The sequence below is a fragment of the Cebidichthys violaceus genome, unplaced genomic scaffold (genome assembly GCF_023349555.1).
Source record: "Cebidichthys violaceus isolate CVI_PGR_0920_01 unplaced genomic scaffold, fCebVio1.0.p SCAF_36, whole genome shotgun sequence".
NCBI lineage: Eukaryota > Metazoa > Chordata > Actinopteri > Perciformes > Stichaeidae > Cebidichthys > Cebidichthys violaceus.
In genome coordinates this window covers 133,691-203,662 of record NW_027176550.1, presented here as the reverse complement: position 1 = coordinate 203,662, position 69,972 = coordinate 133,691, and the positions used below count along the sequence as shown (strand labels likewise).

The following is a 69,972-nucleotide window of genomic DNA, read 5'->3' as shown; positions in this document are numbered from 1 at the left end:
CTCAACATGTTCGGCACCTCCATGTCAGGCGGTGGGTACAGCAGCAGGAGCGCCATGTCAATGGGAGGAGGTCGAGCGTCCAGCGGCTCCATGTACGGTGGAGCAGGAGGTGGTAGCGTTAAGATCTCCCACAGCTCCTCTCAGTATTCCAGCGGTGGAGGAGGAGGTGGATATGGCTTCGGCTACGGTGCAGGTGGAGGAAGTTCTGGATTTGGCTTCAGCTCTGGTGGAGGTTCTGGTTTTGGCTTCAGCTCTGGTGGTGGTGGTGGCGGCGGCGGCAGCCTCGACATCTCTGTCAGCGAGAAGGCCACCATGCAGAACCTGAACGACCGGCTGGCCACCTACCTGGAGAAGGTCCGCAAGCTGGAGATGGCCAACTCGGAGCTGGAGCTGAAGATCAGGGGGTTCCTGGAGAGCAAGACGTCACCGTCCTCCAGAGACTACAGCGCCTACTACGCCACCATCGCAGAGCTGCAGGGACAGGTAGGCTTCACCTGGGTGGGTCATGTGACCCCAAAACAGGAAGTGCTGCACATTATCATCCAGTGAGAAGTTAAATATGAACACTGATTAAACTTTAATCTGATTCCGAAACCAAAATCAGCTTTAAAACTGTTTAACGTCTAATATTGTTAAAGTAGTACAAGTAGTACTCAGAAGTACATAATTAGCTGAGCTTGTTTCCCGTCATGGAGAACTTTAAAAGATAACTCTTTTATCTCCTCTTTTTTTATCTCCCAGATCCAGGATGCCACCAGAATCAACGGCGGCATCTACCTGTCCATCGACAACGCCAAACTGGCCACTGACGACTTCAGGCTCAAGTCAGTGAACAAATTCATTAAATATAAAGTTTTGAAGTTTCAACACGTTTCCTTTTAGCCGCTTCAGAAACTAAACGCTTTTTTTGGTCCTGTGAGCAGGTACGAGAACGAGCTGGCCATGCGTCAGTCGGTGGAGGCCGACATCGCCGGTCTGAGGAGGGTCCTGGACGAGCTGACCCTGAGCCGGACCGACCTGGAGATGCAGATCGAGGGCCTGAAGGAGGAGCTGATCTTCCTCAAGAAGAACCACGAGGAGGAGCTGCTGTCCATGCGCGACCAGATGAGCGGCCAGGTGAACGTGGAGGTGGACGCCGGTCCTCAGATCGACCTCGCCAAGATCATGGCGGATGTCCGGGAAGAGTACGAGGCAAACGCAGCCAAGAGCAAAAGAGAGCTGGAGGCCTGGTTCCAGACCAAGGTAAGACCGTGAGCCGCCGCATATGTGGAAACATCTCGGCAGCTGTTATGGGATGGACGGGTGGTGACACGCTCTGTGCTTTGTGTCCTCTCTCTCTACGCAGTCAGAAGCACTGAACCAGGAAGTCGCCGCCAGCACCGAGGTCATCCAGACGTCCAAAACAGAGCTCACGGATCTGAAGCGGACTCTGCAGGGCCTGGAGATCGAGCTGCAGTCTCAACTCAGCATGGTGAGCGTCTCTCTCTCTCTCTCTCTCTCTCTCTCTCTCTCTCTCTCACGTTGTCTCTTTAACGTCCACGAGGTCACAAACTAACCGAGCCACTCTCTCTCTCTCTCTCTCTCTCTCTCTCTCTCTCTCTCTCTCTCTCTCTCTCTCTCTCTCGCAGAAAGCATCCTTGGAGGCCACCCTGGCCGAGACCCAGAACCGTTACTCCATGAAGCTGTCTGGGTACCAGATGCAGGTGACCTCCATGGAGGAGCAGCTGATGCAGCTGAGGGCCGACCTAGAGAGGCAGGGACAGGAGTACCAGGTGCTGCTGGACATCAAGACCAGGTTGGAGATGGAGATCGCCGAGTACAGGAGGCTGCTGGACGGAGAGGGAGGCGGCAGCGGAGGCAGCAGCAGCGGATTCAGCAGCAGCAGCAAAAGCGTCAGCGTCAGCAGCAGCGGCGGCGGCGGCGGTGGCGGCGGCAGGTGAGACAACCACAGACAACTCGGAATTCAAAATATTTGTGACATTAAAACAAGACCCCCTTTTACTGCATTTTTAATGCAATGACATCACACTTATTTTTCCAGATAGAAAAATCTTTTGGGGTTCAATATTTTATTCATATTTCACTTTAACTCTCGGCTGAAAATCAAATGGTTTTTCTATTAACTTTTAAGGTTTTATTGCAACAACGTTTCACACATTTCACAATAACTGGACAATGCAAATTGTGATCTTACTCGTGAAAATGAAGAATTAGCATTTATAATTTAAGAAAACTGGCCTTCAGAGGAAAAGAAAGGCTAAAATGAACCCAAAACAAAACTAAAGTAACATTTAAGAAGTTGATCTTTTTACGCGATCTTTCCAAACAAAAGCGCTTGTGTATGTCGTCTGATCAAACTCCTTATTTTGCTCATATTCAAGCTTATTGTTATAATAATAGAATAAATACATCACTTTGCTCTCCAATGAATGCAGTTTGTGAAACTCAAGTGTGAAAATGTAGAGAAAGATTTGTGCAGAATATCAAATGAGGATATTTAGCCCTGATTGTCTCTCTCTCTCCTGCAGCTCGTCCAGCACCAGCACCAGCAAAACCACCACCAAGGTCGTCACGATCACAGAGGAGATGGTAGATGGGAAGGTGGTGAGCTCGTCCCAACAAGTCTTATAGACCTGGCGAGCTCCAACAGGAGGCGCTCTCACAGAAACAAAAACACGGCAATAAAAAGTCTGCTGACGGGCTTCAAAATAAAAGCTCAGATGTTGTGTCTTCTGTTCAAATGAAGTGTCTGACACTGTATTTCCTCTAGTGGCCACTAATACTGAATATTCATAAATATATATACGTATCTATGTATAAAAACAAACAATGCCTCATGAGTCCTGGTAGATATTTTGAAAATGAGTCATTCATGAAAAGAGCTCTGAGGTGTAATACAGTAAAAAGTACAATATGTACCTCTGAGATGTAGTACAGTATAAAGTACATGTACCTCTGAGATGTAGTATAGTAAAAAGTACATGTGCCTCTGAGATGTAGTACATTAAAAGTACAATACACACTGTACCTCTGAGATGTAGTACAGTAAAAAGTACAACATGTACCTCTGAGATGTAATACTGTAGAAATAGAAAGTAGCAGAAAACGGAAATACACAAGTAAAGTAGAAGTACCTCTAAATTGTACATAAGTACAGTACTTCAGTAAATGTACTTTCCACCGCTGACTGACACCAGATGAATAAAAGCAATGTCTGATTCCTTCCTGCGGCGTAACTGGTCCTCATAAAGACAGAAGTAAACACACAGAAACAGACCAATAAAACTCCTCTGTCCACAAACCTGCATCCAGTCCCAGTTAATCTTCCACTATAAAGGGAGCCAGGTAACAGTGGCGACGCCCATTATATATATATATATATATATATATAATACTCAATATTCTACAAATAAACTAAACTGATTGTTTGCACACTAATATCTTTATTAAATCAAAATGTAGAGAATCATGTGAACAAAATACCAAAATGGAGGAAGCTGTTGTAGCTTAATGTTGCAAATATTTCATGAAAACACACGGAGGAATTTCACTGCACTTAATTATCTTATTTTTTCTGGTGTGAAGAAGCCCCCCCCCCCCCCCCCCCCCCCCCCCCCCCCCCAGCAACAATTTATTTTAAAACATTTTCAACAGAAAAAAGATATGAAGTATTTCTAGAGTAATATTCTTGTGGAATCAAGCCTTTTATTATTCATGAAGTTTGTTCTCTTTGTTCTATTAATGTCTTTAGTGTCCATTATGTCAGTTCCAGTCTCAGTTCCAATGAAGGAAAATCTTTCCGCTCCAACAATAAGGCCAAAAGTATGTGGTTGTCATCCGTCTCTTTCCTGTTTCAGCATGAAAACGCCCAGAAGGCACTAAAAACACCTCCTCAGCTGCACCTTAGTCACAAGAAATGTTTGTATGTTAACAGTAGAAAACGTGAAGAAAAGTTGAATCTGTGGCTTTGTCTGAAGGTACATATTGTGCTGTAAAGTCACATGATGCAAATGACAGGATATCACCATTTAAGTAAAAGCAGTAGTTCATGAGAAAACACAAACATGTTCAAAGATGCTTTAGAACATGACAATTTTCTTTCAAATTCCATTTTTAACAACTTATTGTGAACAAACATGACCACACTCCTTAGTGCCAACATGTTTTGTTAAAATGCAGCAAAAGTGACCTCTTGGGGGCTTTTATGGTAGAGAAAATATGATAAACTTCCTTCTGGGGTGACCTTCCAGTGGAGAAAACGTGGCGAAAACATGATAAAGTGTCCTCTGGGGTGACCGTCCAGTGGAGAAAACATGATAAACTGACTCATGGGGTGACCTTCCAGTGGAGAAAACATTATAAAGTGGCTTCTGGGTTGACCTTCCATTGGAGAAAACATGATAATCATTATAACTGTATTATAACTACTGTGTAAAGGGAATACTGCTGTTAAAAATAACCTGATTTGTTTTAAGTGTTTGCAAACCAGATGTTATTGCACTTTTGTTCATATAGCAGTACTTTTAAAATAAAAGTGCACAATACACTACTTTTGAATTCATTATTGAATTTTGTGCATAACAATGCAATTAATCGCAGAAAATCATGCGATTAATCGCGATTAAAAAATGTAAGCGTTGCCCAGCACTAATTTAAAACAAAAAAATTAAGAAGAAAGTGGTGCCAAACCCCCCAAAAGTCTAAATTTACAATCCTGACTTCATTAAGTAGGGCTTTGTGAACGGAGGTAACGAGGCAGAGCCGAGAGCCCAGTGTGTGGACTGTTGTGACTGTTGTTATTGTTCATCTGTCACAAATATGAAGAACACCTTCTGATTCTGCCATGCAAAAATGAAAACTGCTGAAGGATATAATTTGCAGATTATAAGGCTATATTTTCATTTGCACTTTATTTAAATTCTATTTACAGTTTATTTAATTTGAAACTTATTATTTTGAATGTATATATTTTATTACCACATATTTATTTATCAAATTTCCATTTTTTTCTCAGTTTTTTCTCAGTTTTTTTCTGTAGTAAAACCTAATTATTTATTATTTTTGTTTTAATAAGCCTGACTTGAGCCTTTACATTTGTTCTTGTATTACCTTGATTTGTTCCATGAATTGTTAGCCTGTTGGGCGTCTTGATGTATGCAGGTTTACATACACATGATAAATAAATGTGATGATCACACTGTATCATGTCATTTATTTGACAAGGTTTTTGCTTGTTAAACTGTAAGTGGATTTGATTTAGTTATTGAATACAAATCAAACCAAGAGTGAGATCAATTAGTTAAACCAATACAGTGTTAATAGTCGAATGGGCCCCGGGCCACTTTGTACTTTTTGAAAAGTTGGGCCCTGAGGTCAAAAAGGTTAAGAACCCCTGCTTTAAGGTACACAGTGATACAACAGTGATGACAACAATCATGACGGTGAATGTGAAGTTCGAGAGCAAATTACCTTTGCTTTATAATATTCAGCCGAGAAATAATCTGTCCTGTAATACGCTAAAATCCTATAAGAGTGGACGAGCCTGTTTGAAGAAGGAACATGCTTTACACCTGAGAGAAAATGAAAGCAGCTCCTCTCCTCTCAGTATCACAATAATTAGTCACCATGTTTTGAACAGTTTTGTCATGTTCTTCCTAGGCTGATAGAACTAATCTTTCTACACAACAACTGGTTTGAATCCTACTTGAAGGACCGAGAATACTTTGTGTCTGTAGCTAATTACACATCAGAGCTGAATAAAATGACATGTGGTGTTCCCCAAGGTTCAATACTGGGGCCTCTTCTGTTCAACATCTACATGCTTCCACTAGCTCAGATTATGGAAAACAACAAAGTGTGTTATCATAATTATGCAGATGACACACAAATCTACTTAACTATATCACCAGGGGACTATAATCCCATACAAGGGCTGGGTAAATGCATTGAACAAATCAACAACTGGATGTGCCAGAACTTCCTTCAATTAAACAAAGATAAAACGGAAGTAATAGTTTTTGGTACCAAGGACGAACGATTGAAAGTCAGCGCTCAGCTTCAATCACTGACGTTAAAAACCACAAACAAAGCCAGAAACCTAGGTGTAGTTATGGATTCAGACCTCAACCTGATCAGCCATATCAAGACAATCACAAAATCAGCCTACTATCACTTGAAGAATATATCAAGGATTAGAGGACTCAACAGGATTTGGAAAAACGTGTCCATGCATTTATCTTCAGTAGACTGGACGACTGTAACGGTGTGTTTACAGGTCTCTGTAAAAAGTAAATCAGAAAGCTGCAGCTCGAGTCCTCACTAAGACCAAGAAAGTAGATCACATTGCTCCAGTTCTAAGGTCTTTGCACTGGCTTCCTGTCCAACAAAGAATTAACTTTAAAATCCTGCTGTTGGTTTATAAAGCCACACACATCAGAAATTAAAATAGACTTCTCAATTCGGTGCTCAAGATCCATTAAGAACCTGAAATTATTAAGAGATCGTTATCCAGGGATATAAGGCAAAGCTTGTTTGCTGGACTAGAACTTGATCAGACTTTTAAATCATAAACTGATTTGTGTTAATCAAGACCTCATCCTACCTTTCACTGGCCTTCATCACTTCCTCGATGTTGGAGAAAAGAAAATGCACATCGGATTGGCTGAGAGTGTTGATTAAATCAGGGTTACGTAGGAAGTGATTCTCGAAAATCTCCAAACTCTTGTAGTACAAACGATGCTTCTGAGGTAACAAGCTCAAACATGGCCTAGACAGAAAAACAAATCACAATGCCACATTAATACTAACCAAGGATCCCTACACCCAGTGAACAGTTGATGTAATAACAATCTGATGTCCTGCTGCACAGCTGGATGAGGCTCATTGTTTTTATTTTACTGATTTTCACTGGAAAACCTACCAAATTACCAGATTTAAATGATGGATGTGTAACAGAGTAATCCATTTACTTATGTGTTGATGGAAGATGAGACATCACAATCTGTTTGCATGAATATTCATGAAGTTATTTTGGAGTAAGGCAGTCTAAATGTATCTCTTGTTTGTTTCTCTTATACTGTTAAAGTGAATGTCTTTACTACTATTATATAGAGTGCCATGCAATTTAGTTCAGACATTTGTGATCAGGATGGATTGCAGTCACTGTGGTGATCTCATAACAAACATCAGGTCAAAATTTGAATTTGTCAAATACTTTGGTTTATGACCAAATACTTGCCAAATGAATGCCATTCCCATTACAGCCTCAGCTGTACTGCATATTTACTCTTCAATGCAATATTCTATAACTAATACCTGTACATATCTATATAAGCCTACACCCGCACAAAATTGCTCACCTCCTGCATTATGACTTCACTCTGTGGTAACTGGGTGAGCAGGCCGCTCGCCTGCACAACTTCCAGGTTTTGCCACAAGCTCAGTGACCGAGCATTGTTCCTCAGTTGCAGCTGTAGCACTGGAGGGGACATGACACCGGACCCTTCTACCACAGTCCCTGTAGGGACCCCAGGAGAAAGGTTCTCACGCTGCCGCCATTGTTCAATCTCCTGCTGCTTGGAGGTGTCCCGGTATTCCTGGTACGGGAAGGCTGGAGAGTCAAAAGACAATGAGTCAGGCATGAAGTACACATGTAGAATACATTTTTTTGTTTTGTTGCAAAGGTCTGGATTACCACTGTGATTAAGCAGTGGTGTTTTAGATGGGAAAAAACAGCTGCTCTAGACAGATGCAAAATAAGAAAATTACACAAGTTAACTTTTTTGCTATAATGCGCTATTTCACATTTACCACACAATTCAACAAAAGTGATAATTCAACCGCACAGACCTGCATGTTTACCACATTGTCCTGCTGCTTCCATGTTTGGTAATCCTCTCAGGCCATGTCAACACTACGTTTACATTTGGAAACGTATATGTTTTGCTACATTTACACTAAGCGTCCACACTACGACCGTGGTCACTAGGTTCATTGGTTTTTAGCAGTCACGACGTGATTCGTCAAGCCCCTATCACGTGACCCTTTCCTCGAAGATCACAAGCAACAACAGTCTTGATTATCGATCGACTACCAGGTTAATTCAACATGGACAACTGATTACAGGTGTTGCTGAACTTGTTGTCTTTACTTGAAGCTGTTGTTCAGTTAAAGACCTACAGAGTGGCCGTCCGAAGTCACGGTTAGTAGCTTTGAGGAGGACATACACAAAACGGAGGACTTTCCTGTCCTTATTAATGCTAATTTTGTTCTGCACAACTATTGTGAAGTCCACACAGAAACTACAATGGAACAAAACATGAATTGCTCTCCAGTACGACCACCAGCAGAGTTACGAGTGAGAACAGACAACAACGAAACCGAGGAAACGAGTGAGAGACGTGTGCTGACCACATTTAGGGACCCATAATCTAGTAAACCTTTATGTGTAAGTGTTCATTTTAAAGTAAATTTGATGTGTGTGAGAGAGAGAGCGCTGTAACTAAGTCTGAAAAGTAAAACTTCTAAAACTTTCCACAAAATGTGTTTGAGTTTATAGAGGAAGATTTTAGAGGAAGATCTTAAGTATCAAGCACGACCTTTCATTATTAAAGACTACTTTATTACTCTGTCGTATTTTTTTTTTTAACTAAGCAACCAATCTACTTCCTGTTTACACCAGCACTCGCATGCCTAGTGTACGTGTAGAGTCACGTGATGTTCATTTTCAGGCGTTTTAGTCTGGATGGAGATCATTTAGAAAACGATGCTGAAACGCTGTGTGGACGGAGATTTATTAGTTATTTATTAGTTTTATTAGTGTGGATTGTTGAGAGATCGTAGAAAAGTATGAAAGTATAAAAGTATCACTATTACAACCTGTAACCTTTTTGAGTCAAAGTATAACCATTAAACATATATATATATATATGATATGATAGAGGTGATTAACCATATAAACTGCATAGACGCCTTATATAAAATAGTCACTCAAAACGTATCCTTCCTCTTCTTAACAGGACCAAACCAGTTACAACCTGCGTCTGACTAAGAAAGAGGAGGACTCCTGTGAGTGACGCATGAACCTGAAGGAGATACTAGCCTCAGAGAGTATAACACAAAAGAAGCTGAAAAACTGAGTGAGATTGGGCTTTTTCCCCCAACTAGAGGATGGGATAGACTTCTTGAATAGACAAGAAGACCCGTTTGCTGTCTTACCGACTTATAGGAGGACAGAAGACCCTTCTGCTATCAGAGAGGGAAGCATGAGGAAGAGGAAAGATTGACCCCCAAAAACGCAGGAATGTCAGAGAGCTGACTGTGAGAGCCTGTAAAAAACATGCAGGAAGACAACAGAGCAGAGCAGAGAGAAGAAGAGAAGAGGAGGGAGAGATACCAGGAGAGAACTGGATTATACAACATCGCAAATGAGTGAAAACTGAGTAGAGGAAAGACCCCTTCAGAGTAGGAGTGTTAGAATTAGTCTTTGTAGCACAGAGACTGTTTCATTGACTTGAAATTGTATGTGATTGTTGTGTGAGAAACTTGAATAAAGACGCAGCCTTACCATTTGTAAGTGTCTGAAGCCAAACAAAGTATTCTGGTTCTTTAAAACAAGTTAACCCTCTTCCCCTGTCCATATATGGTGTGATAAGATGTGACGACTGAAGCAATCAGAGCAGCTTGAGGTAAGTTCCCCGGGTGAAGACTTGGCAGTGTTAGTCATAAAATGGTGAGATGTTCACAATAGGCGATAGTAAAGTATAGACGATGTACGTAACTATTACATACAGGGTGTTAGGGTTACATCCCATTAAGAGCGCCTAGGGCTTTAGCCGTAAAAGACTCTTAAGAAGACAATAATTCCAAAATCCTAACGATTTAGCTACGGGGTGAGATAAAAGGCCGACGATATTGTTCCGACACCTGAGAGAGGAACCTATTCCTTGCAGGTGGGAAGATGCGTTAGATCCTAAAAGCCTGTTTTTGACCAGGTATGGTCAGCTCCAAATAACACACACACACAGGATGCAAACATTTGTAGTTCGCAATTTATTCCTGGTGAACCATTCCACGCTAATTTGTGCCTTCCATTTTCATTGTCAAGGCTTTGGGCATGTGTATTTTAGTTTTCCCACACTCGGGGCACTAGATATATTGTGAGGGTGGGGTTATCCCCACATAGCATCCGATATCAGTGTCATGATCCTGGGTTTTTGTTTAGCCTGTTTCCTGTTTTTAGTTTAAAAATCTATATTACACATTGCATATTTGGTTGGGAAGCAACTTTTAATTCATATTTATAAATCTGCTTCCAGAACAACAAAGCTGGTTCATTGATCGTCTGTGGCAAATGAGTTAATGCTATAAGTTATTAACATTGACCTGCATCATCGTACTGATAAATCAACCCAGTCTCACATCTTCGTGAAATAGTCATGAAATTGATTTTTTTTTTTACAATGACACGATTGTCCGTTTTTGTGTCGCGCAGCACAAAAAACAATGCTAATCCATGGTCCATTAGGATCCTTTGAACCGTTTGTTTTTGTTCCATTAAAACACTTTTGAGTGCAATAATCAGCGATAAAATCTGTGGTGTGAGGAGGAGCGTCAGCAGGTCTCCGACTCTCTGTTTTGTTTTTGTTGATCTCAGTTTCTGTCCTGAAACAAACCAGAAGTTTTACTCTTAACCAGTGAGACCTGTTTCTCTGCTGCCAAGAGCGTGTCAACTCATTAAATCGTTAATAACAGATTTGATGGTTAACCTTAAAGATGAATGCGTCAGGACTCGCCCCGCAGCTTGGCATGTAGCAGTTAATGGGAAGACTCAAACACACCCTTTAACCTTTACAGATGGATTAAAAAAGAAAAGATCTCTCCATTTCCTCCTCCTCATCCTCCTCCTCCTCCAGAACTCTTCCAACAGTATAAATAAAATGATCCCCTCTCATCCCTCCTCAATCTCTCTCTTCTCTGGCTGAAGCAGATTGCGATCCTTCTCATCAACACTCAACATGTTCAACCACAGGAGCTCCCACATGTCAATGGGAGGCGGAGGGTACAGCAGCAGCAGCAGCAGCAGCAGCAGCAGCAGCAGCTCCACGGGAGGCTCCATGATGATAGCAGGCGGAGGAGGTCACAGGAGCAGCAGCAGCATGATGATAGCAGGCGGAGGAGGTCACAGGAGCAGCGGCATGATGCTGGCAAGCGGAGGAGTTCAAAGGAGCAACTGCACCATGGGAGATGCCTTGATGATGGCAGGCGGAGCAGGTCAAATAAGCAACTGCACCATGGGAAACGCCATGATGATGGCAGGCGGAGCAGGTCAATCGAGCAGCATGTGCGGTGGAACAGGAGGCACCTCCGTTAGGGTCTTCAAAAGCTCCTCTGAGTTTTCCAGCGGCGGTGGAGGTGGAGGAGTCTATGGCTTCGGCTGCAGTGGAGGAGGAGGTGGAGGTTCTGGGTTTGACTTCAACTCTGGTGGTGGTGGCGGACTCAGCAGCAGCTACACTGTCAGCAGCTGCAGCGGAGGTGGTATCGGAGGTGGCAGCGTCGGCTGCGGCGGTGGTGGCAGGTGAGACAACCACAGTCAAGCTCGGAATTCAAAAGATTTGTGACATTAAAATAAGACCCCCTATAACTGCATTTTTTTAATGCAATGACATCACACCTACTTTTTAAGATAGAAAAGTTAAATTTTTATTCATGATATTCATATTTCACGCAGAGAATCAAATTATTTTTCTATTAACTTTTAAGGTTTCATTGCAACAACTGTTACATGTAAGCTTAGCTTAGTAATGAAAATTAACAATTAGCATTTATAATTTAAATACAAATTTAAAACTAGCTAAAATTAACCCGAAACAATACTAAAGTTCAATTTATGAAGTAGATTTTTTTACGCGATCTTTCCAAACAAAAACGCTTGTGTATGTCGTCTGATTGAGCTGCTGATTTTGCTCTTATTTACTCTTATTGTTGTAAAAATAGAATTAAAGCTGCAAGCAGCATTGATCGGGCCTTTGCGTATTCACGCACGGGGTGATGTGGCCATGCATTTCTGTGACCATCATTCACTGCGTGCACAAGTTAAACGGTATTTCTTCTGTCGACCAATGGCGTAGCCAGGTCATTTTGCCAGGTCCTAAGCCTTGAATGTTTTGAGTGTACCTCCGAATATCATAATGTGTGTGAATGCACTTCAGTGTTAGTAACATAATAGACTGGTTTAGGTTATAATAATATAATAATAATAATAATATTATTACAGTTTGTGAAATTTGTGCAAAATATCAAATGAGGATATTCAGCCCTGATTGTCTCTCTCTGTCTTCTGCATCTCATCCAGCAGCAGCGTCAGCAAAACCTCAACCACCAAGGTCGTCACGATCACAGAGAAAGTCATGGACGGAGGGTGGTGAGCTCGTCCCAGCACTTCATCACATAGACCCGGCGAACTCCAGCAGGAGGCGCTCTCACAAAAACAAAAACATATAAAATAAAAAGTCTGCTGACGGGCTTCAAAATAAAAGCTCAGATGTTGTGTCTTCTGTTCAAATGAAGTGTCTGACACTGCAGTTCCTCTAGTGAACACCAGGGGCTGCTGCTCTACTGAATATTCATTATATATATATATATATATATATATATATATATATATATATATATATATATATATATATATATATATATATATATATATTAATGATGTCTCTACCAGGACTCATGAGACATTGTTTGTTATTATACATATATATATATATATATATATATATATATATATATATATATATATATATATATATATATATATGTATATTTATTTATGTATAATAACAAACAATGTCTCATGAGTCCTGGTAGATATTTTGATACCAATGAAAATGATTCATTCATGAAGAGAGCGCTGAAGCTTAAAGACTAAAGTTTATTTTTGAAGAAGTGAGTAAAGATTTTTTAAGATATTGTTTCACAATGAAATACTTTATCAGATAGTAAAAGTAACACAAGAAGCAGAGTTCAGACAAATGTGAGAAAATGGAAATACACAAGTAAAGTAGAAGTACCTTTAAATTGTACATAAGTACAGTACTTCAGTAAATGTACTTTCCACCACTGACTGACATCAGATGAATAAAAGCAATGTCTGATTCCTTCCTGTGGCGTAACTGGTCCTCATAAAGACAGAAGTAAACACACAGAAACAGACCAATAAAACTCCTCTGTCCACAAACCTGCATCCAGTCCCAGTTAATCTTCCACTATAAAGGGAGCCAGGTAACAGTGGCGACGCCCATTATATATATATATATATATATATATATATATATATATAAATATATATATATATATATATATATATATATATATATAATACTCAATATTCTACAAATAAACTAAACTGATCCCCCCCCCCCCCAGCAAAACAAGATTTTAAAACATTTTCAACAGAAAAAAGATATGAAGTATTTCTACAGTAATATTCTTGTGGAATCAGGCCTTTTATTATTCATAAAGTTTGTTATCTTTATTCTATTAATGTCTTTAGTGTCCATTATGTCAGTTCCAGTCTCAGTTCCAATGAAGGAAAATCTTTCCGCTCCAACAATAAGGCCAAAAGTATGTGGTTGTCATCCGTCTCTTTCCTGTTTCAGCATGAAAACGCCCAGAAGGCACTAAAAACACCTCCTCAGCTGCACCTTAGTCACAAGAAATGTTTGTATGTTAACGGTAGAAAATGCAAAGAAACGTTGAATCTGTGGCTTTGTCTGAAGGTACATATTGTGCTGTAAAGTCACATGATGCAAATGGCAGGATATCACCATTTAAGTAAAAGCAGTAGTTCATGAGAAAACACAAACATGTTCAAAGATGCTTTAGAACATGACAATTTTCTTTCAAATTCCATTTTTAACAACTTATTGTGAACAAACATGACCACACTCCTTAGTGCCAACATGTTTTGTTAAAATGCAGCAAAAGTGACCTCTTGGGGGCTTTTATGGTAGAGAAAATATGATAAACTTCCTTTTGGGGTGACCGTACAGTGTAGAAAACCTCCCTAAATGGCAGGGCCCCTCAGACAGCCTGTCATGTAAAATAAAGACTGGCCACATGAAAACAAAACCCAAAGATGTATACTTGTTCCACCACTCACAATCATTGAGTTTCCACATAGTTCTGTATGTTTTGTTTTGCACAGGTCTCATAAAAAAAAGAATTCATATTTGAACAAAGAATCAACTAAGTGAAATAGGACAGAAACAGAAACTCTCATGTTGGTATCATAAACAAGATCTATGTGACTCTGCCTGGTTGAATGAGGATTCATTGATCGGTAATATAATGGATTACATTCGTGGGATTGTTGAGTGAATTTGAACACTTTTTTTGCACCAAACTTCACATGAAACCACTGTCACCATAAACCAGCTCTGGAGAAAATGACTGTGTTTTGTCACAGCAAACAGGGTCTGAACAAAGAGCTGGCACAAAGGATGTCATTGTTTGCTTGCACAATAAAAGCAGCAGAGGGGCGTCTGTGTGTGGAGCTGCACGGCCTAACATGACAACCTCAGCTCAGAAACCACAGACAGGTTTCAACATGCAGACAGGAATCCAGGTGAGGGTCTGCAGTGCAAACAAAAACTCTGAAGCAGATCGGATAAGATTCTACGAGTTTCCAAAGAGGCAGATACACCTGAACAAACAGGATGTGACATCATTAGGCAACAGACATGTACTTAAAATTCCTGCTGTGATTGGTTGCTCTGTTTGTCGTCCTCCTGCTGGTTTGGTTTTGTCCTCGCCTGAGGGGGCCGGACCCTGAACCCCCTCCCTCACATTCAGGTAGCATAAAAGCAAGCTGAGTCCAAACTGCTTCATTCTCTATTCCCTCCACCCAGAGCAGGCAGGCTTCCTCCACCATCCACCATGTCCTCCTACGCTCGCTCCGTCAACTTCTCCAGTGGGAACCGTCTGGGCTCCATGAGGGCCCCCAGCGTGTACGGTGGTGCCGGAGGCTCCGGAGTCCGCATTTCCAGCATGAGCGCTCCAAGAAGCTTCTCCTCTGCTGGTGCAGGGTTTTCTGCCGGAGCCGGTGCCGGAGCCGGCTTCAACCTGGCCGACGCCGTCGACATCTCTGACAACAAGAAAGTAGCGATGCAGAACCTCAACGACCGCCTGGCCTCCTACCTGGATAAGGTGCGCAGCCTGGAGACGGCCAACGGGGAGCTGGAGCTGAAGATCAGACAGTTCCTGGAGAACAAGACCAAACCTGAGGGCCACGACTGCGTCGCATTCAAGGCCAGCATCAGTGACCTGCAGGACCAGGTGAGTCTAGGCTCTGATTCTAAATCTCTATCTTAAGGTAAGACTACAGAAGTAACACAAAGCTTTTATGCTCGAATATAAATCTCCTGCAGCACAAAAAGCTTTGTCCTCACTGTCCTAAAAAAGCCCTGCAGCCAAACTCAAGTGTACAGGTGGGACAGAACAGGTGTGTTCTTTCCTGCAGGGTGAATACAGGTGCAGCCACACCCAAAACACACAGAAGGCCACCTGAAAAAGAAAGGGGCTCCAGCTCTAGTTTGATGACTTCTGCATAACCACTAAAATAATGAGGAAAGATTTTTACTTGTATTTTAAATCAGCTGCCTCACAAAAAAATAAAGGTTCCGTTTCATTTTGAGTTTAAAGGAGGACAAACCTGCAGGTCTGATGTCTAATGTGAATCAGCTGGTTTCAATTCAAGTTCCATTTAGAGACTCTGATGATAAAATAAAAAGGTATCCAGGACAAATCTGACCTCCTTTTGTGTTTCAGATCCTCTTTGCGACCGGAACCAACGGATCTCTCTACCTGGCCATCGATAACGCCAAGCTGGCTGCTGATGACTTCAAGGTCAAGTGAGTATATAAGAACAACTGGAAGAGCTTCTTGACGTTTTTAAGTGAACAAAGTTGAAGCAGCAGACTTGATTGCAGGTACGATAACGAGCTGGCGATGCGTCAGTCAGTGGAGGCCGACATCTCCGGGCTGAAGAGGCTCCTAGATGACCTGACTCTGGGCAGATCTGACCTGGAGATGCAGATCGAAGCGCTGAGGGAGGAACTCATCCAGCTGAAGAAGAACCACGAGGAGGTGGGCCAATATAATCTCATTCATTCAAGTTCAAGTTCAATAAGGACGTTTGGTGGTATGATAGAGGAAAAGTTGGGGAAACTTCAAACTTAACTTGATTTCTTGTAATTTTGTAAAGAGAAAAACATTCTAAAATCCTCTAAAGTGACTTTCAAATTATATTTTAACTTCTGATTATTATGAATTATGGAGCTTTTAATTCAAGTGTTAATAAGTATTGGTAGAATCAGGTATGAAATGTCTTCAGTATCTTGGACTAAAACTGCATGTAAAATCAAAAAAGTGGATCTTTTTCCACAGTCAAAGATCAGTCAAAAAGGGAATTCAAAATGATATGAAAAAGAAAACTTTGAATATTTTTTTGAAAAACAACTTGCGTCTTCCTGCAGGACCTGCTGATGATGAGGGGTCAGATGGGGGGTCAGGTGAACGTGGAGGTGGACGCTGCTCCTCAGCAGGACCTGTCCAGCGTCATGGCCAACATCAGGGAACACTACGAGACCGTCGCCAACAAGAATCGCAAAGACCTGGAGGTCTGGTTCCAGGCCAAGGTGAGCAATAGAAACCCTCCTAAGAGTAAACCCCGCCTCCAAATTATATCCTTCTGTAAGTCATAATGTAAAGGTAATTTTCTAAATCATTACTAAGAGACACACCTTAAGTTAAAGGACCTTCCTCTACCACACACGGCAGTATGATAATTAAAAGAGATAAACAGTAGAGTGTCATCTGCAAACATGTTGATTTTTTCGTTTTATTCTTTGTTTCTTTGTGGTTTTAAAGTCTGATGAGCTCAATAAGGAAGTCGCCGTGAGCACCGAGACTCTTCAGACGTCTCGATCAGAGGTCACAGAGGTCAAACGCTCGCTGCAGAACCTGCAAATCGAGCTCCAAGCACAGTTGAGCATGGTTGGTTTTTTTCTACCATTTGAATCAATGCAGAAGAGATTATTACCTTAACCTTGTGAATCCCCCCCTCACACTCGGTTTTTGCTTCTCCACTTCAGAAAGCGTCTCTGGAAGGAACCCTCGCCGACGCCCAGAGCCGCTACGCCAACATGCTGGGAGGTTACCAAAGGCAGGTGTCGGCTCTGGAGGACCAGTTGGTGCAGCTGAGGGCCGACCTGGAGCGTCAGGGACAAGAGTACCAGATGCTGCTGGACACCAAGACCAGGCTGGAGATGGAGATCGCCGAGTACAGGAGGCTGCTGGATGGAGAGCTGTTCAGGTGAATGGACCGGTCCAGACTGGGACGATACTGGGACAATACTGGGAGATGGATAAATTAAACATATATATATCAAATATATCAAGCAGATAAAGAAAAACAACATGCAAAATTTAGAAACCTTTTCTTCTGCAGGGAGAGTGACCTAAAGTGAATATTTAGGCTTTTCTACTAACTCGGTCTTTTAAACTAATTAAATAGAGCTGTTAATTTGTTATAGTGTGAAGACCCCGGCAGTCTGTATAGGGTTTGAAACTGAGGGTCAGAAAACCAGTGAAACCAGTGAGAATAATGAGATGGACCAAAGTCAAAGCGTCAAAGTGTCAAAAGTATTATTTCTCATCTGTGGTGAAATACAATTCAGAAACTAGGGGCATCATATAAAATATATATGACTAACAAATGAAAAAGCAGAAATATTGAAATAATAATTAAATTTAAAGAGCATAAAGTATCAACATTGACTGTTTGTGTGTCTTCCTGCAGCCCGCCGATGACGACCACAACAACGGCCACCACGAAGAGTAAAGTGATGATCATCACCAGAGAAGTCAGTGATGACGAGGAGGTCAACTCTGACTCTGAGAAGTGAGAAAACAAACATCTTTCAACCGTTCTCAGAAATACACAAATTAAAATACCTCTGATGAACTGAAATATGTGTGTTTGTGTATTAGTACCTTTGATCAACACTTGACTCATAAATTTACATAGACACTGTGGTCAAGTTTGATGTCTGTAGAATTTATAGAATTGAGATAAAGAAGGTTTCCACATTTTACATTTATCCTTATTGGGGGTTAAAAAAAGTTTTTTCACATTTTGTGGATCACTACTAAAAGTTAAAGCACACTTCAATGATTTGATGGATGTTTTCTGAAGGTGTCTCCAAGACTGCAGGACGAGTTCCATGCAAAAAAAATTGGCAAAATTAAAATAAGTATACAATAATTCGAATAGATATGTTTATGCAGACGACACCCGAATTCACCAAGCGACTACAGCCAAATAGATTCTCTCTGCAAGGTATTAAAAGATTGAAGGTGCTGAACTTTCTTCATCTAAATGCAGAAAAACTGAAGTTTTTAATACTTTTATAACAGCTTACCTGTATTTTATTGTGTGTTTTTGAGAGTAAAAAATCTGCTGATTCAGCTGTGCATTGAACAGCTTTTTAGGACTTAATGGTTTAAATAAGAGATATTCAAGTGTTTGTACGTGGAAGTTGATTCACCTCGAAGAAAAATTAGACGTATCTTTCCCATATAGGTCTATGGGAAATAAAATATTTTGGGGCCCCATCGTATCATGTGGCGGAAACTGGATTTGTGCAATTCCACCGTTTGGTTGCTACATAAAACTTCATTATAAAATTTAAATCTGTCCAAATAAAAACACATGAACCACAGAAACAACGCCAGACTTCATATTTATTGAAGAACTTCAGACAGACTCAGTTCACAGAGTCTGGTTCTGGTTTTGATTCTGGTCTAACTGCTGCTGATCACGTTTCCATGTTCATCGACTTCCTGCACGATGGTCACCACCCTGCTGGTCATGGTGGTGGTGGTGCTGCAGGACTGGAAATTAATCATTTATTATTAATAAAATAAATAAATAATTATTTGTTCACGTTTTTTTTATATCTGAAGAGACTCAAACTGATGTTTTTCAGTGTTGTAGTAACATTCAAAAAAGTAGATTAAACTACTTTTACTCTAAAAGCTGAATTAATAAAATTGTACAAAAATAAATTAATAAATGCATATTTTTCCTCCTTGTGTTGAAATTCTGATATTAAATCACAACGTTGGTTATTAATATGTATAGATTGTATATTATAAATGTATATATTTATACATAATATAAATATATATATATATATATATACAGTATATACAGTGCTGTGAAAAAGTATTTGCCCCCTTCCTGGTTTCTTATTTTTTTGCATATTTGTCACACTTAAATGTTTCAGATCATCAAACTAATTTTAATATTAGATAAAGATAACCCGAGTAAATACAAAATGCTGTTTTTAAATGATGATTTAATTTATTAAGGGAGAAAAGCTATCCAAACCTACTTGGCCCTATGTGAAAAAGTAATTGCCCCCCCTTGATAAATCATGAATCAACTGTGATTTTTTGGAAAGCTGAGTTCAATTTCACTAGCCACACCCAGGCCTGATTACTGCCAGACCTGTTGAATCAAGAAATCACTTAAATAAAACCTGTCTGACAAAGTGAAGTCGGCTAAAAGATCTCAAAAAGCAACACATCATGCCGCGATGTAAAGAAATTCAAGAACAGATGAGAAACAAAGTAACTGACATGAATCAGTCTGGAAAGGCCCCAGAACAACATCTAAAGAACTGCAGGCCTCACTCGCCTCAGTTAAGGTCAGTGTTCATGATTCAACAATAAGAAAGAGACTGGGCACAAATAGCATCATGGGACAGTTCAAAGGCGAAAGCCACTGCTGACCAAAAAGAACACAAAGGCTCGTCTCACATTTGCCAAAAAACATCTTGATGATACCCAAGACTTTTGGGCAAATATTCTGTGGACTGACGAGACAAAAGTTGAACTTTTTGGAAGGTGTGCGTCCTGTTATATCTGGCGTAAAACTGACACAGCATTTCATAAAAACAACATCATACCAACAGTCACACATGGTGGTGGTGGTGTGATGGTCTGGGGCTGCTTTGCAGCTTCAGGACCTGGACGACTTGCCATAATTGATGGAACCATGAATTCTGCTCTCTACCAGAACATCCTGAAAGAGAATGTCGAGCCATCAGTTTGTGACCTCAAACTCAAGTGCACTTTGGTTATGCAGCAGGACAATGATCCGAAACACACCAGCAAGTCCACCTCTGAATGGCTCAAAAAAAGCTAAATGAAGGTTTTGGAGTGGCCTAGTCAAAGTCTGGACTTAAATCTGATTGAGATGCTGTGGCATGACCTTCAACAAGCCGTTTCGATTGGAAAACCATCCAATGTGGCTGAATTAAAACAATTCTGCAAAGAAGAGTGGGCCAAAATTCTTCCACAGCGATGTGAAAGACTCATTGCCAGTTATCGCAAATGCTGGATTGCATTTGTTGCCACCAAGGGTGACAAAACCAGTTATTAGGTTTAGGGGGCAATTACTTTTTCACATAGGGCCAAGTAGGTTTGGATAGCTTTTCTCCCTTAATAAAAGAAATCATCATTTGAAAACTGCATATTGTATTTACTCGGGTTATCTTTGTCTAATATTAAAATTTGTTTGATGATCTGAAACATTTAAGTGTGACAAATATGCAAACAAATAAGAAACCAGGAAGGGGGCAAATACTTTTTCACAGCACTGTATATAGCTGGTCTTGTCATTTCCCCCAGGTGACACTCAAGTGGAGATGCGCATCGCTGCGTGTTTGGCTGACATCTGGAAGCGGATGACGACACACCACATCAAACTCAACCTGGACAAAACCGAGCTACTGTTCCTCCCGGGGAAGGGTTGCCCGCACCGGGACCTGTCCATCACCATTGATGATACCGTGGTGACGCCGACTCGGACTGCGAGGAACCTGGGTGTGACCCCACAGTGGCGGAATGAACTTCCCACTGACGTCAGGACAGCAGAGTCGCTGCCCATCTTTCATCAGGCTGAAAACTCACCTCTACAGGAATACTACCCTGAGCCTTCCACTTAGCACTTATTGTACTTATTGCATTAGTACTTATTGTATTCATATTAGTTTGTTGCACTTATTGTATTCGTTTGTTTGAAATGTAAATTGTACAAACATTCAGGTGAAAATCACATCCCAAACATTGTATTTTAAAGCTTTATTGATTTTCTTTAAGAAACTATTTTCTGAGCTGATGTGTATGTTTTAAATCATGTGTTTTTACATTTTAAGTTTCTCTGGGTTTATATGTGGTTTATAACAATAACTGAGACTGTCAGACGCTGCTGCAGTAAAATCAGTTTTCTTGGTGCTCAGAAACACGCCAAAGTTATTACAAAATGAAAGTTTAAACTTCCTCTGTGATGTTTGATAGCTCTGTCTCTCATCATGTTATCTGTCTTTTTATTTTCCAAATCTAATTAATACATTTTAATCTGAAAATAAAGGCGATTAATAAACACACTCCTGTTTGCAAATTTTGTAAATGTGTCTGTCGGGTTCAAATTTGTATAAACAGAAGGTGATGAATTCTAGAGAAGCGTTTGACCAGCAGGGGGTAGCAGAATCACAATCATATCAAAATGATGAATGATCCATCAGTTTAAAGACTGCAGTGATTAAATACTTTAGTAATAATAATTATATCTCAGTGTAGAATTACTGTTACAAGTAAAAGTCCTGCAATCAAAATCTTACTTCAGTGTAAATACAAAAACCTTAAAAATATAGTCAAAGTAAAAGTAATCATTATGCAGACTAATATCTATTTTATTTTTAATTTTTTATGAAGAATGTGTTCTTCACTTAAATATCAAAGGTGGAGCTCATTTTAATGATATTCTGCTAGTTTGATGCTGATAAAAAGAAATGTTGTGTAATTTATTCAGACGGCCTGAAGGGGGCAGTAAAAACCTCAGAGACCAGAGTTGGTCCACCATGAACACCAGCAGAGTCACAGACACACCTGCAGACACCACAGACAGGTGACATGAAGACAGACAGGTGACATGGAGACAAACAGGTGACATGGAGACAGACAGGTGACATGAAGACAGACAGGTGACATGGAGACAGACAGGTCATATGAAGACAGACAGGTGACATGAAGACAGACAGCTGATTTAGAGACAGACAGGCGACATGAAGACAGACAGGTGACATGGACATGAAGACAGACAGGTCATATGAAGACAGACAGGTGACATGAAGACAGACAGCTGACTTAGAGACAAACAGGTGACATGAAGACAAACAGGTAACATGAAGACAGACAGGTGACATGAAGACAGACAGGTCATATGAAGACAGACAGGTGACATGAAGACAGACAGGTCATATGAAGACAGACAGGTGACATGAAGACAGACAGGTGACATGAAGACAGACAGGTCATATGAAGACAGACAGGTGACATGAAGACAGACAGCTGATTTAGAGACAGACAGGTGACATAAAGACAGACAGGTGACATGGAGACAGAGAGGTGACATGAAGACAGACAGGTGACATGAAGACAGACAGGTCATATGAAGACAGACAGGTGACATGAAGACAGACAGCTGATTTAGAGACAGACAGGTGACATGAAGACAGACAGGTCATGTGAAGACAGACAGGTCATATGAAGACAGACAGGTGACATGAAGACAGACAGAATTAATGGAAGAATCTGATTGGCTGTTTGAGGAGGAACCAGTGATGATGACTTCCTGTTGGCCTAACTTGTTTACTATCTGAATTATTCTGAATCAAGCTGTTTTCATACCTCTGGGTTCGCTGTTACTGCAGCGGTATGAACCCAAAACAACCTGATTATGCTGTGATCTAATTGTTAGTGTTCATGCATCTCACTTTATTTCTTTTAATGCTTTCATTTCATTTCAGCTCCATTATTACAAGATTAACAAGTCATTAATGTTCTCAGATGCTGTATTCAGGCTTTTTATGCAGAGTAAAAAACTGGATTTCTCTAAAATCTGGAAAAAATTGAATGTAGTTTGGTGGAAGGTGGATTACCACTTTGTAAAACAAAGCACTTTAGTTTTTTAGTTTCCCCACGAATACATGAATTAATAACACATAATTGTTTAATCTAATCTGAGTATAAAAGTATTTTCAGGTTCAGTAAGAATATACAAAACAGATCCATTTAAATCATCATCAAATACACTTTTAGATTAACAACTTTCATGTTTGGATACAAGAAAAGGTTTGCTGACAGATTTTAATAAAATTAGGTAAATATTGAATTGAGTCTGTTGTAAAAAATGCCAATTTTGAAAAACCACATTTTTGTATTTCCTCATGAACTGCTGCTCTTACATGAAACATCCACCACATGCATCACGAGACTCATCACTATATATATATATATATATATATATATATATATATATATATATATATATATATATATATATATATATATATATATGCATGTATACAGCATGTATACTGTGTATATATATAGTAACTAATACTGCAGTGTACAAATACTCTGCAACAAGTAAAAGTCCTGCATTTCATCTCTTACTGTAGTACTTTAGTATTAGCTTTGATATGTTGATATGTTTATTGTTAAAATAATAAACATGAAAGCAGCTTAAAGTTGAAGAAATGTAATACAAGCACATTTAAAACATGGCGTGTGTTAACTTTATTGTTGTAGCCATATACTTTACACTGGGAGAGGGTGTGTGTGTGTGTGTGTGTGTGTGTGTGTGTGTGTGTGTGTGTGTACACACAGAGAAACACACACACACACCTACACACGATAATCAAATAGTTATTCTCTAATCTCTGCATTGATTTGCTGCATTGATTTGTTGATTAAAGTCGGTTGTCAGAGGTTTTTTTCTCACAGATGATCAGCCAATCACTTAAAGAGCTTTGATGCAGTGATCCTATCTGACCCCACCTGAACCTGGATCCACCTACACCTGGATCAGGATCAAACACACAACTGACGTTCATGCAAATGAGTTTTCAGGTTCAGCATGAACCTGAAACCGATCCAGTTAAACCATCAGAAGAATCAAATGTTGAGCTCATAATGATCATCAGAGTCCTGCTGGGCTTCTGCTGAAGAACATGTTCTATTACTCTAAGGTCAACTACGTTCACCTGTGGGTAGGATTTGAGAAAGAAATGTAACAGAAATGACAGAATCCACTAAAATGTGGTAAAAAATGAATGGAGTTTGGTGTAAGAAATGTCAATTTCTAAAAAACAGAGCAACTATGTGTTTTCTCTTGAGCAACTGCTCTTGCTTGAATAAATAATAATCTGCTACGTGCATCACATGGTTGTTCATTACGATGCGTATCTAGAAGCTACCAGAAGATTAAACATGTTCTACTATCAATATAGCAATGTGCAGCTTTGGTGGTGTTTGGTGAGCAATATGATGCTGAAACATGAACTGTTTTCTAAAACATGAACGTATGCTTGAGCGTTAAGTTTGAGAAACAAACACAGACAAGTATTTTAACAGGGGGTCCACATACTTTTGGCCATATACATACCACACCTTCATCTATTTAGCAAACAAACAGAAGAAGATGAAAATACAATTCACTTAAATTTGGTGTAAAAGTCAATGGGGTTTGGTGGACAGTGTCTTTGAACATTTGTGTTTTCATTAACCCTCAGAGGTGAAACTCAAAGTGAAGTGGAAGAACCGGACCAGGTTGGAACAAACAGATTCATCACAGAAAAGAAACTTGGCTGCAGATGAATAGAAGCAGAGAGAAAGTTATGATGACAGTCTTTAATGTGTGTAATTATGTTCCAGCCTCAAATTAAGCAATACTGATATCGTTGCTCAATGTGGGAAAATAATCAACTGTAATTAAACTAATAAAAATTGGGTAACACAGTCAGCATTAAAATCACAGAGGGATCTGACTTTATCAGCTCATTATGTGTTTGTTTTGTTTATTATCAGCCTGAAGCAAATTAGATAACAACCACTTTCTCAGATGGGATCCGATTTCAAGAAAAAAGGCGGGAACACATATCAGGACAGTATCTCAACTTGATTTTTGTACCTTGATCTTTTACAGCAATAAATGGACCAATCGTGTACTTCTGCCGATGAAGAATGAACATTTTTAAAAGAATTACAACAAAAAGCGAATCTACAAACAAGACTCTCAATATCAGCGTTGGGCCGTGTGTTTCATACCTGGGCCTTCTGTGCTATCCTACTACAGTTGAACCACCTCCTAATAACCTCATTATTTTTGTGTAAAAAACGCATTTTCACATAACACTGCAACATTTGACAAGTGAAATAAATGTTACATGATGCTCAACACCTACAAATACACTAACTAGAGTGCAGATACATGAATACGCGTATGGCGGAATGTTGTGTCATTAACGTACAATACATATAGTCAAAATGTAAAAACAAAAGCAGTTCACTTACCAAAGCTGCTGTTCACTATTTAAAGACAAGTTCTTTGATTACAAAGAGTTTAATGACGCGGTTGTACAGAACATCGGTGCGGTTCAGTTCCAGCAAGAGGTCCTTCTCGATTCATGGACGCCAGTGATGACAGTCGAGCCTCCGCAGTTGTATTTCTTGAATACGTTTGAGGGCTGAAAATGTCCGCTCCTTGGTATAAGAATACGTGACAGTTGGCATTGATGTTTGTTTTTGTTCAAGACCACGTGACAGTTGGCGTCCATGTTTGTTTTGGTCCAAAAACACATGACAGTTGGCGTCCATGTTTGTTTTTGTCCAAAAACACGTGACAGTTGGCGTCCATGTTTGTTTTTGTCCAAGAACACGTGACAGTTGGCGTCCATGTTTGTTTTTGTCCAAGAACACGTGACAGTTGGCGTCCATGTTTGTTTTTGTCCAAGAACACGTGACAGTTGGCGTCCATTTTTGTTTTTGTCCAAGAACACGTGACAGTTGGCGTCCATGTTTGTTTTGGTTCAAGAACACGTGACAGTTGGCGTCCATGTTTGTTTTGGTTCAAGAACACTTGACAGTTGGCGTCCATGTTTGTTTTGGTACAAGAACACTTAACAGTTGGCGTCCATGTTTGTTTTGGTTCAAGAACACGTGACAGTTGGCGTCCATGTTTGTTTTGGTTCAAGAACACTTGACAGTTGGCGTCCATGTTTGTTTTGGTTCAAGAACACTTGACAGTTGGCGTCCATGTTTGTTTTTGTCCAAGACCACGTAACAGTTGGCGTTCATGTTTGTTTTTGTCCAAGAACACGTGACAGTTGGCGTCCATGTTTGTTTTGGTACAAGAACACGTGACAGTTGGCGTCCATGTTTGTTTTGGTACAAGAACACGTGACAGTTGGCATTGTCGAGAGATTTGCGGGGTCGTGTTTGTCCGGAGCTCTTGAGGAAAATATCAAACTGTTGTAGCTGATTCAAAACTTCACTTTTGTTTAGTTTGAAATTTGAAATGTCAAAAAGCCATTTTTCCTCTGATGGTCTTGTTTACTGATGTAGGTCATAGAGGATCAGGACTAAACTGAGATTAGTTCACAACCAACTAAAGGTTCCTCACCATGACCACCTTGAATCAAACCTGTTCTGCAGCTTTAACGAGGCCAAAGAAAAGCAGTTACAGGTGAGACTCACCTTGACATTTCTTTTTACGGTAAAAATGTGCAGCAGGTGTGAAGGAGAGGAGTGGGCACGTTGGAACAAAACACAGTGAGAGGTCTGACTCATTGTGCCAAAGAAATGTTTTTAAATGAATAACTTTATTGAAAAGATAAAAAGTCTGCGTCAGAAATGCTGTCGGGGCGATAATTGATTGTTGAATAAAAGCAAATGAAAAGAGAGAAGAAGAAGTAGAAGACTTACGAGAAACCCAGAGGGGATTACAGGAAACTGACACAGAATTTACGGCTCCGTCACACCCTGAAGAGGAGGAGGAAGCTGATCTTCGTCATCAGCTCATATATCATATTTATTAGCTGATGATGCTTTGTGACGTCAATCTACTCTTCAGCACAAACCTGCTGCTGTACTGAACATATAAGTACAATTTTGAGGTACTTGTATGCTGACAGCTGCATAATAAGCATTTTTACTTTACGTCTATTTTGCTTTAATCAAGTTTTTTTGAATGCAGGACGTTTGATTGAGGTTTTTCTTCTCCTACTCAAGTAAAACATCTGTTACATGCAGAGACAGATAGATAGATAGATAGATACAGCTACATGGATCACAACTCGATATTGTTTTTATATGTTTGTTATGTCTTTATTTATGATGCAACATTTGTTAAAATAATCTCTGTTTCTGCATGAGAGAAAACATGTCCAACACGGTTATTAAACGGCAGAAATAAAGACGACTGATCTGTTAGGTGTTCACGTTTAGTACTGTGACTTGTTCTGCACAATAAACTCTCTGACCTCGTCAGTTTCTTTTGTGATTTTTAGCAGGAAGTTGCAGCTGACCTGAAACACTCTGCGTGAAGATCTATAGTTACAGTTCATTACTGATCCTCTTATATAACATATTGGATTGTTGTACATGTGAACATGCAGCTATTCACAGGCTGTTTGAACCATTTCAACGTTCATCAACTTTAAGTTGACATGCTCTCCATTATCATCACAACCTTTTGTTTAAAGGCCAACATCACCTTCAGGCACATACCTGTTGAGCTCCGACCTGGAGATCAAACACCAACCAGAGGAGGAGGAGGAGGAGGAGGAGGAGGCCCACTCTCCATGATGATCTTATCTCTGAATGCTTTGTGCGAACTAGACTTAGGGAAGAAGTGAACTAATAGCGTTGAAGAGAGAGAGACAGTCCAGAATTGAAACTAAATATGAAAATAAACACACTTTAAAGCTCCATTCAGACTAGATTTATATCCAACTTAACCTCACCTGCTCTGGTCAACAACACCAACACTAATAGCACCAGCACAAAAACCACCAACACCAACACTAATACCATCAACACTAAAACCACCATCACCAACAGTAATATCATCAATACTAAAACCACCATCACCAACAGTAATACCACCAACACCAACAGTAGTACAACATCAGGAAGATTCGCCCCTTCCTCACTGACGAGACGGCGCAGGTTCTCATCCAGGCTCTTGTCATCTCCCGCCTGGACTACTGCAACTCTCTACTCGCCGGAGCCCCGGCGTCGGCCATCAGACCTCTGGAGCTTGTCCAGAAAGCCGCAGCTCGCCTGGTGTTCAATCGCCCCAAGTTCTCCCACACAACTTCCTTTGTCCGTTCTCTACACTGGCTCCCTGTAAGAGCTCGCATCCAGTTTAAGACTCTGGTGCTAGCCTACAGGGCAGTGAAAGGAACAGCTCCTTCCTATCTCCAGGCCATGGTCAAGCCCCACACCCCCGCCCGACCACTTCGCTCTGCTGCCTCGGGGCGATCGGTCGCCCCGTCGCTCAGAGGTCCCTGCGGCCGATCGACCCGGTCACGTCTGTTTTCTGTCCTGGCCCCACAGTGGTGGAATGAACTTCCCACTGACGTCAGGACAGCGGAGTCGCTGCCCATCTTTCATCAGGCTGAAAACCCACCTCTTCAGGAATACTACCCAGAGCCTTCCACTCGGCACTTATTGTAGTCATACTAGTTTGTTGCACTTATTGTATTCATTTGTTTCTGCACTGTACTGTTACTCTGGTTTATGCTCTGGTTTATGCTCTTAGATGCTTGTGTAAGCAAGGAGATGTCCTTCTGACTTCTGGTGACTAGTAGTTCTCTTGAACACCTATGTTGAATACACTTATTGTAAGTCGCTTGGGTTAAAAGCGTCTTCTAAATGACTGTAATGTAATGTAATGTAATGTAATACCACCAACACTAATACCACCAACACCAACACTAATACCACCAACACCACCACATCCATGTGAAGTTTGTTTTTTGAGCTGAAAAGACATTTTATTGATGTTGCACCAGATTTAATTTGTTTGTTAACAGTGAGGACATTTTTCTGTCAATTCAAATTTGCCATGAAACTAATGTTAGCCATAAATCTGCTGCTCTGTTATGTCACATATTTTTAATCTAAATCCACCAGACATTTAAGAAAGTGGTTGCCTTCAATAACAGATATAACAAATAAAACGTTTAAGGACAATAAAGTACTGCAGTTTTCCTTTCATTGCTGTACTTCTACTTCACACTTGTTGACCTTTTAGTTCTTCAGGTGTGTTGGAGAGACACACCTTGTATACCTGCAGGCCATAAGCCTCGCCCCCTCAGGTTACAGCGGTTATGTAAAGAAGGTGCTGCAGGTTCATGAAAGGGGGGCAAGGCTTGTTAATGTGTGTGTGTGTGTGTGTGTGTGTGTGTGTGTGTGTGTGTGTGTGTCAGACAATAGTTGTCAGTCGTTAAACACAGCTGATGCCAACTTCCTGTCACAGTGTTTTCTGAAGCTGCCGATGATTTGTGGAATTGAATATTATCTGAGTACGTTGATGCAACAACATGAGTTTTCTGGTCAACGCCTCGTCCAGTCCGTGTCCTGAGGTTCACTGAGAGAGGTCCACAAGCCAAGTTGTTGGGTGGAAAGAACCTCTCCTCACAGGAGGCCGCAGACCTCTCACTCTGTTGTTTCTTTGAGCAACGGAGTCGCGCCAAAAAAGAGTTGGATCCGGTTTTCAATAAAAAAGTATTTAATAATTGACAGAAACTAAAAGACAATTACAAACTGAATTACACTATCGATAGTAAGGTTGCCCAACAGTCCGACAAAAGTCAGTTAGCTGTAAAGCATGAACGCCAAGAACTGAAGAACTTCTCTCCGTACAATGTCTTTATACTTGAAAGTCAGTGGTTTACTTTCAAAATCCAGTATCAGCTTCAGCGACTGGCTGAAATTCAATTGTCCCCTCCTGGCCTCGGACAATGCTCACTATCGGTGTAAGTTGATGATGGTCTCTCCTAGTCTGGCATGTCCTCCTCGTCGTAAAAGCTGCGTGCACCCGACACCCTCGCTTGACCACAGTTCCGTATCCTCTTGGTGCCGATTCCACTCCGACTCATCTTATCTCAATATATGGTCATGAAAGAACGCCTGTCTTAAAAGATCCCTATCGCTCCCTTATGGCTCTAAACATTCAGTAACTATACTTCTAATTTATTGCATTCAATGATTATGATTTTATGATTTAAGACCTCTGTAAGTTAATATTGACGTTCAACATCCACCACTAGGGGTGCTAGTAAACATACTAGGAATGCTTTTTAAACTTAAATTCTCACCACAACCATCGGACCACGACAGTCCGCCTCCATGTTTTTTCTAACATTTTTTCCAATAAATACTCGATTTGTGGTCCTGTTCTGGACTGAATGGTCTGTTTAGTTTAGTTTCATTTATTTTTTGGTGTCAACCAGAAAGTGTTGCTCCTCTTTTAGTTGAGAGCATCCTGCGGTTTGGCATCTCAGCCTGGTTTGGTAACCTAAGTGTACAGCTGAAAGCCCAGATCACCCGGCTAACACAACGAGCCATGACAATCATAGGAGTCAGACAGCATCCCACACTCCAGGCTGTCTTTGATGAAACTATCATCAGACAGGCTCAGAAGATTATTTCAGACCTCACCCATGTCCTCCTCCCTGAATACCAGCTTCTTCCCTCAGGCAGACGCTTCAGAGTACCCAAGTGCAGGCTCAACCGCTTTAAGAACTCCTTTGTCCCCCTGTCCATCAAATCCCTAAATGGCAAGCTAGCCAGAGCCTAAGCCCTGTAACACAGATTTTAATTTATTTTTTATTATCTTAACAATAGACTACAGGTGTGTTGTATGATGGGCAGTGTGTCATGTATTTGTTGGCTGGTGGGTGGCAGTCTGTGCATGTAATGTGTGTATGCAATATGTTATTTTGTATTGTTTTAACAGCAGAAACCGTATGTATGTTTCCAAGACAAATTTCCTTCAGGACAATAAAGTCTATCTTATCTCAACTTATCTTATCTTATTTATTTTGCACAATTTAAACAATAAAAAAACAAAAAAAAACCATAAACGAGATAAATAATATCACAGTGCAGGAAGAGGCAAAAAGCCTCTTAGAGGCAAAAAGCCTCTTAACCAAAAGTAGATAGATAATGTGTTGTTTTACAAACATGGAGAATGGCTCCAGACGGAGTGATGGTTCTCAAGGTGTGCATGCCATGCCAAAATACATTTAGTCATCACAGCCTTTCCATGGTACAATGAGTCAGCAGGGTGACTGTTTGGCACATGCGACGAGACACCAGTTTATTTCCACCGAGCGGTACAAACAAGTCCGTGGGTGTTGTACATTCCTGTCACTTTCCCCCTGCAGCCTGAGAGCTGCTCACGATAGGAACAGGCCTGCAGCAGAATACCTCACGGCCACACCCGCTCTGAAAACGCATTCAAATCATTAACCTAAATGCTTGACATTGCACCAGGATGCGTTTCTGAGCACAAAGAATGTACTGATGTGTATGTTTTTTTGTTTTTTTTTATGCAACCATTGGACCACGACAGTCTGCCTCCATGTTTTATTTGTTCTTCTGAGTTTCTAAAATTTGTTCCAATAAACACTCGATTTGTGGTCCTGTTCTGGACTGAATGGTCTGTTTAGTTGAGTTTAGTTTATTTATTTTGCACAATTTAAACAATAAAATAAAAACAAACAAACATAAACGAGATAAATAATATCACAGTGCAGGAAGCGACAAAAAGCCAACTGGGCTTTTTCAAAGCCTCCACCTATATAATATTAAAATACACAATATTACAGAGTACATACAATAAATATGCATAAGATATGACTACATAAAATATTACTGTTGGTGCGTTATTTCCGTTAAAACACTCGTAGTTTTTAAAATAAGTGCAGATTTTAAGTCTGATTGCAGCTGATTACTTTCTCTCTGTGTCAAGATGCATCATATTGTTATAAAGTGAATTATCTGTTTTTATTTGTTCATTTAAAATGGAGCTGTCCTTTGCTTTGCTCTTTTTAGAACAAACATACAAGGCAGGCAAGAACGCCGCGCCACCGGAGTCCGCACCCCACAATGGCTTCAGGAGACCTTTACGAGGTAGGATGAAAGCCTGTCCAGGGAAGATGCTCTGTAATATTGGAATAATGGAATTAGGAAGTAAAGGGGAGGGGTGTCGCGTCTGCAAAAAGCGGTGTACTAAGCCCTTTAACTGGTGAAACTAACCCTTCTCGTGCTTTGCGAAGACGAGGTTTGTTCATTTCTGCTCATACTTTCTGATGTACTTTTGACGTAATTCTTCCCGGCAGTTGATAGATAATGTGTAATTTTACAAACATGGAAAATGGCTCCCGGCGGAGTGATGGTTTTCAAAGTGTGCATGCCATGCCAAAATATATTTAGTCACCACAGCCTTTCCAGCGGTGTGACTGTTTCGCAGGCTGTTTGGCACATGCAACGAGACACCAGTTTATTTCCACCGAGCGGTACAAACATGTCCGTGGGTGTTGTACATTCTTGTCACTTTCCCCCTGCAGCCTGAGAGCTGCTCACGATAGGAACAGGCCTGCAGCAGAATACCTCACGGCCACACCCGCTCTGAAAACGCATTCAAATCATTAACCTAAATGCTTGACATTGCTCCAGGATGCGTTTCTGAGCACAAAGATAATCTACTGATGTATATGCCCAGTTTGTCATAACTTGTAATAGCAGAAGTCAAACTACTGAATTAAAACAAAACATATCAGTCCAAATATTAACAACTAACAACTGTACACAACAAAGATTGTGTACATAAATATGTTGGGGTAGAAGTTAACTAAAACTCCCAAGGTGCATTTCTGCAAAACTGACGAGTTTATCTGCAGCTAAATTCAGTTCACTCTTAAATGAGCTGCAACATTTGATTGAATTCAGCAACTCTGGCGCTACATTTTATTAACAACTGCAACAAGGCGAGATGTTCGGGAACATCGTTAAAAACGTTAACAGTAGTTATCTACATGACCCCCATTAGCTCTGTTAGCTCCATTAGCTCTATGACCTCCATTAGCTTCGCTAGCTCCATGACCCCCATTAGCCCCATTAGCTCCATTAGCTCAATTAGCTCAATTAGCTTCATTAGCTCCATTAGCTTAATTAGCTCCAAACACCAAACAAAGATCTTGATGTGAACCGTAATATAGAAGAAACTTTAAGTATATAAATAACCACGCTGCTGTATTTATGCCTAGATGACTTTATTTTGGGTGTTGCTGGAGCAGCTCTAATGTTAGCTTAGCCGAGCACTGATCGAACCAAACTCCATTCAGACAAGTGTGTTTAAAGTAGTTTGTTTGTCGTCTTACAGATAACATTGATATCTAGTCGTTTCTGCATCATTTTGATCGGTATATTGCAAATAAATCACAGCTAAATGTGTTTGTTTTGGGTTCATAGACTATTTTAAGATCCACCAGAGGGATGTTTACTGACCTGTTTTATATCAGAGAACTGAACGCTGGTGTCAAACACGGACATTATTTCACATCAGCATCAGCTGAGGATCAAAATGTCTTGGAGTTGTATGAAACCTTTTAATATCTAATTCTGCAGTTTATAACAAAATAATCAAAATTATTATGTATTTATTATTTATTATTAATATTATGATGTCTTATTATTTATCCAACTCATTCTGTGAATACAATTTATTACTAATATTATTTTTATTATTTTTGTCATTATTATTTTATCATTATAATGATTATCTTCCAAAGCTGCATCTTCTTGGTAAAGCTTGAATCTGGTAATGATTTAGTTTGTTTTTGTTCCATTAAAACACTTTTGAGTGCAATAATCTGCGATTATCTCTGTGGTGTGAGGAGGAGCGTCAGCAGGTCTTTAACCGACTCTCTGGTGACTCCATGTTTGTTTTATTGATCTCAGTCTTTGTCCTGAAACAAACCAGAGGTTTGACTCTTTAGTGAGACCTGTTTCTCTGCTGCCAAGACTGTGTCAACTCGTTAAATCATTAATAACAGATTTGATGGTTAACCTTAAACATGAATGTGTCAGGACTCGCCCTGCAGCTCGGCATGTAGCAGTTGATGGGAGGACTCAAACACACCCTTTAACCTTTTCAGATGGATTAAAGAATAACAGGTGTCTCCTCCTCCTCCTCCTCCTCCTCCTCCTCCTCCCGAACTCTTCTAACAGTATAAAAAAATGAGCCCCTCTCTTCCCTCCTCACTCTCTCACCTCTCTGGCTGAAGCAGATAGCTATCCTCCTCATCAACACTCAACATGTTCGGCACCTCCATGTCAGGCAGTGGGTACAGCAGCAGGAGCACCATGTCAATGGGAGGAGGTCGAGCGTCCAGCGGCTCCATGTACGGTGGAGCAGGAGGTGGTGGCGTTAAGATCTCCCACAGCTCCTCTCAGTATTCCAGTGGAGGAGGAGGTGGATATGGCTTCAGCTCTGGTGGAGGTTCTGGGTTTGCCTTCGGCTCTGGTGGTGGTGGCGGCGGCAGCCTCGACATCTCTGTCAGCGAGAAGGCCACCATGCAGAACCTGAACGACCGGCTGGCCACCTACCTGGAGAAGGTCCGCAAGCTGGAGATGGCCAACTCGGAGCTGGAGCTGAAGATCAGGGGGTTCCTGGAGAGCAAGTCGTCACCGTCCTCCAGAGACTACAGCGCCTACTACGCCACCATCGCAGAGCTGCAGGGAAAGGTAGGCTTCACCTGGGTGGGTCATGTGACCCCAAAACAGGAAGTGCTGCACATTATCATCCAGTGAGAAGTTAAATATGAACACTGATTAAACTTTAATCTGATTCAGAAACCAAAATCAGCTTTAAAACTGTTTAACGTCTAATATTGTTAAAGTAGTACAAGTAGTACTCAGAAGTACATAATTAGCTGAGCTTGTTTCCCGTCATGGAGAACTTTAAAAGATAACTCTTTTATCTCCTCTTTTTTTATCTCCCAGATCCAGGATGCCACCAGAATCAACGGCGGCATCTACCTGTCCATCGACAACGCCAAACTGGCCACTGACGACTTCAGGCTCAAGTCAATGAACAAATTCATTAAATATAAAGTTTTGAAGTTTCAACACGTTTCCTTTTAGCCGCTTCAGAAACTAAACGCTTTTTTTGGTCCTGTGAGCAGGTACGAGAACGAGCTGGCCATGCGTCAGTCGGTGGAGGCCGACATCGCCGGTCTGAGGAGGGTCCTGGACGAGCTGACCCTGAGCCGGACCGACATGGAGATGGAGATCGAGGGCCTGAAGGAGGAGCTGATCTTCCTCAAGAAGAACCACGAGGAGGAGCTGCTGTCCATGCGCGACCAGATGAGCGGCCAGGTGAACGTGGAGGTGGACGCCGGTCCTCAGATCGACCTCACCAAGATCATGGCGGATGTCCGGGAAGAGTACGAGGCAAACGCAGCCAAGAGCGCCAAAGAGCTGGAGGCCTGGTTCCAGACCAAGGTAAGACCGTGAGCCGCCGCATATGTGGAAACATCTCGGCAGCTGTTATGGGATGGACGGGTGGTAACGCGCTCTGTGCTTTGTGTCCTCTCTCTCTACGCAGTCAGAAGCACTGAACCAGGAAGTCGCCGCCAGCACCGAGGTCATCCAGACGTCCAAAACAGAGCTCACGGATCTGAAGCGGACTCTGCAGGCCCTGGAGATCGAGCTGCAGTCTCAACTCAGCATGGTGAGCGTCTCTCTCTCTCTCTCTCTCTCTCTCTCTCTCTCTCTCTCTCTCTCTCTCTCACGTTGTCTCTTTTACGTCCACGAGGTCACAAGCTAACTGAGCCACTTTCGCTCTCTCTCTCTCTCTCTCCCGCAGAAAGCGTCCTTGGAGGCCACCCTGGCCGAGACCCAGAACCGCTACTCCATGAAGCTGTCTGGGTACCAGATACAGGTGACCTCCATGGAGGAGCAGCTGATGCAGCTGAGGGCCGACCTAGAGAGGCAGGGACAGGAGTACCAGGTGCTGCTGGACATCAAGACCAGGTTGGAGATGGAGATCGCCGAGTACAGGAGGCTGCTGGACGGAGAGGGAGGCGGCAGCGGATTCAGCAGCAGCAGCAAAAGCGTCAGCGTCAGCAGCAGCGGCGGTGGCAGCAGCAGCAGCAAAAGCGTCAGCAGCAGCAGCGACAGGTGAGACAACCACAGCGTCGTTTACAGGACAAACGTCTGACAACGAGCTCGGAATTCAAAGACCCATTTCAATGCATTTTCAATGCTATGACATCACACTAATTTTTTAGGATTGAAAAATCTTTTGGGGTTCAATATTTTATTAATATTTTACTTTAACTCTCGGCTGAGAATCGAGTGGTTTTTCTATTAAATTAACTTCTAAGGTTTTATTGCAACGTTTCACACATTTGACAAAACCAGGACGATGCAAATTGTGATCTTACTCGTGAAAATGAAGAATTAGCACTCTGGCCTTCAGAGGAAATGTTAAAATAAACCTGAAACAAAACTAAAGTTAAATTTATGAAGTTGATTTTTTTACACAATCTTTCCAAACAAAAGCGCTCGTGTACGTCGTCTGATCGAGTTGCTTATAATCGTCTCCAATTATTACTCAAGGTTAAAAATGTAGAGAAAGATTTGTGCAGAATATCAAATGAGGATATTCAGCCCTGATTGTCTCTCTCTCTCCTGCAGCTCGTCCAGCACCAGCACCAGCAAAACCACCACCAAGGTCATCAAGATCACAGAGGAGATTGTGGACGGGAAGGTGGTGAGCACATCCCAGACAGTCATGTAGACCCTGCAAGCTCCAGCAGGAGGCGCTCTCACAGAAACAAAAACATGCCAATAAAAAGTCTGCTGACGGGCTTCAAAATAAAAGCTCAGATGTTGTGTCTTCTGTTCAAATAACGCACTGCAGTTCCTCTAGTGGACACCAGGGGCAGCTGCTCTACTGAATATTAATATTAATAATAAACACGTCTCATGAGTCCTGCTGGATAATTAGAAAATAATTAATTCATGGAAAAGAGCTCTGAGATGTAGTACAGTAAAAAATACAACATGTACCTCTGAGATGTAGTACAGTAAAAAGTACAATATCTACCTCTGAGATGTAGTAAAGTATAATATACAATATGTACATCTGAGATGTAGTACAGGTAGAAAGTAGCAGAAAATGGAAATACTCAAGTAAAGTACAAGTACCTCCGAATTGTACAGAAGTACAGTATTTGAGTAAATGTACTATATATATATATATATACATACATATATATGTATATACATACATATATATACATATACATACATATATATGTATACACATACATATATATACATACATATATATACATATATACATACATATATATATACATATACATATACATATATATATATACGTATGTAGAATGTAGAATCTTGATGCACTCAATATTCTACGAATAAACTAAACTGATTGTTTGCACATTAATATCTTTATTAAATCAAAATATAGGCAACCATGTGAACAAAATACCAAAATGGAGGAAGCTGTTGTAGCTTAATGTTGCAAATATTTCATGAAAACACACGGAGGAATTTCACTGCACTTAATTATCTTATTTTTTTTGGTGTGAACAAGCCCCCCAAAAATAGATTTTAAAACATTTCCAACAGAAAAAAAGATATGAAGTATTTCTAAAGTAATTTTGTTATTCATGAAGTTTGTTCTCTTTATTCTATTAGTGTCTTTAGTGTCCATTAAGTCAGTTCCAGTCTCAGTTCCAATGAAGGAAAATCTTTCCGCTCCAACAATAAGGCCAAAAGTATGTGGTTGTCATCCGTCTCTTTCCTGTTTCAGCATGAAAACGCCCAGAAGGCACTAAAAACACCTCCTCAGCTGCACCTTAGTCACATGAAATGTTTGTATGTTAACAGTAGAAAATGTAAAGAAACGTTGAATCTGTGGCTTTGTCTGAAGGTACATATTGTGCTGTAAAGTCACATGATGCAAATGACAGGATATCACCATTTAAGTAAAAGCAGTAGTTCATGAGAAAACACAAACATGTTCAAAGATGCTTTAGAACATGACAATTTTCTTTCAAATTCCATTTTTAACAACTTATTGTGAACAAACATGACCACACTCCTTAGTGCCAACATGTTTTGTTAAAATGCAGCAAAAGTGACCTCTTGGGGGCTTTTATGGTAGAGAAAATATGATAAACTGCCTTACAATGGATTGTCAGGTCCGCAGAGAGAATCATTGGTTCCAGCTTACCCTTCATCCTGGACTTGTACACCTCCAGAGTCAGGAAACCGGCAGGAAAGATCACTGCAGACCCTTCACACCCTGGACACAAGCTGTTCCAACTTCTCCCCTCTGGTGGGAGCTACAGAGCTCTGTACGGCAAAACCACCAGACACAGGAACAGCTTCTGTCTGCTGGACGTCACTGATGAACAATAAATAAGTCATACTGCACTACTACCTCTGTTTGCACTATCACCTCAATTCCATGGACACTGTTGTTGTATTGTTGTATAGGGTTATGTTCATATATACGTATACTGTATATATACATTTGGATATATATTTATATTTATATTGTACATAGTCGTTAAATGTTTATACTTTTTTTGTTGCCCTTGTTTTATTTTTATATTTTTTTTTATACGTGTACGTTGAGAGCAATGTGAAAACCGGAGTCAAATTCTTTGTTTGCGTACACATACATGGCCAATAAAGCTGATTCTGATTCTTATGGGGGGACCTTCCAGTGGAGGAAACACCCTACTTGGCAGGGCCTCTCAGACGGCCTGTCAAACACTTATAATAAAGACAGGCCACATGGAAACAAAATACAGATTACTGATAAACACCCTGTATAATCTGTATACTTCTTCCACCGCTCACAATCGTTGAGAAAAATGTTTTGTTTTGCACAAGTCTCATAAAAAGACAATTCCTGTTTGAACAAAATATCAACTAAGTCTTAAGTGAAATATAACAGAATTAAAACTAGATGAGGATTCATTGATCAGTAATATAATGGATTACATTCGTGGGATTGTTGAGTGAATTTGAACACTTTTTTTGCACCAAACTTTACATGAAACCACTGTCACCATAAACCAGCTCTGGAGAAAATGACTGTGTTTTGTCACAGCAAACAGGGTCTGAACAAAGAGCTGGCACAAAGGATGTCATTGTTTGCTTGCACAATAAAAGCAGCAGAGGGGCGTCTGTGTGTGGAGCTGCAGGGCCTAGCATGACAACCTCAGCTCAGAAACCACAGACAGGTTTCAACATGCAGACAGGAATCCAGGTGAGGGTCTGCAGTGCATTCAGTGATCAGATAAGAGAAGATTCTACGAGTTTTCCTGAGAGGCAGATACACCTGAACAAATGGGATGTGACATCATTATGCAACAGACAAGTACTAATTCCTGCTGTGATTGGTTGCTCTGTTTGTCGTCCTCCTGCTGGTTTGGTTTTGTCCCCCGGACCCTGAACCCCCTCCCTCACGTTCAGGTAGCATAAATGCAAGCAAAAGTCAAAACTGCTTCATTCTCTACTCCCTCCACCCAGAGCAGGCAGGCTTCCTCCACCATCCACCATGTCCTCCTACGCTCGCTCCGTCAACTTCTCCAGTGGGAACCGTCTGGGCTCCATGAGGGCCCCCAGCGTGCACGGTGGTGCCGGAGGCTCCGGAGTCCGCATTTCCAGCATGAGCGCTCCAAGAAGCTTCTCCTCTGCTGGTGCAGGGTTTTCTGCCGGAGCCGGTGCCGGAGCCGGCTTCAACCTGGCCGACGCCGTCGACATCTCTGACAACAAGAAAGTCGCAATGCAGAACCTCAACGACCGCCTGGCCTCCTACCTGGATAAGGTGCGCAGCCTGGAGACGGCCAACGGGGAGCTGGAGCTGAAGATCAGACAGTTCCTGGAGAACAAGACCAAACCTGAGGGCCACGACTGCGTCGCATTCAAGGCCAGCATCAGTGACCTGCAGGACCAGGTGAGTCTAGGCTCTGATTCTAAATCTCTATCTTAAGGTAAGACTACAGAAGTAACACAACGCTTTTATGCTCGAATATGAATCTCCTGCAGCACAAAAAGCTTCGTCCTTACTGTCATAAAAAAGCCCTGAAGCCAAACTCAGGTGTACAGGTGGGACAGAACAGGTGTGTTCTTTCCTGCAGGGTGAATACAGGTGCAGCCACACCCAAAACACACAGAAGGCCACCTGAAAAAGAAAGGGGCTCCAGCTCTAGTTTGATAACTTCTGCATAACCACTAAAATAATGAGGACAGATTTTTACTTGTATTTTAAATCAGCTGCCTCACAAAAAAAAATAAAGGTTCCGTTTCATTTTGAGTTTAAAGGAGGACAAACCTGCAGGTCTGATGTCTAATGTGAATCAGCTGGTTTCAATTCAAGTTCCATTTAGAGACACTGATGATAAAATAAAAAGGTATCCAGGATAAATCTGACCTCCTTTTGTGTTTCAGATCCTCTTTGCGACCGGAACCAACGGATCTCTCTACCTGGCCATCGATAACGCCAAGCTGGCTGCTGATGACTTCAAGGTCAAGTGAGTATATAAGAACAACTGGAAGAGCATCTTGACATTTTTAAGTGAACAAAGTTGAAGCAGCAGATTTGATTGCAGGTACGATAACGAGCTGGCGATGCGTCAGTCAGTGGAGGCCGACATCTCCGGGCTGAAGAGGCTCCTAGATGACCTGACTCTGGGCAGATCTGACCTGGAGATGCAGGTTGAAACGCTGAGGGAGGAACTCATCCAGCTGAAGAAGAACCACGAGGAGGTGGGCCAATATAATCTCATTCATTCAAGTTCAAGTTCAATAAGGACGTTTGGTGGTATGATAGAGGAAAAGTTGGGGAAACTTCAAACTTAACTTGATTTCTTGTGATTTTGCAAAGAGAAAAACATTCTAAAATCCTCTAAAGTGACTTTCAAATTATATTTTAACTTCTGATTATTATGAATTATGGAGCTTTTAATTCAAGTGTTAATAAGTATTGGTAGAATCAGGTATGAAATGTCTTCAGTATCTTGGACTAAAACTGCATGTAAAATCAAAAAAGTGGATCTTTTTCCACAGTCAAAGATCAGTCAAAAAGGGAATTCAAAATGATATGAAAAAGAAAACTTTGAATATTTTTTTGAAAAACAACTTGCGTCTTCCTGCAGGACCTGCTGATGATGAGGGGTCAGATGGGGGGTCAGGTGAACGTGGAGGTGGACGCTGCTCCTCAGCAGGACCTGTCCGGCGTCATGGCCAACATCAGGGAACACTACGAGACCGTCGCCAACAAGAATCGCAAAGACCTGGAGGTCTGGTTCCAGGCCAAGGTGAGCAATAGAAACCCTCTTAAGAGTAAACCCCGCCTTCAAAATATATCCTTCTGTAAGTCATAATAAAAAGGTCATTTTCTAAATCATTACTAAGAGACACACCTTAAGTTAAAGGACCTTCCTCTCTAACACACGGCAGTATGAGGATTAAAAGAGACAAACAGTAGAGTGTCATCTGCAAACATGTTGATTTTTTCGTTTTATTCTTTGTTTCTTTGTGGTTTTAAAGTCTGATGAGCTCAATAAGGAAGTCGCCGTGAGCACCGAGACTCTTCAGTCATCCCGATCAGAGGTCACAGAGGTCAAACGCTCGCTGCAGAACCTGCAAATCGAGCTCCAAGCACAGCTGAGCATGGTTGGTTTTTTTCTTCCATTTGAATCAATGCAGAAGAGATTATTACCTTAACCTTGTGAATCCCCCCCTCACGCTCGGTTTTTGCTTCTCCACTTCAGAAAGCGTCTCTGGAAGGAACCCTCGCCGACGCCCAGAGCCGCTACGCCAACATGCTGGGAGGTTACCAGAGGCAGGTGTCGGCTCTGGAGGACCAGCTGGTGCAGCTGAGGGCCGACCTGGAGCGCCAGGGACAAGAGTACCAGATGCTGCTGGACACCAAAACCAGGCTGGAGATGGAGATCGCCGAGTACAGGAGGCTGCTGGATGGAGAGCTGTTCAGGTGATTGGACCGTTCCAGACTGGGACGATACTAGGAGATGGATAAACTTAACATATCAAGCAGAAGAAGCAAAATAACATTCAAAATTAACATGTTTTTAGGAATAAAATGTGAAATCATTATCATATCAAACGCTCATGGAAAATCTTTAATTATTATTATTTTGAAACAGATAAACTCTTTAATGACAACAATTAAAAGTTTTTACATTACAAATAACACAAAAATTATATATTTTTTAACTTAATGAAAAAAACTAATTAAATAGAGCTGTTAATTTGTTATAGTATAGCGTCTGTAGAGGGTTTGAAACCAGTAAAACCAGTGAGAATAATAATCCTGAAAACAGATGTCAAAGGTCAAAAATGTTTATTCCTCACCTGTGGTGAAATACAGTTCAGAAACTAGGTGCCTCATATAAAATATATATGAAGATCAAATGAAAAAGATATTGCAATAATTAAGTTTAAAGAGTACAAAGTATCAATATAAACTGTTTGTGTGTCTTCCTGTAGCCCGCCGACCACGATGACCACCACGAAGAGTAAAGTGATGATCATCACCAGAGAAATCATTGATGACGAGAAGCAGATGAATGGGGTCAACACTGACTTTGAGAAGTGAGACAACAAACATCTTTCAACCGCTCTCAGAAATAACATGCCTCTGATGAACTGAAATATGTGTGTGTGTGTGTGTGTGTGTGTGTGTGTGTGTGTGTGTGTGTGTGTGTGTGTGTGTGTGTGTGTGTGTATTAGTACCTGTAATCAACACTTGACTCATTTATTTTAACAAATAACTTATAGAGACACTGTGTACAAAGTTTGACGTCTGTAGAAGTTATAGATATTGAGATATTAGGTGAAGAAGGCGTCCACATTTTGGGGGTTTAAAAATATTTTTTTCACATTTTGTGGATCACTACTAAAAGTTAAAGCACACTTCAATGATTTGATGGATGTTTTCTGAAGGCGTCTCCAAGACTGCAGGACGAGTTCAATACTGAGAAAGTGGCAAAATTAAAATAAGTATACAACGATAATTAGAATATATGTACTTACGCAGAGGACACCCGAGTTTACCAAGCGATGACATATTAAACAGTCATGGAAAATCTTTAGTTATTAAATACTATGTCACGAATCGTGATGAAATAATCCAAATTATGAAATTTACAAAAACAAAATTATTATTTTGAAACAGATAAACTCCCTAATGACAACAAATAACAGTTTTTACATAACAGATAACATACAAATTATATATTTTGCAACTTAATGAAAAAAACGAATTAAATAGAGCTGTTAATTTGTTATAGTATAGCGGTCTGTAGAGGGTTTGAAACTGGTAGAAAACCAGTGAAACCAGTGAGAATAATAATCCTGAAAACAGATGTCAAAGGTCAAAAGTGTTTATTCCTCATCTCTGGGAAATACAATTCAGAAACTAGGTGCATCATATAAAATAGATATGAAGACATGAAAAAGCAGAAATATTGCAATAATTAAGTTTAAAGAGCACAATGTATCAATATAAACTGTTTGTGTGTCTTCCTGCAGCCTACCGACCACGACCACGAAGAGTAAAGTGATGATCATCGCCAGAGACGTCAGTGATGATGAGGAGCAGATGAATGGGGTCAACTCTGACTCTGAGAAGTGAGACAACAAACATCTTTCAACCGCTCTCAGAAATAACATGCCTCTGATGAACTGAAATATGTGTGTGTGTGTGTGTGTGTGTGTGTGTGTGTGTGTGTGTGTGTGTGTGTGTGTATATTAGTACCTGTAATCAACACTTGACTCATTTATTTTAACAAATAACGTATAGAGACACTGTGTACAAAGTTTGACGTCTGTAGAAGTTATAGATATTGAGATATTAGGTGAAGAAGGCGTCCACATTTTGGGGGTTTCAAAAATAATGTTTTTCACATTTTGTGGATCACTACTAAAAGTTAAAGCACACTTCAATGATTTGATGGATGTTTTCTGAAGGCGTCTCCAAGACTGCAGGACGAGTTCAATGCTGAGAAAGTGGCAAAATTAAAATAAGTATACAACGATAATTAGAATATATGTACTTACGCAGAGGACACCCGAGTTTACCAAGCGACGACATATTAAACAGTCATGGAAAATCTTTAGTTATTAAATACTATGTCACGAATCGTGATGAAATAATCCAAATTATGAAATTTACAAAAACAAAATTATTATTTTGAAACAGATAAACTCCCTAATGACAACAAATAGCAGTTTTTACATAACAAAAAACACAAAAATTTAATATTTCGCAACTTAATGAAAAAAACGAATTAAATAGAGCTGTTAATTTGTTATAGTATAGCGGTCTGTAGAGAGTTTGAAACTAGTAGAAAACCAGTGAAACCAGTGAGAATAATAATCCTGAAAACAGATGTCAAAGGTCAAAAGTGTTTATTCCTCATCTCTGGGAAATACAATTCAGAAACTAGGTGCATCATATAAAATATATATGAAGAACAAATGAAAAAGCAGAAATATTGCAATAATTAAGTTTAAAGAGCACAATGTATCACTATAAACTGTTTGTGTGTCTTCCTGCAGCCTTTCCACCACAACCACGACGACCACCACGAAGAGTAAAGTGATGATCATCGCCAGTGACGTCAATGATGATGAGGAGGAGGAGGAGGTCAACTCTGACTCTGAGAAGTGAGACAACAAACATCTTTCAACCGCTCTTAGAAATACACAAATAAAATACCTCTGATGAACTGAAACGTGTGTGTTTGTGTATTAGTAACACTTGACTCATTTATTTTAACAAATAACTTATAGAGACACTGTGTATGGTGACCGTGGCTAAGTGGAGAGCAGGGCCACCTTTCAATCAGAGGGTCGGCGGTTCAATCCCCGGCTCCAGCTAGTCTCATGTCAATGTGTCCTTGAGCCCCTTAACCCCAAAATTGCTCCCGTAGCTGCGTCAATGGTAGATAGATACTAAATTGTAAGTCGCTTTGGATAAAAGCGTCTGCTAAATGGCTGTAATGTAATGTGTACAAAGTTTGACGCCTGAAGAAGTTATAGATATTGAGATATTAGATAAAGAAGGCGTCCACATTTAGGGGGTTTAAAAATAAAGTTTTTTCACATTTTGTGGATCACTACTAAAAGTTAAAGCACACTTCAATGACTTGATGGATGTTTTCTGAAGGTGTCTCCAAGACTGCAGTACGAGTTCAATGCTGAGAAAGTGGCAAAATTAAAATAAGTATTAAACAATAATTAGAATATATGTACTTATGCAGAGGACACCCGAATTTACCAAGCGACTACAGTCAAATAGATTGTCTCTGCAAAGGAATAAAAAAGATTGAATGTGCTGAACTTTCTTCATCTAAATGCAGACTGAGTTTTTAATACCTTATAATAGTTTATCTTTATTTTATTGTGTGTATTGTATTTCACCTCAAGGAAAATTATCCTCCGAGTTACAGATGTCTCTTTCGCATATAGGTCTATGAGGAAAAAAGGTATTTTTGGGGCCCCATCTGATCATGTGACGGAACCCGGATTTTAAATTCCCCTGTTTGGTCACTAATTAAAACTTGCATTCAAAGACGTCCATTAATAAACTTAAATCTATCAAAATAAAAACACATGAACCACAGAAACAACGCCAGACTTCATATTTATTGAAGAACCTCAGACAGACTCAGTTCACAGAGTCTGGTTCTGGTTTTGATTCTGGTCTAACTGCTGCTGATCACGTTTCCATGTTCGTCGATTTCCTGCATGATGGTCACCACCCTGCTGGTCATGGTGGTAGTGCTGGTAGTGGGGGTGCTGCAGGACGGGAAATAAAACATTTATTATTATTAAGAATTATTTGTTCGTCTTTTTTGTTGTAGTGATGTTCGAAAAAGTAGATAAAACTACTTTTATTCTGAGAAATATTAAATAAAAATACAAATTAAAGCTGTAAGCAGCATTGATCGGGCCCTCGCAACTCCACGCACGTCGAGGGTACTGCGGCCACGCATTTCTGTGACCATCATACACTGCGTGCACGAGTTAAACGGTATTTCCTGCGTCGACTAGCAAGATCATGTTGCCAGGTTTTAAGCCTCAAATGTTTTAAGTGTACCTCCGATACAATCATAAATGTAAGCCTGTTAAGATCATGAAGAAAATGAATGTGCGTAAATGCGCTTCAGTGTTTGTAACATAACAGACTGTCAGTTTACTGGGATGGGGTTCAACTCCCTGCAGTGTCCTGCTGATTGTATTTGGACTTACATGAAAGTTAACAGAACAGTAGTGTCATTTGCTTTTACTTGAACACCATAATTTAACACTGTTTTCATTTTAAGCTCTTCTGTAACTTTAGAGTGTGAAGCATTCATTGTAACATTTATTCTGATTCTCATGTAGAAGCTCTGGACTGATCATTTATACTAATGCCCACTGACATGGTTTGAGAACCACTGTTATCTAACTTTTGCTTTCCAAGCATCTTAGTTTGCACATATTTAGATCAGAGAAGTCTTTTTCTCATGGTGTGCCCACAAACCCTTCAGTGTTCAAGTGTTTGAGCCGCTGTAATTATAGAATCCTGCTTACGGCCGTGGTTGCCAGAAGGTGGCGCTATGACTATGAGTTAATATTGGCATGCAGAAGTCCTAAAATCATGACAGTAATCAAGCATGTCAAGTTTGGGACAGTTTTGACAAAGTACATTTGCGTTACAACAGCTTGATGGATGACGGCGAACCATGTAAAATGTTCGCTACACCACGTCCATGTCCAACCTCAAGATTTTAGTAGTTTTTAATCACTAAGGTCTTGAGATTGTTCTGAACAAATTCTAAGCTGGTCTGATTAATTCCCTAGGAGGAGTTTGTTAAAGTACAGCACCTGAAAATGGAAAAAAAACACGAGAAATTCATACAAAATTCAAAATGGCTGACTTCCGGTTGGGTTTAGAGCTTAGATCCCTAAGACTTTACATCTGATACATCTGCCTATCAAATTGTATACATCTAGGTGAAACGTACTGCGAGGGCTGCATCGTCAAAATATTGTAGGGGGCACTATTGAGCCGGCAAAGAATGCGTCACCACGGCAACAGCCTTTCACAAAACAAAACATCACAAAGGTCTTTAGACTCTAGTAACCAAATTTTAAGTTGATTTGATTAATTTGCTAGGAGGAGTTCGTTAAAGTACAGCGCCTGGAAATGACAAAAACAACACAAATAATTCATACTAAATTAAAAATGGCTGACTTGCGGTTGGGTTTAGAGCATGGCTCCATGAGACATTTTGTTAAGTCCACATGCGATACATGTGCCTGCAAAATTTTGTAAATCTATATGAAAGGTAGTGCGAGGGCTGCTTCGTCAAAATTTTGTAGGGGGCGCTATTGAGCTGATTTGCCACTCTGTAGCAATACTTTATTTTAAATGTGTATATCAAGTTTGCTTATGTTTTCGATAATTTTTAGCTCCTCAAAAGCACCTTCGTTTTTCATAGCAAAGACTGCATCGTCATGGCAACAGCGTTCGACGAAACATCAAAAGCTCATGAACTGGCATTATGAACTTCTTACATTTGTGTGGAACTAATTTGATGTTGATCTGATTTACCAACTAAGAGAAACAAGCCAAAGTATAAAGACTTTAACTTACTGTTACCAGTAGGTGGCGCTATGACTATGATTCAAAATTGGCCTGCAGATGTCTTCAGGACTGGAGTCTAATCAAACATGTGAAATCTGGTAAGGATTGTTTTTTTGCTGCCACGCCACGGATACATAGTTCGATAACTTTTTGATCTTTGAGTAACTTTTAAATGCCAAGATCTCAAGAGTGTACTGACCGAATCTGAAGTCAATCGGGTTAAATCTCTAGGAGGAGTTCGTTAAAGTATGGCGCCTTGAAACGGTCAAAAAACATCATAAAATTCAAAATGGCCGACTTCCTGTTTGGTTTAGTGAATAAGTCCAAGAGGATTTTTTGTATGTCCCATCACGTACCTACCAAATTTCATACAGCTAGGTGAAACCCAATGTTGGGGCAACTTAATAGGGGGCGCTATCGAGCCAATATTTCATACCGCAGCTGGACACCCCAATGAGACTGTAATTTTCGCAAAAACTGGCTTGCGTGCCAAATTGAAAAAAAATTCCCAGTATCCCAAGCACCTCCTTTTTGCGACGAAACACGCGGGAATAATAATAAACAATAGAAAAACAATAGGTCGTCCGCTCCGACTACGTCGGTGCTCGGGCACTAATAATTGTCGCTAAAAGCTGATTTCACAACATTTTACAAAAAATAAGTGCATATCCTTGTGTTGAGATTAGGATACTAAATCACAATGTTGGTTAGTAATTCTCGCCATGCTAGCTGCTCTGGATACTAATGACTCACATCTTAACTATGATGGGATGGATTATGATTCACGTTCCTCTGAGGATGAACTGTAATAACTTTATTGATCCTCTGAACTCTTCGTCATCGGGTCAACGCGTTAATGTGTCCGACACTTTATGACCTAAAAACCTACAGAACTAAAGATCAGCCGGACTCATCAATCGTTAGCTAACGCTAGCATGCTAACAGGCTAAGCTACCAGGCTCACCTCTCTCCGTCCAGCAGCCTCCTGTACTCGGCAATCTCCAGCTCCAGTTTGGTCTTGATGTCCAGCAGGTTGGCGTACATGACCTTCTGGTTCTCCAGGTCAGCCCTCAGCTGGACCAGCTGCTCCTCCAGAGCCTCCACCTGCCTCTGGTAACCCGCCAGCATGTTAGCATAGCGGGTCTTGGTCTCGTTCAGAAGATTCTCGGAAGCTCCTTTCTGTTTCAGGAGGAAGAGGAGGGACAGTCAGGTCAGTTTGACTTTTACAGTAAGACAACTCTTTAGTGCTTCAAAAACACCTGAAAACCTTTTACATTCAGAATAATACGGAAGATCATATCTATCAGAAGAGTTAAGTGGATCCAGTGTTTTGGTCACCTTGCTGATCTGAGCCTGTAGTTTGATCTCCAGAGTCTGAAGAGTTCTTCTGACCTCTCCGATCTCGGTCCTGGATGTCTGCAGGGTCTCAGTGCTCACACTGACCTCTTTGTTCAGCTCGGCTGACTGTGAGGAAACAAGAATCAATGATGTTATTGATCCCATGGATCAGGATATCAGACAACAGCCTAAGTTAGAAACAAAAGAGAGTCGTTGGTGTAACTTGAGTCGGACCAGGTTTTGGACACTAAGGGGCAGCAGTGACCACATTCAGGACAGAAAACAGGACTTTGTGGTCTCACCTTGGCCTGGAACCAGGTCTCCAAGTCTTTGCGGTTCTTGTTGGCGGCAGCCTCGTAGTGTTCTCTGATTCCAGCCATGACGATGGACAGGTCCTCCTGAGGAACAGCGTCCACCTCCACGTTCACCTGACCCCCCATCTGGGTCCTCATGACCAGCAGATCCTACAGGAAGACGTCAGTTAAACTTCTGTGTTTTTTATCTTTTTATTTATTTCCTGACTGGTTTCAATGGTCTCACCTCCTCGTGGTTCCTCTTCAGCTGAATCAGCTCGTCCTTCAGACCATCCACCTGCATCTCCAGGTCTGACCGGCTCAGGGTCAGCTCCTGAAGGACCCTCTTCAGACCGGCGCTGTCGGCCTCCACCAACTGACGCGCGGCCAGCTCGTTATCGTACCTGAAAGAAAACACCAGAATGAGTTCCAGAAACTCAACACAATGAAGGACCTGCTCACAAAAAATGTACAGTTTTTTTGTTTCGATGTTTGATTCCACGTTGAAGGAAACTCACTTGAGTTTGAAGTCGTCGGTGGCCAGCTGGGCGTTGTCGACGGCGAGGACGAGGGAGGCGTTTCCATGAACAGCGAAGTAGATCTGAAAAGTTAAAAAAGTTACAGAAACTTAAAAAATCGAAAAACAAATATGAAACCCTTAAACTTACTAAAATGTAAAAAAAAAAAAAAAAAAACACAAAAGAAGAAAGTGTAGAAGAACCTGGACTCACCTGGTCCTGCAGGTTTTTGATAGAGACCTTGAACGCGGTGCAGTCGTGGCCCTCAGGTTTGGTCTTGTTCTCCAGGAACTGTCTGATCTTCAGCTCCAATTCCCCGTTGGCCATCTCCAGGCTGCGCACCTTGTCCAGGTAGGAGGCCAGGCGGTCGTTGAGGTTCTGCATTGCCACTTTCTTGTTGTCAGACACGTCGACGGCGTCTGCCAGGTTGAAGGAGGAGGAGGCCTTGGAGACGCGGACTCCGGACCCTCCAGCTCCTCCGTACACGCTGCCGGCCCCAAAGCTGCCGACCCGACGGGAGGAGGACATGGAGGAGGGGGCAGCCATGTTGGAGCTCCTCTGGGAGGAGGACAAGCTGCTGCGGCTGGAGAAGGAGGTCATGGCTCAGGGTCGGCTGGTCGTCGGCTCTGAGTGGAGAGTGATGAGCTGCTGGGACGGAGTCTCCTTTTATGTCTCAAAATGAGGCCTTGGAGGGTGGGGGGGGGCCGCAGGTAACATGCTATGTGGGTCGATGTGCAACCCCGGGGCCAGGAGAGATTGAGGTCCAGCAGGTCTGGTGGGTTTCTAGCCGTCGGGCTCCACAAACAACGATTTGTTTGGTATCTCATAAAAGCTTTATGTTGCTATTTTTTGTGTGTTTTCCTACGAACGTCCAACAACACAAGTGACAAAACTACCTGGTTCATCAGCTCGATGTCACTAAATATAAACTGCACAAATACAACTTTAATATTTGACCCTTTAGTTTAGATGTGGTGTAGAAGAGGGAACAGTCTTGGTAGAGAGGGGGGTGGGGGGGTTATGTGACACCGTATCCAGTATTCATGGTGTTGACTGTTTATTGGGTAACTTTACAACCTTATAGTGATGAAGCTCACAGAAGTTTTGGTGGCCTTTGAAAGAAAGTGTGTTGCGTTAAAATGTAAATCAGATGTCTCTAATAGTTGTTTACTTTTAGAGAAAATAACTCCTTGGTTGAGGAATAAGAGTAAAACTTTTTTTTTTTTTTAAGATATGGTGACTCTTTTTAGATAAAATAAAGAATCTCCCATCACACCACATTGATAGCGTCTCTCTTTAATCTTTTTTTTTTATTGATTCCCTGATTCCTGGGATCTTGTTCACTGTCTCTCAATGTTTGTTTAGTTATATAATTTTACTGTCATTGCTGTTTATTCGATTTTACGTTTAATTTGTTTATTTGTTGTCTTGTTGACTTTGTACCGTTATTCATCATGTAATGTGTTTGTCCTTGAAAAAGCAAAATAAAATATTCGCCCTTTACTCTGTCAAAGTTTAGGTGAAGATGGTGGTTTGAGATAAAATAAGTGTAGTTACCTACAGAGCACATCTACGATCGAGGGGTTGCCCCTCAACGGAGCTAACAGCGTTTACCTGAGGGAGAACCAGAGGATTGATTATGGTAAATGGACTGTACTTCTATAGAGCTTTTCTAGTCTTTTCGACCACTCAAAGCGCTTTCACTACTTGGGGGGTTAGGTGCCTATCAGATTATCACACACACACACCGTAGGCACAGCTACAGGAGCAATTTGGGGTTAAGTCTTGCTCAAGGACACATTGACATAGACTAGCGGGGATCGAACCGATTGAAGGATAACACTGCTCTCCATTTAGCCACAGTCACCCTTGATTACCTGTTGTAGGTCCAGATACCAACAGTGCGTGAGAACAACATGACGGGAGCTGTGAGGCGTTTGAGATCTGACTGGATGTCTGGTCCTCGAGGCTCTATGTTGACTGACAGGAGGGAGTGAGGGGGGGGGGCAGGAGCCCGACCCAGAACCGGCCCGTCAGGTGAGGCTCCATTCTTGCTCTTCAATCCATCATGTGACAGCACCAAACACCAGATCACTGACACAAAGTAAAAAAAACACTTTCAAACATTCAGTAAAGTTTAGTAAATATATTCAAACTGTGACTGCTGTACTGTTGTATATTCTATGATTAGATTGTTATTACTCATGAATGTAATAACAAAATTACATTCATTACAAAAACATATATCCTTGACAAAGCCAAAAATAATAATAATAAAATAAATAAGATAAGATAAAACATACTCAATGAACGGAGAATTAATGGTTTAGGTTTGCAGAGAAATACCAGAATATCGTCCGCATACAACCGAATAATACTCTCCATTTTCCAACCATTAATGCAACTAACATGAGGTTCAATGGGGGTGGAAAACTAATGCGAGGACAGTGAACAAATCTTTGACGTGTGTCAAGCCCGAGAGTAAACCAGTGTGTGATGTAGAACCATTAGAACCATTGCTTGTGGAGAGGTACACAGTAATTTATAAATATATCGTCCAGAGAGAAACGCTCTAAAACATTGAATATGTATTTCCATTGGATTCGATCGAATGCTTTCTCAGCGTCTAAGGAGAACACCAAAGAGTCTAGAGGTTTGATTTTGGCATTTTGAAAGACCCCAATAAACAACTTACATAAGTATAAGAATGACGACCTTGCACAAATATTAACAAAATGACTCGGCCCATTCAGGGCGGATGTTTTCTTTCTGAATCTATTCAGTATTTCATAAGAAAATAGTAGAACAGTAATTATCTTGTGATCTTTCAAAGCCACAGTCCCAAAGAAAGTTGTGTGTAATCATGTAGAAGCTGAGCAGCATATTTTGGCCCCGGGGCCCCTGACAGGTAAATCTGGCTCTAACACAAACCAGCTGATGAGTCAACAGATCAATATGAATATATTCACAATATACTGCTGTAAAAACATGTATTTCTTTGTTTTTAGCAGAAACTTCACTGATGTGTTGTAATACTTCTCTGTATTGACCTTATGTCAGAGATGGAGGAAGTATTCAGATCCTCTACTGCAGTAAAAGTACTCACTTCCAGTAAAAGCACTAACACTTCACTTTAAAGAAAAATCTATTCCAGTCAAATTACTAATACTACACTTTAAAAACACTCTGTTACAGTTGAAGACTAATACCACACATTAAAAACACTCTGTTACAGTTGAAGACTAATACCACACATTAAAATACCTCTGGGACAGTAAAAGTACTAATACCTCACAGTAACAATACTCTGTAATAGTAAAATGTTCCTTCAGTAAAAGTGTGTCAGTATAATCAGTAAAGTTTAGCAAATATACTCAAACTGTGACTGCAGTACTTTTGTATATTCTATGATTAGATTATTATTACTCATGAATGTAAAAGCAAGATTGCATTCATTACAAACACATATATCCTTGGCAAAGCCAAAAATAATAATAATAATAAAATAAATAAGATAAGATAAGATAAGATAGAACATATGGGGCATCAAATCGAGCACAATCTACTCCATTACAGGTTACTGTTGGCCATTTGAAACCTAAACCTCCTGTGTACTCAGGGTGGACCACGCCGCTCTCTATTTATGAGGCGTTTGTGGTCTGACTGGATGTCTGGTCCTTGGGGCTCTAAGTGTACTCACAGAACCAGACCATCAGGTACAAACTCTGAGACCTCCTCCATGGCCCCGGAGCCTCCCTTGATGGACAGGGAGCATCTCAGACCGGGTTGCTCTCCTGGCCCCCTGAGGCTGCACCATGACCCACATAGCATGTTTGGCATGCTTTCTCTCTTCACACGTTTCCATAGATCCTGGTTTTACCTGGACCCCGGTCCTGCTGACACCCACTGCTACTATTAGTAGTAGTAGTAGTAGCATTACTAATACCGATACCATTACTGATTTTGTTATTGTTATTCTACTATATCCACTTCTGCTGTTATTTTTAGTAATTGTAATTTTTCCATCATTATTCTGCTTACTACTGTCATTATATGAATCATTTATGTCATAATCATTGAATGTGTTGTAACTCTGTTATGTTGTTCATTCTGTACACATGACATCTATCACACGTCATCCTGATAGAGGATCCTCCTCTGATGTTCCTGTTCTGATGTGAGGGTTCCGGGACAGAGGATGTCACATGTGTACAGATTGTAAAGCCCTCTGAAGCAAATTTGTGATTTATGATTTTGGGCTATAGAACAATAAATTGAATTGAATTATGTGACTGTTCTTGTAGACAGAAGACAGGAAAGAGTGAATATCCGTATCTCGTCCCCCTGTGAAGTGTGAAATATAATGATCACTACGCGTTAATTGCAGTATTAGTGTAGAACAGGACCTTGACCCGGTCGATAAATGACTCTGAACCAAAATATTCAATCTGAATTCAGGCATTCTCTGTATAGAGCTAATATTGTTTCAGTATCAGAATCAGCTTTATTGGTCGAATATGTGAACACAGACAAAGACATTCACGTTTGTGTTAGAGGATTTGTTTTTTGTTGCTCTCATTGTAGTGAAACAGAAACTGACATACAGCTACAAACGTAAACTAAAGAAAATAAGGAACATTTCAAACACTGGTAAACTGCACTGAAGGAACGCTGAACAAACACTTTCCCAATAAAACTGAAAATCTATTTTATGATATGAAACTGAAAATGCCAAATATGGGTTGTTTTTTCCTCTGTTTTGTTTGATAAAGGCGAACGCTGGACAGTTTCCTGGCTGAAGTTGCTCCTCTGAACTTCCAAACTGGTTTCCACATTACATGCATGGTGAACCAGACCCAGACCAAAACCAAACCAGAACCAGAACCAGAGTCCGACAAGAGTCAAACCAGAATCAGACCAGAGTAAAACCAGAACCAGACCAGAGTCAGACCAGAACCAGACCAGAGTCAGACCAGAACCAGACCAGAGTCTGACCAGAACCAGACCAGAGTCAAACCAGAATCAGACCAGAACCAGACCAGAGTCAGACCAGAATCAGACAGTCGAAAAAGTAAAATAAATTCTACTGAGGTCCCAGTTTAGGAACAAATAGGAGTCCATGAGATCTGAGATTGTTTTGATCCTCTCCAGTCCGCAGGTCAATGAACTGAAGGTGAAGTCTGCCCTCTTGTGGTACACATGATAACTGCAGCTATGTGTTGTTTCATTCTTTTTTATTCTCAGGGTTAATGTGACCCCATTCAATGTTTAACATCTCTAAATAAGTGCTTGACTTTTTTAAATTTCTTTCATGAATTATTTCTGTATTTATTTAGTGAAGCACAATAAGTAATTAAGGACTTTTTTATAATTTGGGTTTTTAATGTCCTGTAGGGGTCAATTTGACTGCAAGCTGTTTTAGATAATTATAAAAATATATAAATATACAATAATATATCAATATAAAGGTATGTATACAATTATTTTATATATAAAATGATTATTAATTTAATTATTATTCAAATACATTTTAATGATTTTATATTAACATTTTTAAATATAAACAGACGAAGGAATGAATGGTTATAAAGTAGACAAAGATACAAACCTGATATACATAAAGTTGGGTAATAATTTATTCACAATAGTTTTCTGGAGGTTTAAATTGCGGTGGTCATTTACATTTGAGATGTTTGCTCATATTTATCTTTTAATTTTATCCTTTCAGTTTCTTTTATATAATATTTCTGGACATGTGACAAATATTCATTTAAATTATTGAATATTACCATCTGTCTTGAAGATACCTAATAAATAGGCTGACTGACAGAAGTTTACAGACCAGAGACATTAAAACACAATAACGGTCATTAAACGTTAAACTGATAAGTTTATTACTATTTATTACTAATTATAATACTTGCTGCTCTTGTTATTTTACCATGTACCTTGTTTGCACTGTCCACTTTGCTGCTGTGATCCTGTAAATTTCCCCACTGCTGGACTAATAAAGGATTATCTTATTTTATCTTATCTTATAAAGTGTAAATGTTGTGTTGGTGAAGACCGCCTTCTTGTGGCCGAGGTGAAAAACTACAGCTCCGTCTCTTCACTGTGTTCTGTACTGTGAACCAATATGTTACTACTTACTTACTAAAGTAAGAATATTAGTACTACACAATAAAAATACTCCACTACGTGTAAAAGTCTTGCAGAATTTTGCTTAGAAGTACACAAATATTGGCAACAAAATGTTATACTTAAAGTACCAAAAGTAAAAGTACTCATTAGGCCAAATTATTATTGATGCTTAACATATCAACTGTACTTTAATATAGCTCATTTTAACATTATAAACTGTTAGATAGCATCATATTTTAAGTTTTATACAAAATCTGAAGAGAAGATGTTAAACTAATTCAGTCAACGTTCAGTAAAAAGTATAATGTTTTCCTCTGAGATGCGGAGTAGAATAAAAATAATCAATAGTGTACTATTTTATGTATTTTTTAATCGTAAATACCTCTGTATGTCTGCCATTGACTTCCTTGCGTTTCCTCCAATGAGTGAAACAGCATCTCGCTGGTCGGTGTGGTCAAAGGTGGTATTGCACCCCAACAAAAGCTATTCCAAGAGAAGCCGGTGAAGTTAGTTAGCTTTAATTAAAAACTACACGTTAACGCCGCTCTGATAAAAACTGTGAAGTGAGTTGTGCATCCAAAATTAACTAGATAATTTAAATTAAATAACAGAGTTAGCTTGTTTTCTTGGGCTTGCTAACATGTTATTGTGAGGCTAGTTTGTTGGCAGTGATGGAGTTCGGGCCATAAACAATCAATAATCGAAAAGAAGTCATCAAGTTATTGTTATAAACATCAAAATACACCTCTCTGTTAGCTGCGTTATTAACTGACAGTTCAATGTATCTCCATGACTTAATTTAACACGAACAAGCTAATGTTAGCTTCTGCCACAAATCAGTGTGTTACATTAGCTCAAAGCAGCTAGCATTAGCTTTTCTCATCAATCCATAAAACTAATATTAGTTCTCGCTGCTAATATTGGCATTCTCCCATTAGTTTAAAAGACACACTAACATTAGCTTGGAAAGCTAACGTTAGCTTCTCTGCTCTTGAGTTGGGAAACTCACGTTAGCTAGTGGGACCAGGTTCTTCAAACTCCCAAACCAGGAACCTTAAGTGTACCGCAACTCCGGGAATTTAGAAATATCAGGTCAAACGTTTTGTTAATTAAACAACAAGAAACTATAATATGAGATTTGGAACATTTTGATTGCATCCACGCGGCTCTCAACATGGCGACGCTTTAGCCGGTGGCTCGTAGCTAACGGTGCTAACGGTACAAAGTCTTCGTGCTAACGTTATTGTTTGCTAAGTGAAGTTCACCAAATCAAAACTCATAAACGAAGGCAGATTAGTTGTACGACTGTTATTGATGTTGAATAAACAATATTTATGTACATTTTGTTGTTAATACTTTGAGGATGCAGAACTTTTACTTGTAACAGAGTATTTTGTACATTGTGGTATTGGTACTTTTACTTAAATAAAAGTCTAAGTACATAAGTCTAAATGTCTAGTAAATAATTAAACACTGGCAATGATTTCTGAATTAATTTTCTCAATAGTCAGATTAGAATTAATTACATATGTTTAATTATTATTGTGATTGGTCCCACTAATGTCTAAAATGTAATTAGAGACGTCAGAAGAAACTTTTTTAATGTCAGCTTTGCTTTCTATAAAAATAGGTTTTGGAAAGATTAGAAATCGACCCAAAAGTTTGGAGATTGAGGAGAAAAAGGAAGAAAGAGCCTGAATGCATCTTCCAACAGCTGCAGAGTCATTTCTTCTCTTTTGCTTCATATCAAACTAATTATCTTGTTTCCTCTCCATCGGTTCATCCGGTTCGTTCTCTTCTGTCTAAACTTTGACGTGAACTATGGAGTCGATCCAACAGCCCGGCGGTTAGAAAGCTTCCGGCAGCTTTGAGCCTGAAAGGCTTTCGTGTGTGTAAACTAATACGCAATAAATCACTTTGGTTATTGTGAGGAGCCAATTTGTTCAACAAAGAGATTCAGAATATGTCTTCAGGATATGCATCTAAAGATTTATGATCTAAACATGTGACATTATGATCGGTTCACATCAACATGTTTTAATCTGAGAGCTTTGAGTACTAATCTGTGTAAATGAATTCAGTGATTACGTCATGACATCTGCCAGGCTTCAATAATGATGTAATAATAGTAATGTAATAATAACGATGTAATAATTATATCATAATAATAATAATTGTTGTTTGCTTTTGGTTGATCTTTGCACTACCGTTTAGTTTATCTAGTTAGTTAATTTAACACTATTCTATTTTATTGTATATATTGTGCATTTCTATTGTTTTTTTGTTTTCTTTATATTTAATATGTTCTACTCTGTTATTTTATTGTATATACTGTGCATTTTTCGTACTTAATATTTAACTTTTTACTAGTTAAAAAGTTAACTAGTTAGTTTTGCTGCTGTTACAAACAAATTTCCCCCTGAGGATGAATAAAGTGTCCATCTATCTATCTAATAATGTAATCATATTAATGTAATAATAGTCATGTAATAATAACAATAATGTAATGAAATATATGAGCAGTGGTGGAAAGTACAAATCTAAAGTAATAGCAAATACTTTTACTTGAGTATTTCTATTTTCTGCTACTTTATACTTCTACTCATCGCACTGTACATATTGTACTTTTTACTGTACTACATTAATCCGACCGCTTTAGTTACTTTACAGATTCAGATTATTAAAACAAAATATAACCAACTAATAACTGATGATGTAATACTACAGATTATATAAAGTATTTAAAATGAGCTGCAACATTAAAGTATGTTATGTATTTCTTACTGTTATGTCATCTGTTTTGTTAAATTTGAATTGCTTTTATTGTTTCTGGTTTTTACCATGTAAAGTGTCTTTGAGTACCTTTTAAAGCGCTCTACAAATAAAATGTATTATTATTATTATTATTAAAGCACAAAAAAAATATAACTTGTTTAGTTGGGAAAACATGATTAAATATGTGAACGTCTGTCTCATGTACGAGTTGTACATTAACCTCTCCTCCACTCAAACAGTTTGTTATCAAGAACAACTGATATTGGCTCACAAGAGGGGATCATTATATATTATTATACATTATTATATATAATAATGTATTATTATACAACATACGTCTGTCTGTCTTTAATTTGCCGGTGGACCCTCATCTACCTGTGTGTCTTTTATTGTTGTTTATCTGTCTATATTTCACATACTCTGCATGCTTTTATGTTTTGTGTCTCAGACGTGGATGTCTTTAGTGTCTAACGATGCGGCATAATCTTATATTCTGGTTTTAGGTTTATTTTGTAATATCTGTCTCTTGGGACTACAGATGAAAAACAGCCTCTTGGCTAACTCTGGAGCATTTACAGCAATGTTTTTATTAATGTCCACTGTCCCTTATCAAACAAACCAATACATAAATAAAGTGATGACACATTAATGCATCAATCATTATAATAATATAATATATGTTATTCTGCATCACAAGTACTTTTACTTTTGGTAACTTGTGTTTATTTTGATGCAAAAAATGTTCGGACTTTTACTGAAGTACAATATCTGAGTACTACTTCCTCCGCTGTGTCCGTCGTCGTATTTTACTTGAACTCAGCTCTAAAGTAACGCCAAAGTTTTTTACTGCAGAAAAATGATGAATTATGAAGAGTCGAGAGCAGGAATGTGGAGGTCTAAATAGCTTCATAGCACTTATAATGCATCATGTGCATAAAGGTTTGTGTTACGTAACCCTGAAACATTCCAAAACTCTTTTGACTTTTAACTTTGCACTCCATCCATCATCAGTTGTGTGTCTCTTCAGATATTAGCGAGATACGGTTTCTGCGTTCCACTCACTCACGCAGAACCAAATAAATGTTAGTTTTGACAGCTGATCTGAGCTGCAGACGACCTGGATCACGGTAAAAAGGACCGGTCGGTCCTGCTGGCGGGGAGGGGGGGTACTGGTTTACTGGATTACTGGGTTTACAGGTGACAAAATGCTGAGTGACATTTTGGCCCTCGGCCTCGCGGCTGTCATCGAGTTACCGAGCAGAGAAAGTCGTGCATCACTTTTGGCAGTAACCCTGGAGGGTAGGAGGTCAGCTTCAGGGTGTAGAAACTGGTTCGATAACATTTGTTCGCTCGTATGTAATTCCTTCGGAAAGCGAAACGTGGATTGTTGGCGGTGTTGATCGGGGTGTGATCGATGAGCGATGGGGCGCTGTGAGCTGGGCGTGTGCGGAATGAGGACATAAAGACGCTTGTTAACGGTAACGAGCAGGTGGCGAGGACTCAACAGAGTAAACAGCTATTAACCAAAGGACAATCGATGGAATGCAGAGCAAACATCACCGACTGTGTTCAGGGTGCAGAGTTCAGAGAGAAAAAGGAGCTCCTTCAGAGCTAAAGTCCAAAAGTGGAGACAAGAAGCCCGACTTCCGTAACTTTAGTTTAGCAGATGAAAGATTAAAGATGAAAGAAGTCTGCTCACAAAAACAGCTGCTTTTAAGGACCAAACGCACGTTTTCATGTTCATTTAAGACATTTACAGAGCAGCTTCCTGCAGATCTGCACGTCTTAAAGTCGGTTTAAAGGTTTCTGCCTTTGAAAGGGACCATTTGGTCCTTTATGCTTTTTAATGATTGACTGGAGACAAACATCCAAATAAAGAGAAAATTCTGAGTGACTAAAATTTGCAAATAAAGAACAAATCAGCGGTTTGCACACATTTTATGAATCAGAAGCAACATTTTTCTTATTTTCTATGTTGTTTTAAAGACGACGTGGATTAAGATTCAGAGTTTCTTAACGTCTGCAAAGCTCAAAGTAAACAAAGTTTTAGTCCAGGCGTCGTTTGAAGCAGCTCTTCAGAGGTTCATCCTCCCGTGACTCCAGGTGTGTCTCTGAAGCATCAAGTTAACCTTTGGCAGCACCGACGTGCCCACGAGCCAACAAGATGTTTGTGGTTTGTAGTTTCGCTTGTGTGATTTTAGGAATTTCAGGTGAAATATTTTATGAAACTGACTTTGTACATTTGCATAATCTACTTACATATTGTTTATAGGATCCACATCAGCTTCTGCAAAGTAAGACGAAAACAACAGTTAACACAAAATAATTCACTGTAGATGTTTACATTAAAACATATTATATTTGCTTCAGTAATGCCGTTTATAAATAATATATATATATATACATACACATACATACATATATATATACTTTTCACTGCAGGATACTTTAAAGATTCATAATATGAGATTGGGAACATTTCGATTACATCCACACAGCTCTCAACATGGCGACGCCTTAGCTCGTAGCTAACGGTGCTAACAAAGCTAGCAGTTCAAACTTCGCGCTAACGTTATTGTTTGCTAAGTGAAGTTCACTAACTTAACAGGTTGCAGCTCATAAACTAGAACAGATTAGTTGTTACTGATATTTACAGCCAACAGAAGAAATACTTGAAAACCAACTCTTAAAAGCGTATTTCATGGTGGCAGCACGTGATTACAACACATTAAGTTCTGCCACAACAATTTAGGTTTTGGCAACAAGGACAGATCCTGGTTTGGGTAAAAATAAAACAGCTCGTTACTCTTTTGATTTATCACGGGACGCGAACACCGGTCTCCTGGGTGAAAGTCCCGTAATACTGTTGAACCTGGAAAATGAATTGTGTTTCCACTACGACAAAAGATCCTTTGACTTTGTTTCTGTCGGTGAAGCATGAAGCTAACTTTTGGCGGCACTAAATCGTCCAAAAACCAACAATATGTTTAACGTTTGAAGCTTCTGTAAATTTAGGAATTTCAGCTCAAACATCTTTTCAAATGAACAACACATGAGTTTTGTGTTACATTGTTCAGGCTGGTTGTGTAGCTCACTGACAAAGCTAATGTTAGCATGCTAGTAGCTGAGCCGGTTAGCGTAAAAGAGGTAGTATGGATAAGGGTTTAAAAATAACACAAGGTTTTAAATTACATTTCACTAAAGAAAATAATGCAACAGTCCTCAGATAATGAAACATTATCCAAATAAGAGTAAATATGTTGGTTAGCTTAGCATAATCAGATATCATTATAAACAGACTACTGTCTGACTAAGTCTGAAACCATCTATGCCGAATAAAACTACATTTACTAAAAATGCATCTGTTGTTTGGAAGTAATGTTGGCTTTCAGCAACAGATTTAAACATCAATGAAGTCACTACTAGCTGAGACATTTATTAGGTTTTAACCTGAATACGTTTTTTTAAGTAGTTACTGAAAACTTAGGAAGTATTTTATGTTCAGTGAACTGCATCAGTCCCACATAATCCTTGTAGATTTATGCAGTAATTGTAAACAAATAGCAAAGTGTTGTTTCAATTTGATGTTTTATTGGTGAACATTATTATTATTATTAACGTTATCCATACTGGTACTTCAGTTTTTCTATTTTAAATCACTTTCAACCATTTTATGTCACAGCTGGTTTCAGCTTACCTCTGAACTCAGGTATCTAAGAAATATAACAAAACATTGGTATCATCTAGTCCAGTACTACTACTGCTAGTACTACGATCGTTACTTGTGTTACTAATATTACTTCTAGTCTAGTACTTCTTTGACTACTGTTCCCTATGTTACTACAACTATTGCTTCTATTGTTACTAAAAGAAGCAGTCGTATTACTACAACATTCAGTCCCTCATGAGTTCTTGTTTTCTTCACCAAAGAGGTCATGTTTTATATGTTTTATATGTTTTATATATTTTCAGTTTGGTTTGTTAGTCAGCAGGATTACAGAAACACTTGTTTGTGTTATTTTACTTCTCTGAATCACTAAATAAAGTAATTTTCTGTTTGAGTGAATAAAACAATAAACTACTTGTGTCATTTTACTTTGAAGGATCACAGTTTTTTAAATTTTGTTGTAAAATTCCTGAAAAATCTGACGTGAAGAAACAAAACGTCAAAACCATGAATGTATTCATAATAATTGCAAATGTTTCAGACACTCACTGATCCTCATGTGGCGTCTGATTACAGAAGTGTTCTTGTTTAGAATCAAACATGTTTCTCTTGATTTGCATAAATCTGTCATAACTTTCCCCTCATACCTGAGACAGGTAGAGGCCCTGAACTCGCCCACATTCCACCAGCGAAGTGACATTTAGAACAAAGTGTTAAGTTTACTGCTGCAGGTGACCTTTGGATCCACTCAAGAGAAACATGTCCAAAGGTCTCCCTGAGCCTGGAGGTCCTGCGCACCTTTACACACCTTTACACACCTTCACAGAGCCGTCACTGTCGCACAGGTAAGCAGCTTTAAAGGTTACACACATCACCCCCCTCCCCCGACATACCTGCCACATACCTGTCTCCCCGCCTCACCTGTTTGCCCGGTGTTGGCTCGTGATTGGCCGCTTGTCGGCTGCAGGAGGTTTAAATAGGAGGAGGGAGTCCTGCAGCTCCTCACTCTCCTCTCAGCAGGAAACTTCATCCATCATGTCCTACTCTCGCACCTCCTCCACGTTTGGCTCCGGCGGCTCCGGCGGCTCCATGACCAGACGCGTGTCCTCCATGAGGGCCGGCAGCGTGTACGGTGGCGCCGGAGGCTCAGGGGTCCGCATCTCCTCCTCCATAATGGGAGGAGGTGGAGGTGGAGGAGGAGGAGGCTACAGCTACAGCGCGTCCAGCTCGTCCGGCAGCGCCGACAGCAACTTGATCGGGAACGAGAAGTTCGCCATGCAGAACCTGAACGACCGGCTGGCCACCTACCTGGAGAAGGTCCGCTCTCTGGAGAAGTCCAACGCGGAGCTGGAGCTGAAGATCAGGCAGTTCCTGGAGAGCAAGGTCGGTCCGAGCACCAGAGACTACGGAGCCTTCTACGTCACCATTGCTGACGTCACCGCCAAGGTAACTCATCCTCATCCTCATCACCATCTTTCTCCTCTTCTTCATCCTCCTCCTCCTCCTCAGCTGAATCAGCTCAAGTAACTGTAGCAGTACTAGTACTACTATGAGACACAGCTCTAGTAGTACGAGCACTGCTTATGCAAAAATTGTGGTACTACTATAAGACACAACTCTAGTAGTACAAGAGTAGTGAAAAACTGTGGTGGTAGTACTGCAAGCAGCAACTGTAGAAGTAATAGTAGTTGTAGTACTCATATGAGTACTCTCACCTGATGATGTCACTCTGATGTGATGATGTCACAGATTCAGGCGGCCATCAAGATGAACGGAGCGATTCATCTGAACATCGACAACGCACAGCTAGCTGCAGACGACTTCAGGACCAAGTGAGAGAGACACACACACACACACACACACACACACACACACACACACACACACACACACACACACACACACACACACACATGAACCAATGAGAAAAAAATCAAACAACAGTTCAACTTCTATCTTGTAATACTAGCTATAGTATTAGCTGTACTAGTTGTAGTAACAGCACTACTTGTTGTAGTAGTAGTAGTAACTGCAGTAGCCTCAGTTAAAGCTACCGGACCTGACCTGATCAGTTTCTATGAGAAGTGGGCAGAGTCAGTGTGTTAAACACCTGTACTGTCAGTGAGTACACAGACGGAGGAAGATAAACTCGGGTGTGACTTGATTGACAGGTGAGATATTTCCGTCCCATCATGCAGCAGCTGTGACCTCAGGGCGTCGCCTCAACTCGTGAATCCAGACGCTTTGACACACCTGAAGGAAATCAGAGAGTCTAGAAGTCTAGACTAGAAACACATGTTCTACTGAATACTGGAGGAGAACCATCGTCAGGAAAACTTTATTTACACTCTGATGGTTAACGTTAAACTGTGAGGGGGGTCAGTACGGTCCGTTACTCCACTACTCCAGTAGTAGTATAAGCAGCAACAGCTATCGTAGTAGTACCTCTGGTACAGAAGTATTGAGAGACTCTTAAGTCTCAGTCCGACAGCAGCTCTGACGTCTTCACACCTGCTGCAGGTACGAGAACGAGCTGGCCATGCGGCAGTCGGTGGAGGCCGACATCGCCGGTCTGAGGAGGGTCCTGGACGAGCTGACCCTGAGCCGGACCGACCTGGAGATGCAGATCGAGGGCCTGAAGGAGGAGCTGATCTTCCTCAAGAAGAACCACGAGGAGGAGCTGCTGGCCTCGCGCTCTAACATGAGCGGTCAGGTGAACGTGGAGGTGGACGCCGCTCCTCAGCAGGACCTCTCCAAGGTGATGGCCGACATCCGGGAGCACTACGAGGGCATCGCCGCCAAGAGCCAGAGGGAGCTGGAGGTCTGGTTCCAGACCAAGGTAAGGCCGTCACATCACTTCCTGCCGACGCTCACCCGCCCGTCCGTTGCCATCGTGTGATCGAGCGTTTGTTTCCCGCAGTCAGAGACTCTGAACAGAGAGGTGGTCACTCAGACGGAGACGCTGCAGACGACCAGGTCGGAGGTCACGGAGGTCAAGCGGACGCTGCAGTCGCTACAGATCGAGCTGCAGTCCATGTTGGGCATGGTGAGGCCAAAGTACTACTACCACCGTGTACAAATACACTGCAGAGGGTAGAAGTCCTGCATTCACAATGTTACTGAAGTAATTAGTATTTAAGCAGTAAGCAACAGGTTTTAACAAGTATTTGTATTATGAGTGTAAACTAAACTAAAGACATAAATAAAAACACTAACTTGCGTCTTTCTGTGCAGAAAGCGTCTCTGGAGGGAACTCTGGCTGAGACACAGAACCGGTACTCCATGCAGCTCTCTGGGTACCAGGGGCAGGTGAGACAGAACACCCGTTAAACTGTGCCACTTCCATATTTCTGCACTTTGATTCAGACTCTTACCCGAGAGATCTCCTCGTCCGCCTGCAGGTGACCTCCATGGAGGAGCAGCTGGTGCAGCTGAGGGCCGACCTGGAGAGGCAGGGACAGGAGTACCAGATGCTGCTGGACATCAAGACCAGGCTGGAGATGGAGATCGCCGAGTACAGGAGGCTGCTGGACGGAGAGAGGTGGGTGTTGGTCGGCAGCTGAGACTCCTCAGGTGTTCGCCGTCGCACCTGAGGCAGCAGATAGCGCCAAGGTCATCGCCTCTGTAGGAGGAGTTACTCAGGTTCAGAGTAGTAGCTATCTAATTAGTATTTAAGTAGGAAGTAACAAGTAGTTAGAACTAATTTGTTTTTAATTAAGTATCAAGTAAGTAGGTTTATTAGAATTATCTTGTAAGTAATCAGTAATTTAATAGGTTGTAATAAGTAAGTACTCAGCAGGCAACATGTAATTAAGTAGTAAATAAATATGTAGTTGTTATATGTAGAAGTAATTATTAGTAATAAGTATTTTAGTAGCTAGAAACGGGTACTAGTACTCTGTAATAAGAAAAGATCTTCAGCTCACAGCGATCTGTTTTCTGATTGGTCGACAGCGTCAGCTCCTCCTCCTCCACCACCACCACGACCAAGCGGACGGTGGTGGTGGTGCAGGAGGTGGTTGATGGGGTGGTGACGTCCTCCTCCACCTCCACCTCCTCCGGCACCGTCCTGAGCAACTGAGCTGCTGCCGGGGGCGACCGCCAATCATCATCATCATCATCGTCATCGTCGTCGTTAACTGATGTTGAGAATGTGGCGGTTAAACAATAAAACGAGTCTTAATAAACTGAGTGTTTGTGTTGATCTGTAGATTACTGACACGAATACACTGAGAACAAGGAGATCTAGACGCTTCATTTTCCTCTAGTCTTGAGTTTTAGTTTAGTGTGTTTTCTGGTTTGTATATATTTAGTTTTTGTGAGGACCAGCAGCTTTAAAGAAGTCACATACAGAAGACATCGTGTTGAAATATCCTGAAATCCACTGGAGCTAAAACAATATTTATATCTAGTTCTTTAATTATTTAATAAGTATTTAAATATAATAAGTATTGAAGCAGTAAGTAAATAAGTATTTAGAAATAATAAGTAATGAAGTAGTAAGTAAATAAGTATTTAGAAATAATAAGTAATGTAGTAAGTAAATAAGTATTTAGAAATAATAAGTAATGAAGTAGTAAGTAAATAAGTATTTAGAAATAATAAGTAATGAAGTAGTAAGTAAATAAGTATTTAGAAATAATAAGTAATGAAGTAGTAAGTAAATAAGTATTTAGAAATAATAAGTATTGAAGTAGTAAGTAAATAAGTATTTACAAATAATAAGTAATGAAGTAGTAAGTAAATAAGTATTTAGAAATAATAAGTAATGAAGTAGTAAGTAAATAAGTATTTAGAAATAATAAGTATTGAAGTAGTAAGTAAATAAGTATTTAAAAGTTATAAACATATATTATATATTATTAAATAAATATTTAATATCTAGTTCTTTAAATCTACAAAACCAGAGAAAGAACCGGACTCACTGAGAAACGCTGCAGCACAGCGCCACCTGCTGGAAGCTCACGTTCACTTTCTGTCACATTTTTATTTTGTTGTTATTCCTTTTTTTATTATTGTTTCAGTTCAGTTTTAGTTTTTCATAAAAGATATAATTTTTAGTTTACCTGCCTATGTTCATTTTAGTGTCAGTTTAGAAAAACAATCCTGATATATAAAGAAGAATAAAAAGAGCAATAATATGAAATAAATATAAAGATACAGGAACATGAAGGAGAAATAAAAGAACAAGAAGAACTTATAAATATCCTGAAATAAATCTACTTTTTACAGTTTTCTCCTCTTTCTCTGTTGCATTAATCTGTTACTTTGATCCAGTTACACAACAACTAGGAAAAATACTTCATAACAAGTAACCTCATAAAGTGATGTGTGGTAGAACCTCTAAAATCAAATGACCATGAATGCATCACGGTGAACTTCTGCGGGTTTGATCCACATCAGGAGTCACAACGCCTCCCTCTGCCGGTCCTCCTCAACATTCATCGTTTCCTCTTTTAATGAGGTTTTTTCCTTCTTGACATTTCATTTAACCTCTCAGCTGAAGCTCTTTAGTTGCAGTTTCCTGTCAGAGTTTTGGCTGCAGCAGCTCTGCAGGTTGATTCACGTCCCGGATCAGCAGGGAAAGAAACTTCCACCATCACATTCTTCATCTTTAACTTTATTAACCCCTCAGGGCTTCGATCCTCAGCTCAGATTAAAAATGAATACTCCTCTAGATGTCACGCTTTAAGGGAGATGCATGATGGGAATTTAATTTTGTTGGTTTCCTCACGGAAAACGAAGAAACTGAATATTTCTATGAGGTCCTGGTCCTGGTCCAGGTCCTGGTAACCGTAAACTCTGCAGCTTGATATGATGGTCTGACAGCAGACGAATGGAACGGGGCTCACATTCGTTTCCCCGCTTTGTAAAAACAATCTCAGTCCGTGTCAACGATACAAACAGAAACAGTTTCTCACATTTGAATTGTGACTATATAAAGTTGACAGTAGATAGAGAGATAGATGCGTTATTAGCAGGAGTAGCTCCAGTGAGCTTCAGGCTCTTCGTGATAATTTATCGTCTTCATGTCCAATAAAATAATTGTTTCGTTCTGTGAAGACAATGTTTGTTACAAATGTTTTACGAGCGAGGTGACACATTTCAAAACCATAAACTCTTCTCTATACTTTCATAAATGTGAATATAGCGAGTCGTGTGATGTGTTTACATTCCCTTCTGATGTTTTCTGTATTTCATATTTTTATATCGTGTGGTTTTGTCTGATCTGATGATATCGAGCCGTGATTGATGGTTTCAGCCTCCAGCTGTGAGTTCCAGAGAGCAGGTTTACTGGAAACCTGAGACGAGGGAAACTCTGGGTCCTCAGATCCAGGAGGAGAGCTAACGTAAGATCTGGGTCTGTTAGCATGGTAACAGGGAGGAGGTGGTGTAGAAATCAATCAGTTATTATCAGTTATTATTATTATTATACAATGTTATTCTGTCAATGACCTCAGAGAGGATCAGTACTCTATCAGTACACTACTACAACACGGCATGTGTTGGTCGCCATAGTATAATGAGAGGAGAGCAACAGCTTACAAGACCAACAAGTCCCAAGACTAGTGCCAAGGCAAGACCAACAAGACCATAGACTAGTGCCAAGTCTAGACCAACGAGTCCCAAGACTAGTGCCAAGGCAAGACCAGCGAGTCCCAAGACTAGTGCCAAGGCAAGACCAACAAGTCCCAAGACTAGTGCCAAGTCAAGACCAACGAGTCCCAAGACTAGTGCCAAGTCAAGACCAGCGAGTCCCAAGACTAGTGCCACATCAAGACCAACAAGTCCCAAGACTAGTGACAAGTCAAGACCAACAAGTCCAAAGACTAGTGCCAAGGCAAGACCAACAAGACCATAGACTAGTGTCAAGTCAAGACCAGTGAGTCCCAAGACTAGTGCCAAGTCAAGACCAGCGAGTCCCAAGACTAGTGACAAGTCAAGACCAGTGAGTCCCAAGACTAGTGCCAAGGCAAGACCAACAAGTCCAAGACTAGTGCCAAGTCAAGACCAACGAGTCCCAAGACTAGTGCCAAGTCAAGACCAACGAGTCCCAAGACTAGTGCCAAGTCAAGACCAACAAGTCCATAGACTAGTGCCACATCAAGACCAACAAGTCCCAAGACTAGTGACAAGTCAAGACCAACAAGTCCAAAGACTAGTGCCAAGGCAAGACCAACAAGACCATAGACGAGTCAAGTCAAGACCAGCGAGTCCCAAGACTAGTGCCAAGGCAAGACCAGCGAGTCCCAAGACTAGTGCCAAGTCAAGACCAACGAGTCCCAAGACTAGTGCCAAGTCAAGACTAACAAGTCCCAAGACTAGTGCCAAGTCTAGACTAGTGAGTCCCAAGACTAGTGCCAAGTCAAGACCAACAAGTCCCAAGACTAGTGCCAAGTCTAGACCACTGAGTCCCAAGACTAGTGCCAAGTCTAGACCACTGAGTCCCAAGACTAGTGCCGCATCAAGACCAACAAGTCCCAAGACTAGTGCCAAGGAAGACCGAATCCCAAGACTAGTGCCAAGAAAGACCGAGTC

At 40.5% G+C, this 69,972-nt stretch overlaps 7 protein-coding genes across 9 annotated transcripts in view; 6 read left to right on the top strand and 1 right to left on the bottom strand.

The window, feature by feature from the left end:
* Positions 1-2,714, top strand: part of LOC137884035 (keratin, type I cytoskeletal 13-like) — a 2,774-nt gene extending 60 nt beyond the window's left edge. The window contains exons 1-6 of the mRNA XM_068725682.1: positions 1-483; positions 742-824; positions 924-1,242; positions 1,346-1,471; positions 1,629-1,936; positions 2,529-2,714. The exon at positions 1-483 is cut by the window's left edge and continues 60 nt beyond it. Coding sequence (XP_068581783.1) covers positions 7-483; positions 742-824; positions 924-1,242; positions 1,346-1,471; positions 1,629-1,936; positions 2,529-2,631 — 1,416 coding nt within the window. The 5' untranslated portion in view covers positions 1-6 and the 3' untranslated portion in view covers positions 2,632-2,714. The remainder of the gene's footprint in view (positions 484-741; positions 825-923; positions 1,243-1,345; positions 1,472-1,628; positions 1,937-2,528) is intronic.
* Positions 2,715-10,946: 8,232 nt separating this feature from the next.
* Positions 10,947-12,535, top strand: LOC137884010 (loricrin-like). Of its 2 annotated transcripts, none has more exons than XM_068725636.1 (2): positions 10,947-11,575; positions 12,356-12,535. In XM_068725636.1, the coding sequence occupies exons 1-2, from the start codon at positions 11,016-11,018 to the stop codon at positions 12,423-12,425; spliced, it is 630 nt and encodes a 209-aa protein (XP_068581737.1). In that variant the 5' UTR covers positions 10,947-11,015; the 3' UTR covers positions 12,426-12,535. The 2 variants fall into 2 exon arrangements, with proteins under 2 accessions (XP_068581737.1, XP_068581736.1); XM_068725635.1 differs by having other exon boundaries at positions 12,353-12,535.
* A 2,292-nt stretch (positions 12,536-14,827) lies between these two features.
* On the top strand, positions 14,828-21,064 carry LOC137884008 (keratin, type I cytoskeletal 13-like). Of its 2 annotated transcripts, XM_068725634.1 has the most exons (8): positions 14,828-15,336; positions 15,829-15,911; positions 15,990-16,146; positions 16,536-16,697; positions 16,930-17,055; positions 17,154-17,374; positions 17,861-17,962; positions 20,758-21,064. In XM_068725634.1, exons 1-8 carry the CDS (start codon positions 14,938-14,940, stop codon positions 20,759-20,761), a joined length of 1,254 nt encoding a protein of 417 aa, XP_068581735.1. In that variant the 5' UTR covers positions 14,828-14,937; the 3' UTR covers positions 20,762-21,064. The 2 variants fall into 2 exon arrangements, with proteins under 2 accessions (XP_068581735.1, XP_068581734.1); XM_068725633.1 differs by lacking the exon at positions 20,758-21,064 and having other exon boundaries at positions 17,861-18,031.
* Positions 21,065-34,229: 13,165 nt separating this feature from the next.
* Positions 34,230-36,873, top strand: LOC137884006 (keratin, type I cytoskeletal 13-like). Its single transcript, XM_068725631.1, has 6 exons — positions 34,230-34,731; positions 34,990-35,072; positions 35,172-35,490; positions 35,594-35,719; positions 35,855-36,168; positions 36,688-36,873. Exons 1-6 carry the CDS (start codon positions 34,303-34,305, stop codon positions 36,788-36,790), a joined length of 1,374 nt encoding a protein of 457 aa, XP_068581732.1. The 5' UTR covers positions 34,230-34,302; the 3' UTR covers positions 36,791-36,873.
* A 2,698-nt stretch (positions 36,874-39,571) lies between these two features.
* On the top strand, positions 39,572-44,775 carry LOC137884002 (keratin, type I cytoskeletal 13-like). The gene is made up of 9 exons (XM_068725626.1): positions 39,572-39,997; positions 40,492-40,574; positions 40,653-40,809; positions 41,199-41,360; positions 41,593-41,718; positions 41,817-42,037; positions 42,553-42,657; positions 43,597-43,695; positions 44,626-44,775. The coding sequence occupies exons 1-9, from the start codon at positions 39,599-39,601 to the stop codon at positions 44,735-44,737; spliced, it is 1,464 nt and encodes a 487-aa protein (XP_068581727.1). The 5' UTR covers positions 39,572-39,598; the 3' UTR covers positions 44,738-44,775.
* Positions 44,776-45,762: 987 nt separating this feature from the next.
* On the bottom strand, positions 45,763-50,728 carry LOC137884004 (keratin, type I cytoskeletal 13-like). Its single transcript, XM_068725629.1, has 7 exons — positions 50,064-50,728; positions 49,851-49,933; positions 49,580-49,736; positions 49,342-49,503; positions 49,040-49,165; positions 48,666-48,880; positions 45,763-45,867 (listed from the first exon to the last, which is right to left on the bottom strand). Exons 1-7 carry the CDS (start codon positions 50,448-50,450, stop codon positions 45,774-45,776), a joined length of 1,224 nt encoding a protein of 407 aa, XP_068581730.1. The 5' UTR covers positions 50,451-50,728; the 3' UTR covers positions 45,763-45,773.
* Positions 50,729-63,453: 12,725 nt separating this feature from the next.
* Positions 63,454-66,620, top strand: LOC137884007 (keratin, type I cytoskeletal 13-like). Its single transcript, XM_068725632.1, has 7 exons — positions 63,454-63,879; positions 64,183-64,265; positions 64,954-65,272; positions 65,354-65,479; positions 65,668-65,742; positions 65,835-65,974; positions 66,388-66,620. The coding sequence occupies exons 1-7, from the start codon at positions 63,469-63,471 to the stop codon at positions 66,512-66,514; spliced, it is 1,281 nt and encodes a 426-aa protein (XP_068581733.1). The 5' UTR covers positions 63,454-63,468; the 3' UTR covers positions 66,515-66,620.
* Positions 66,621-69,972: the final 3,352 nt, after the last annotated feature.

Coding starts and splice junctions, on each gene's coding strand:
- LOC137884010 (XM_068725635.1), top strand. CDS start 11,016: ATGTTCAACCACAGGAGCTCCCACATGTCAATGGGAGGCGGAGGGTAC. Junction 11,576..12,352: donor GGCTGCGGCGGTGGTGGCAG/GTGAGACAACCA, acceptor CATCTCATCCAG/CAGCAGCGTCAGCAAAACCT.
- LOC137884008 (XM_068725634.1), top strand. CDS start 14,938: ATGTCCTCCTACGCTCGCTCCGTCAACTTCTCCAGTGGGAACCGTCTG. Junction 16,147..16,535: donor TGAAGAAGAACCACGAGGAG/GTGGGCCAATAT, acceptor GTCTTCCTGCAG/GACCTGCTGATGATGAGGGG. Junction 16,698..16,929: donor AGGTCTGGTTCCAGGCCAAG/GTGAGCAATAGA, acceptor GTGGTTTTAAAG/TCTGATGAGCTCAATAAGGA.
- LOC137884006 (XM_068725631.1), top strand. CDS start 34,303: ATGTTCGGCACCTCCATGTCAGGCAGTGGGTACAGCAGCAGGAGCACC. Junction 35,073..35,171: donor ACTGACGACTTCAGGCTCAA/GTCAATGAACAA, acceptor TCCTGTGAGCAG/GTACGAGAACGAGCTGGCCA. Junction 35,720..35,854: donor TGCAGTCTCAACTCAGCATG/GTGAGCGTCTCT, acceptor TCTCTCCCGCAG/AAAGCGTCCTTGGAGGCCAC.
- LOC137884002 (XM_068725626.1), top strand. CDS start 39,599: ATGTCCTCCTACGCTCGCTCCGTCAACTTCTCCAGTGGGAACCGTCTG. Junction 39,998..40,491: donor TCAGTGACCTGCAGGACCAG/GTGAGTCTAGGC, acceptor TTTGTGTTTCAG/ATCCTCTTTGCGACCGGAAC. Junction 43,696..44,625: donor GTCAACTCTGACTCTGAGAA/GTGAGACAACAA, acceptor GTCTTCCTGCAG/CCTTTCCACCACAACCACGA.
- LOC137884004 (XM_068725629.1), bottom strand. CDS start 50,450: ATGACCTCCTTCTCCAGCCGCAGCAGCTTGTCCTCCTCCCAGAGGAGC. Junction 49,737..49,850: donor ACCGACGACTTCAAACTCAA/GTGAGTTTCCTT, acceptor GTTTTCTTTCAG/GTACGATAACGAGCTGGCCG. Junction 48,881..49,039: donor TACAGGCTCAGATCAGCAAG/GTGACCAAAACA, acceptor CTCCTGAAACAG/AAAGGAGCTTCCGAGAATCT.
- LOC137884007 (XM_068725632.1), top strand. CDS start 63,469: ATGTCCTACTCTCGCACCTCCTCCACGTTTGGCTCCGGCGGCTCCGGC. Junction 65,273..65,353: donor AGGTCTGGTTCCAGACCAAG/GTAAGGCCGTCA, acceptor TGTTTCCCGCAG/TCAGAGACTCTGAACAGAGA. Junction 65,743..65,834: donor TCTCTGGGTACCAGGGGCAG/GTGAGACAGAAC, acceptor GTCCGCCTGCAG/GTGACCTCCATGGAGGAGCA.